The 72,089-nt window shown below is 41.2% G+C and overlaps 3 protein-coding genes and 3 non-coding genes across 11 annotated transcripts; 1 reads left to right on the top strand and 5 right to left on the bottom strand.

The window, feature by feature from the left end:
• The first annotated feature begins 17,282 nt into the window (after positions 1-17,282).
• Positions 17,283-17,366, top strand: TRNAL-CAA (transfer RNA leucine (anticodon CAA)). The gene has a single exon. It is a non-coding gene; the product is annotated as a tRNA-Leu (tRNA).
• Positions 17,367-17,831: 465 nt separating this feature from the next.
• On the bottom strand, positions 17,832-28,861 carry LOC141618324 (putative F-box protein At5g55150). Of its 6 annotated transcripts, none has more exons than XM_074435426.1 (7): positions 28,626-28,861; positions 28,152-28,235; positions 27,165-27,246; positions 22,808-23,003; positions 20,872-22,717; positions 20,079-20,252; positions 17,832-18,992 (listed from the first exon to the last, which is right to left on the bottom strand). In XM_074435426.1, exon 7 carries the CDS (start codon positions 18,944-18,946, stop codon positions 17,903-17,905), a length of 1,044 nt encoding a protein of 347 aa, XP_074291527.1. In that variant the 5' UTR covers positions 18,947-18,992; positions 20,079-20,252; positions 20,872-22,717; positions 22,808-23,003; positions 27,165-27,246; positions 28,152-28,235; positions 28,626-28,861; the 3' UTR covers positions 17,832-17,902. The 6 variants fall into 6 exon arrangements, 5 of the variants coding, with proteins under 5 accessions (XP_074291527.1, XP_074291528.1, XP_074291525.1 ...); XM_074435427.1 differs by having other exon boundaries at positions 20,079-20,223; XR_012531363.1 differs by lacking the exons at positions 20,872-22,717; positions 28,626-28,861 and adding an exon at positions 28,394-28,561 and having other exon boundaries at positions 22,808-22,991.
• A 13,932-nt stretch (positions 28,862-42,793) lies between these two features.
• LOC141618319 (rRNA 2'-O-methyltransferase fibrillarin 1-like) lies at positions 42,794-46,658 on the bottom strand. Its single transcript, XM_074435420.1, has 7 exons — positions 46,537-46,658; positions 45,248-45,579; positions 44,614-44,709; positions 44,447-44,524; positions 44,187-44,363; positions 43,437-43,505; positions 42,794-43,170 (listed from the first exon to the last, which is right to left on the bottom strand). Exons 1-7 carry the CDS (start codon positions 46,553-46,555, stop codon positions 42,994-42,996), a joined length of 948 nt encoding a protein of 315 aa, XP_074291521.1. The 5' UTR covers positions 46,556-46,658; the 3' UTR covers positions 42,794-42,993.
• On the bottom strand, positions 43,613-43,683 carry LOC141625745 (small nucleolar RNA snoR60). The gene has a single exon (XR_012535509.1). It is a non-coding gene; the product is annotated as a small nucleolar RNA snoR60 (small nucleolar RNA).
• Positions 43,781-43,852, bottom strand: LOC141625742 (small nucleolar RNA snoR60). Its single transcript, XR_012535507.1, has one exon. It is a non-coding gene; the product is annotated as a small nucleolar RNA snoR60 (small nucleolar RNA).
• Positions 46,659-54,908: 8,250 nt separating the features above from the next.
• Positions 54,909-56,253, bottom strand: LOC141618317 (uncharacterized). The gene is made up of 2 exons (XM_074435419.1): positions 55,830-56,253; positions 54,909-55,472 (listed from the first exon to the last, which is right to left on the bottom strand). Exons 1-2 carry the CDS (start codon positions 56,185-56,187, stop codon positions 55,027-55,029), a joined length of 804 nt encoding a protein of 267 aa, XP_074291520.1. The 5' UTR covers positions 56,188-56,253; the 3' UTR covers positions 54,909-55,026.
• Between the last annotated feature and the right edge of the window lie 15,836 nt (positions 56,254-72,089).

Raw genomic sequence — 72,089 nt, 5'->3', positions numbered from 1 at the left:
TAAAGAGGCCACGGAGGAAGCCAAGCGGGCAAGGGCAGCTGAGGCTGCCGAGGCTAAGGCTGAGGCTGCTGAAGCTGAGGCTGCTAAGAGAGCTGCTGGGTTACCCGTCGAAGAAAGTGCCGCTGCCGCTGCTGATGGTGAGCAACAACGGACATAGGGAGATAATATCTGTAACCTTTTGTCTTTTGGCTTATGCTTGTAATTTCTTGTAATTCGTTGAACATTCTTAATAAGAGTTCGTTTCTTTTGCCTCCGGCCCGGCCGAGGTTTTTACCTCACTTCTTTTTCTTGCGCTAGTATTTGTGCGTCTCGATTGTACCTTAGCGTCTATGTCTTCGTCTGGGTTGTCTCCTTACGTTATTAATTGAGTGTCTCTTTTGTTCCCGCCTCGGCTTGGCCGAGGCAGTCTAGAGTGCGTATCTCAATTGTGTTAACGCTTCCAAGGCATTTTGAACGCTCTGCGAGTATCGCCTGCATTGGTCATTGCCATCGAGGTGTCTGCTTCCTAGCGGTGATTGCCGCTCTTGTCAGTGTGTGACAAAGTGTGAGCCAAAGATCTCATTTCTTGTTATCGATTGCCGTGGTGTCTACCACTTGGAGTGATCTGCGACGGCGTCAAACCTCTTGGGGTGATCGCCGTGGCGTCTACTACTTGGGGTGACTAACGACGGCGCTTTGTTTCTTCATAGAGACTGCCGTGGCGTCTACCACTTGGAGTGACTGCGACGGCGTCAAACCTCTTGGGGTGACTGCCGTGGCGTCTACTACTTGGGGTGACTGCGACGGCGCCTGTTTCTTCATAGAGACTGCCGTGGCGTCTACCACTTGGAGTGACTGCGACGGCGTCAAACCTCTTGGGGTGACTGCCGTGGCGTCTACTACCTGGGGTGACTGCGACGGCGCCTGTTTCTTCATAGAGACTGCCGTGGCGTCTACCACTTGGAGTGATGCGACGGCGTCAAACCTCTTGGGGTGGCTAGTGGCGTCTACTACTTGGGGTGACTAACGACGACGCCTTTGTTTCTTCGTAGAGATCTAGCTCTTGTCGGTATGACAGTGTGAGCCGACATCTGCTTACTGATAAAGACTGCCGCTCTTGTCGGTATGACAGTGTGAGTCGGCGTCTGCTGCTTCCTAGTGACTATGGGAAGAGCGAACATTCTGATGGAAGACTTGGATGATTTTTCATTTAGGTAAAAACATGCGTCGGGGTGCCCACAATTTTTTGGACACCTCCGCCGCTACATAGATTATTCCCGAGATTACCGGCGTCCTAATGGCCTAGTCGGCCACTAGTTACATCCATGAGGTCGCCCTCCTGTTGTAAGGATAGACCTTTCCCTTTTTCTGATTTCTTTGCCACTTTGAGGGATTGCATGTTGCATCCTCTGGCGGCTATCTGGACGTTGACCACCTCGTCATTCTCGTCTTTGGAGACGAGCTTATGCGCTTCCCCCCGGTCCGAGACATACATCAGTGTTAGGGCCCGGATGGACATCACTGCGTCAGCCTCGCTCAGGGTGACTCGGCCTATGAGAACGTTGTAGGCGGACGAGCCGTCGATGACCACGAACTCAGCTAGGACATTCTTAGCCGCTTTCTTTTCGCCGAACGTTATCGGAGTCCGATTGATCCCGGTGGTACCAGGCCGGCCCCGAGAGAAGTCGTATAGTGGGTTGGTGCAGGGGCTCAAGTCCTTGATTTTCAGGCCGAGGCCGAGGAAGCACTCCCTGAACATGATGTTCGTGTACGCGCCTGTGTCAATCATGCACCTCTTGACCAGGTGGTTGGATATGTCCAAATTGACTACGGGTGGGTCGTGAGGAGCGATGACTCCTTCGTAGTCCTTCCTTCCGATGGTTATATCGGGGATGTTGGAAGCGGGGATCGCTGTGTTGGGCACAAAGTTGATGGCCTGATATAGCTCGTTCAGGTGTCGTTTGTGCCCATGAGCGGACCCTCCGTTCTCGTTGCCCCCGATGACAACATGGATCACTCCTATCCGTTCGAAGACGGATTTCTTACCCGTCTTTGTCGGCGTCGGTCTTTTGGCTTTTGGCAACGTACTTGCTGAGGCTCCCCTTCCGGATCAGCTCTTCAATGGCATTCTTTAGATGCCGGCAGTCGTTGGTTAAATGGCCGGTGTGGCCGTGGTACTCACAGTACTGGCTCGTGTCACCGTCACTTTTTGGCTTGGGGGGTTTCTCCCACTTCTGGCCCTCGCTTTTGCTCAGGGCAAAGACCTCGGCGGCTGATACGACGAGAGGGGTTTTATCACTATACCGCCTCTGGTGGTACGTTCCCGAACTCCATCCGGTGCCCGTCGAGTCCTGTCTCCTGGCGGGTTTGTCCGACCGTGACCTATTGTTCTCACGGCGTCTTTCATCGGACCGTGACCCGTTGTTGTCACGGCGCCTCTCATCCAGGTTGTCCTCCCGGCGGCTCTTCTTTTCTGAGTGCTCGGCCTCGTTGGGGCCTAACCACGTCTTGTGATAGTCTTCTACTTTGATGGCCTGGTCGGCCATTTTCCTGGCGGCATCCAAGCCCAGGCCTCCGCACTTGATGAGCTCATTTTTCAAATCTCCCCTTGGGAGGCCCTTCATCAGCGCGAAGGCCGCCAGTTCGGGATTAATCTCTCGAATCTGTTGGACCTTTCCGTCGAACCTCTTCATGTAGCTTCGTAGAGACTCGCCCCCTCTTTGTTTGATAGTTAGGAGGTCCGATGTCTCCACGGCCCTTCTCTTGTTGCAAGAGTCTTGGGCTAAAAAGCGTCCCTTAGGTCGGCGTAGTAGTACACCGAGCCGTCGGGAAGCCCCTTGTACCAACTTTGAGCCATCCCATGCAACGTTGTTGGGAAAACTCGGCACCACACTTCATCGGGCTGCTCCCATACCGACATGTGAGACTCGAAAGCCTCAGCGTGGTCGGCTGGATCACCTTCCCCTTTGTATGATATGGGCGGCAACTTGAGCTTAGTTGGCACCTGGACTTCTAGGACGTAGGCGCCGAGGGGCCGTCGATCGATCACATGCCGATGACACGTGGCGATCGGCTCCTCGCATTCCTAACCCGGCTCCTCTCCTCGTAGCGGGAGGGGCTCCTTCTTCGACTTGGACTTCTTCTCCAACTCTGCTGAGTCGGACTCCTCTGGCTCCTTTGGGGTATGCCTCGTTCGTGTTGCGGGGACGCTGTCCTCCCACGAGTACGGGAAGGACTTAGGTCTACCACGCCCACTTTGGGCTCCCCCGGCGACTTTGCTGGGTCAGCTTCTCCTAGTGCTCCGTTCAAATTTCTCGGAGTCACATTTTGGGCCCTGGTCTTCTGGACAGTTTCCGCCGCTCTTGTCGGCGTGACAGTGTGAGCAGACGTATTACTAATTAGGTCCAGGACCATTTTCAGCTTTGCTATGTCAACCACATGCCCCATGATGGTGACCTGGTTGGCTGGTATTATCGGCATCCCGAACTCCGGTTGGATTACCCCGCCGGTGGAGGGCCGCACGACTCGACTTGTTGAAGGTATCATCTTGGTGGAACGCGGTTTCGTCGGTCACGACTGCGTCTTGTTGTTTCGACATCTTCTTAGCTTTTTGGGTGGGTTTTTGTGTGTTTTTTTTTTGTTTTGGGAATGAATGTGACTAGCTTCTAGTGTCTTTTCCCACAGACGGCGCCAATTGTTCCGGGTGTAATTCCAGAGCAAGTATAGTTACCACCCGTGGCTTGTTGAATGATGTCTTGAGTTGGATTCTCCCTTGGTCTTAATCGTTCCTCTCGGCCTCTCCTGCAACAATGAACGAGGCCGGGGGCTTGGCTTTGAGCCAAGCGTACCCACTCCGACGCCCAAGTCAGTAAACTTAGATGTATAAGTTGTATGCTAATTGGCTAGGAATATATTGTAGAGAGATAAGGAAGATTATACCAGATGAATAGTGTATTTAGGTTAAGTTGTGTATTTCTGGATTGGATCCTTTCCTCAATGAAGGTTGAGGAGTATTTATAGACTTCACCTTTTGTCACGTAGTGGCCAAGTGGCCAAGTGGCTAGCGGTGGAAAGATCGATCTACCCCTCGGCCGAGGGACCTATGGCTGGCCGGCGGGCCCCGTGACTCACCGCCGAGGGTCTTGGATACGAGTACGCGGGTATGTGTTCCTACTGCGGGTTGTCATGCCGGGACCCAGTTGGAGCCGATGGGCCGCATCGGCTAGGTCGTCTAAGTCGTTGACTTGCTGTGGATATCTTTGACCTTGCTCAATATGTTGACTTGGTCAGCGGTGCAGAATATGCCCCATCAGTAATTTTTCTTAAAAGAGGAAGTTAGTTTTTTGTTTTAAAAGTTTAAAAGGAAAAAAAAGAAAAAAAAAAGGAGGAAGTTGAGGATGAGTGGAGGGTTGGAGGGAGTATGTAGTATCCTACACATGGGTGTAGGATAAAAGAATTGGTAAAATGTGGTCATTTTTACCACAAACATTTTGTGTATTATGTTCAAAAATTTTGAGTTCAAATACTACTCCCTCTACACATCAATGTTCTTCTCATTTCATTAAAATACTACTCACATATAATAGAAAAATGGGAAAAACATTAATGTGTGGAGGGAGTAGTATTTATACACAAATGTCTACTTTCAATATTCCACATACAATTATTTCACGTAAGGCCGCCTTAAACAAACATTCTGCCTAACATATTTACTAGCTCAAATATCTTAATCACATAAACCGCTTGAATAAAAAGTTGATAGTTACTTAATAAATTCATTTTACAAAATTCTTATGTCAGCTGGTTAAATTTTACTCCCTCTGATCCACCCAAAAGTAATATAAGAAAAAATGAAGTATTTAAGTAAATGTGAAAAAAGTAAAAGTAAAAAGGGAAAAAATAGGTGGGTCGGGGTTTAATTGTGGGATGGTATGTGTGGGTATATAATGACATTTTGTGTAAATATGGAATAGGTAAGAACAAGTTGCTAATGTTGTGAGCCAAATAAGATCGTCCGTTTTAGGTAAGCGTTACTTTTGGTGTGAATCAGAGGGAGTATTATTGAACTTTGGCCGCTCCCATAAAGATGTTCCATCTCAAAATCAATTTACAATAAATAAACTAACTCCATAATTTATATGATCGACAACTCTATTTTTTTCCAATATAAAATCTCACATACGAGTATAATATTTATCATGGGTGAGTTATTTCTTTACATCGCAACACAAAAAATTGCATTTCACATGGATATACTCGGATTTATTTAGATAATCTTATGCCTAATAATATTGCAAAGGCATAAAAACAACTAGTCTTACTTAAGACGGATTAAATATCATTCCATAATATACTCCCTCTATACCACATCAATGGTAATATTGAGAATCTTTGCACTATTCATGGTCGTAGGTAAATCTTCGATATTATTCTTAATCTATAAGACAGAATATAGTGATGTGAAATCTTGTTTGATTTATCGTCATAAATGGTATAAGAATATCAAATTTTTATAATTTTTAATAATGTGTAATTAAAAATATTCAAGTTGCAAAACGTGTTTCGACAAGTGTAAAAAAGTCAATGTTACCATTGGCGTGTTATGAAGGGAGTATGAAACAAATCTTTTACCTTTTTTTAATGCATTATTATGCTTAAATAGGAATTTGTGGCAATAAAAATGGTGGATGAGTTGTAAAAAATCAAGGGACAAAACACAAATTCTCATTATAGACGGGAGATATTTGTCTATAGTTATAGACGGGGTAAATATTCACCCACTTTAAACATAATTATGCAATAAGTTACATGGTGGAACCTAAAAATATCATCACTTTAAGTATATTTGGCCCGTCTTTTACTATATACGGATATATTGTTTATAATGACACTAATTGGGGACAAAAAGCATTGGAGTAGCGGGGTGGTAATGCGGGAGACATGAAAACACTATTTAATACGTTTCGGTCTATTATTGGTTCAAATGCTCTGAAATTAAAGCTTTACATATTTTAAATTCAATCTCGTTCTATTTTAATTTACTGCTTCTCTTCCACGTAACTCTTCAATCTTGTTCGTCATTTTAGCTATCAGTTTCTATTTTTTGTTTTTTTTTTGCTTTGATATCATGTGGGTTGTATTGTTGTAGGCCCGGTTGAGTACTAACTGGATCCCTAATTCGATCACTTTTTTTGAAAACTATGGATTCGTAAATCGTGTGGCCACATATCTAAAGGAGAAATTCTTGGATAAATCGGGTGTATGTCGTGTATTATGTTATTGAATAGGATAGAGTACGGGTCGAATATCCGATTCAAAGTGATAGTTCTTTTTGGAGAAATTGCTAAAATCAGATATCCATATCCAAATCAAATGTTTCGGATATCCAAAATAATTTTATCGGATGTGGATATCCATATTCTAGAATTTACTTAAAATTAAGTTCGAAACACGATCATATACATCGCCTTACATGATGATTTCTTTAACATTCTTACTACAATGTTCTTGACATAAAATTGAAGTACCACCAACATATTTCTCTTATATTTTAAACTTTTATTAAGTTGTTGTATCAGATAAAATTGTATTTACTCGAAATTATAACTAAACTAGCGCTATAAATTTAAAAAAAACATGAAAAAATGGAACAATTTAGAAATAATAATAATTCAACACTGTAACGTCGGGATTTTCATACCACTCCAATATAATATAAGTATTACAATCTAAACACACTCATTAAATAAAAATAGGTAATAAACGACAAGAAAATATAGTAAACAATAGAGAATTATAGTTTCAGATAGGATCGGATATCCAAATGTTTTAATTCTAATATCCATATTTGAACCAAAATCAAAGATTTCGGATAGGATATCCGGTGCAAATTTAAATTTCGGATCGGATATCCAAATATTTTAATTCTAATATCCATATTCGAACTAAAACCAAAGATTTCGGATAGGATATTCGATTTCGGTTCGGATATCCAAATTTTGGATCAGTTCGAATAATCGTATTTTTTGCTCAGTCCTATTACTGAATATTTAAATAAATAAGAATAATGCTATTTTTTCTCACTTATATTCTAATTTGTTATTAATGTGCAGCGTTCGCTATTCGCCTATTCTAATCCCCTATCTACTAAAAGAATATGTGAACTCACAAATTTTCCCTCCAAAAAACATCTTTTTAATCTTGTAGAATATGACACACTTTTCTCATTGAGCGAAGGGTACGAAATAAATCAGATTTATTTTCGATCAAAAGTAGTATGTAAAATCCTCGGTTTTCCTCTTCCTCTATCCCATAGGTAGAGCGTACTTAATCAAAAGAGAACCTTTTCTTTTGCATGAATCGATTACATTCCAATTCCTTCCCGATACCTCCCAAGGAAAATCCCGAATTGGACCATCCCAAATTGACAGGTTAGTGTGAGCTTATCCATGCGGTTATGCACTCTTCGAATAGGAATCCATTTTCTGAAAGATCTTGGCTTTCGTGCTTTGATGGGTCTCCGAGATCCTTTCGATGACCTATGTTGTGTTGAAGGGATATCTATATGATCCAATCGATTGTGTAAAGTAAAACCCGCGATAGCAAGAAAACCGGGAAAAGTATACAGAAAAGACAATTCTTTTCTATTATATTAGTATTTTTTTCTATTATATTAGAATTTTTCTATTATATTAGTATTAGATTAGTATTTTTTTTCTATTAGATTAGTATTATATGGAAGCTATTGATAATTTAATTGTATTCACTAAATAAGGGAATTAATAATTACGTATAATGTATTTCATTATATAATTGTTTTCATTAAAATTAATCTTTTCATCAATTTATAATTTTTACTAAACATTAAACTATAACATTTTAATTTAAGTATAAAAAATATAAAACTATAAACTATTAAATCATTTATTAATATTATTATTTGAGAATGACTTGACTCATACTATTCATATTATGTATAAACAAAACTATAAATCGTTTTGATTACTTTCATAACAAAAAAAAATTGAGAAAATTTATAAATTGGAATCATTAGCATTGTGGTATAAAAAATACTTTAAAAAAAAAATACATTTCAACACATTACTCAATTCTCTTGAATTAATTCTCATTTTTTTTTTTGCTTGAAACAAAATACAATAACGGGAAAAATGAACAATTAATGAGATACCACTATTATTTTACAGTTCAATTTTTTTTCTCATATCAAAATATAATGACGTGAAATATGAAAAAATTAATGAGGTGTTAATTTAGCATGATTAAGTAATATAAAAATAAAAACTCTATAAATACCGCGTAATCATTGTGCGGGATCTAAACTAGTTTTCTTATTAATTTGGGTGAATTATACATTGTATATTAGGTGTACCTAAAAAAATCTTGACCGTGATTTAAGGGGTTTGCTATATTCCGCCCCTAAAATTACTCTTTCCGCCCCTAAAAAAGACCGTTTTGCCCTTTGAGTAATTAAAACCCCACATTTTGGTAACGTTGATTTTAGTATATTATTAAACGACAATTAATAACAAAAAACGATTAAATTCGAAACAAAAATGACGATTAGAAATGAAAAAACTTCAAACGACCATAACTATGTGTTCGAGTGTTCGATTTTGACGGTTTTTTTTTTCAAATCGCTTAACTCGACGAGACGAACCAGCCAGGGCCAGTTCATGTAAATCACACGAATGGGCTTAGGCCAGTTCATGTGGATTACACGAACTAGCCTTGGCTGGTTCATGTAAACCACATGAACCGACCTAGGCTAATTCGTGTGTTTTACACGAATGGACCCATTCACAATTTTTTTTCCCATTGTGTTCGTCTCGTCAAAATAAGCAATTTGAAAAAAAAATCGTCGAAAACGGACACCGAGCACAAAGTTATGGCCGTTTAAAGTTTTTCGTTCTTAATCGTCAATTTTTGTTAAAGTTTAAATTGTTCATTTCATCAATCATCGTCTAACATAGGTAAAAAGTTCATTAATTCGTTAGTTCAATATTATTTTTTTGTTAATTCATCGGTAATTAATACGATAATTCATATCTAATTTAAGTTACCATCACCCATTTCCGATTAGTCGGTAAAAATTATTGCTAGAAATATTATTTAGAGGGAGAAGGGCAAAGTTGGAAAGTTAAACGAATAATAGGGGCTGAATGAGTAATATAGGGGTGAAATATAGTAATTTTGTGATTTAATTCGTAGATATGGTAAACTTAGGAGTCACTGTTCTTCGTCATTAGAATTTCGTGCTTAATTTGTAATAAATTAAAGGCCCAATTGCAAAATACTACCTATCATAGTTGAAATTTTGCAAAATACTACATATTATATCTGTTTATTCAAATTACTACCTATAAAACTACAACTCTTCTTAAGTTGCTACCTAATAATTAGATTTAGCACTTAATTGACGTTATAAGGTGGATTTCATGGATTTTTCTTGTAACGCCCCGTAAATTTCGGACCGTTAATATATTTCGGAAATAATTTATTAATCAAATAAAAGTTGATATTTAAGTATTTAAAGTAAAAATAAATTAAAGAAATATAATTTTATTATATTTTGAAGAAAAGTATTTATTTTGATAGTTTCGAAATGTTTAAAAATAGTTTAAACCGTGTAAAACTTTTTATTTCGAAATAAGGGCGTATCGGGGGGAAAATGACAATTCGTTTGAACGTTGGGTAAACGAAATTGGAAATGGGTCGTGTGAATACTCAATTTTCTTGTAATCTCGTGTTTAAAAACTTTGGTCTTGACGGAATTTGCGTTTGACTTACGGATTTAATTATTATTGAAACGAGTCAAAACCGACTCGTAAAAATCCCGACTAAAAATCCCGCACCTTCCTTTCCTCCTTTCCTTTCTCCCTTACACGGCACCCCCTCCCCCTCTCTTTCTTTTTTTCTGGTTTTCCTCTATCTTCATCTTCTACTTTCTAAAAAAACACCATTTTCATCATTTCAAGCTAAAAATCGACATAATTCCTTCGTTTCTTATCAGATTTTCGCATTATTTACCTTTCCGGAATCCCCTCGCCGAGATCTACAACTGGGTATAATTTAATTTCAGTTTTCTTGAAGTTGTTTTAAGACCAATTTTCGGAAATTCGGTTTATATACTTAATTATTGTGTTTTAATTGTTTATTTAGGTGAAGAATTGGAAGACGAGTTCGGGGACTCGTATATTGTAGAGGATAGCGGCTAGTTGTTGTTAGGGTTTCGGTTTTGAGGTGCTAATTGCTCATTTTTCTAGCTTAAGGTAACATATTTCGAGCTACTCGACGAATTATCGTCACAATCTTTGTTGTTTTTGTGTGTTTGGTGATTTTTGTTTGAGTAGTAGTTTTCACATGTTAAAATTTGTTGCATGTATGCTTAATTTGTGCCTTTTATTAGTTTAAATTATCAAAGTTGAATTGGGGACGATTAATTAATGTTCAGACGGTCTTTTACTAAACAAAAATGAAAAAAAAAAGAGGATTAAGGGTGGGGCAGCAGGCCGGCAGGCCCGTGGCAAGCCCGTGGCAGGCCCATGGCTAGCCCACGGCTGGCCCGGGTCGGTCCGTTGCTTGTTTCGCGGTTTTCCATGCTAAATTTGTCATTTCGGGTTTATTAATGACATAGTTAGTATGAGTACACTTTAGGAATTGAATCATATTAGTAATAAAAATTATGTTAATGGTAAAACTATGCTTATATTAATAGTTATCACATGTTAGGATAGTTTACAAAATGAAATTGTAAATAATAGGCTCAGAATGAATTGTATAGCGATAATTGTAATGCTTTGTTGATTGTGCCGAAAACTGAGCCTTAGTCCCTTTGACTGATGCGATGTCAGTTAATTGAGTGATTGGTCAGCCGCAATTTGACCCGTACCTGTCGCAGGGCTGGGGTTGCGGGTAAAAATTCGGTTGAATGAATTAGATAATCGGCCTTTTTCTTGTTTTAGGCCATTTATTATATCTCTGTTTCACATGTGTGTTGAATTTAAATAGCTTCTTATTTAGTTAGTTGAATTTAAATAGCTTCTTATTTTGTAGTAATGGCCCTAGATTCCCCTAAAGCCTTTAATATTGTTAGAATTGGTAATCAGTATTGAATACTTATTGAGGAACTGTTGGTTTATCTGCTGAATAGACATTTATATAGCCTTTCACATGATAGAATGTTAGAATTTATGTTGGTAAGTAGGACTTTTTGCCCTCTTAAGGTTAAGTGGGTGTCTTACTTGACTTGTGTGGTGAGTCTTGTGTGGTGTGGGCTAAAGTATTCAAGCTGGGACTAGCTGGGACTAGGTCCTAGGTGAGTATTTCGGCCTTCATCATAGATAGGTCTTTATAGTCTTTGACGAGTATATGTTCACTGCTTGATAGCCTTTGTGTTCCTGACTAGTGGATTTATATCCAAGTTGGGGCATGACCTCAGGTACTTATTTTGATAGTATGGGGTCAGCTTAAGTACTAGCCAACCCTTTGGTGGACTCCTTAGGGTACTCACTTTGTTTTTAGAAAAATTGTGGGTCTTGGGTGCGGTGGTGTGTATCCGCATGTCTAGGTCTGCGCAGATTTTAGGCTAGGGTTGTGTTGTCTCTTGGCCATGTTTTATTAATATTAACCGCTGAGCCAAGATACCGGTTCGATTACCTTCCCTACCTCGTGGTATAGACTCGAGTTACAAAGTGACTATTGACGGTGCTAAGAACTTATGCCTGTCTTTGATATATTGCCCTTTCTTGTTTGATGATTCTATGAATCATAGAAGGTGAGATGCAAGCCGGCTATGGTTGATAGAGTTTGGATTACAATTTGTTATATGTTTCACATGTTAGTTTAGTTTGGTCAGTTTAGGGCTCATATGTTAGAATAGTTGGTAATTGAATTATTTATCATCTTGTTTACATGTTTTACTACATGTTACATTAATTTTGACGATTCGTGGCTGGGAGGACTCGAAGTTACTCCCCACTGAATTGTGGCTTTCGTGTTTGTATAAAATGCGATTGACAGGTTGTTGATGCTTTGTTGGGGTCACAGACGAGCTAGTGAGCAAGGAACCTTGGACCTAGTTTTGCTATTCTATTAGTAACCCTTTTAACTCTTGGTTTTGTATATTATTTGAAGGGACATATGTCTCCCTTTTCTTTTTTTTGGGTTTGTATCCTTATATTTCCGCGTCTTTAGTTATGTATGTAAATTAGTTTATCAGCTTTTGCAGGGTTTTTGACACTCTTCTTGAGTTGGATTGGTTGTGAATGGTTTAGGAAGAAATTTTTTTTGAAATTGCAGGTTTTTGACTAGTTGAACCATTTACAAACATATCCTACCAGTTTTTCTGTAGAATTTACGTAATTAATTTAAGGCTAGATTTAAGGGTGTCACATTTCTTCTCTTCTAATTTAATTCAAAATGAATTACCCATTATACCCTTACTAATACTACCCCTTACTAATCAATCCTTTCTCTTGCACCCTCTTCCTCCACAGAACACCACTATCAACTGTCACCACCTTCGAAAACAACCATAAACCCACCACGACTGTCATTCCCACTAGTCGCCCACATCACTACGACACTACCTTAGGATGTCATTGCACCTTTGGGAATCTTACTCCTTAGATCTAAGATTTCCGCTAGTTGGGGCTTTGGGTGTGGTGATGGTGGTTTAGATGGGGTAGTTGTAAGGTAAAGGTGGGACTTGGGCGGCGCTATGGTGGTAGATACAGTGTAAATGTTGCCAGATTATTAATGTGTGGTTAGGTGGGAGATGATCTTAGATGTGGTGAATATTGAAGATGGCGGGACTAGGCCGACGTGATACTATTGATGGTGGTTGCTGTGCTTTTGGTGGTGATGGGGAATATTTCTAGTGGTGGTAAAAAAAAAGTTAAGAAGATGATGAGGAATGAGTGTTTAAAGAGGGTAAAATGGGTGTCCAATATTAATTTATGAGTTTTTGATTAATTTACCTCAATTAAGAGCTAATTAAGTTTATTAGGTAGCATTTCGGGAAAAGTTGTAACTTTGGAGGTAGTACTTTGAATAAAAAAGTATAATATGTAGTATTTTGAAAAATACTGATTATACTAGGTAGTAATTTGCAATTTTTCCTAAATTAAATGATTGAAAATTTGTAATAATACAGATGTTAAAATGTTCTTCATACTATCTTAAATTGCGATTTGTACACCGAGATTGAGTAGTTTTACTATCAAGTTGAATTATGCAAGCCCATAAGGGCTAAGGGTTGTCACGAGCCGATTTTGGGTCGGGCTGACCTGAGGGCGGGTCGAGTTTGGCTAGGTGGATCGGGGGCAAGTCAACATGGGTTGAGTCGGGCTTGATGGAGATGGATTTGAAACCGACTTGGCCCGGGTCGAGGGGCGGATCAAGGCTGAGTTTGGGCGGGTTGAGTCATTCAGTTTGCCTTTTTTTTGTAGAAATACTTTTGACGGCAATTGAATTATCCACGCCCAATTTGGTCCACTTGTCATCCAATGATTGACACTAATAAGAATATTTATAATAGTTGGGCCTCAACCATCACCTTAAGGTTTTGGTTGAGTTGGTTCATCTATCATGGTATCAGAGCCAGTGTGGCCGAAGGTCGCGGGTTCAAATCCTGGCAACCTCAAAACTCCTCAAAAACTCGAAGTGGAAACCCAGCACACGGTACGGGGGAGCCGGTGCACAATTAACCACTCTTCAAGCCCAATGGGTATTTGAGTGAGGGAGCGTAATAAGAATATTTATAATAGTTGGGCCTCAACCATCACCTTAAGGTTTTGGTTGAGTTGGTTCATCTATCAGACACCTTCTCTTTTCTTAATTTTTATGGCAAAACCAAATGCAAACAAATGACAAATGGAGTATTCCTATAAATTTGATACTCCAATTACCTTTTCTTTTTAATTAAGATCCTCTCCATTATTCCATTACCTCAAAAGTAATGGAAGTCCATTACTTATTTACCTCTAATAGATTCATTTTTATATATTATTTCACTTAAATATCAGCATCCATCATTTAAAGTTAGAACCGTTAGATTATTTCAGAATAATATTTAAACTATTAAAAGATAATGAAGTTGAAAAGTAACGAAGAGCTCCAAATTATTTTATTTTATTTATACCCATTTTTTTGTTCACAAATTGTCATTTATGGCGGGTCAAGTACTATTTATATAAGTTTGATAAACAAAAACAGAGTGTCTAGGAAGTGGTAATCTATTTTATTTTATCTACCCATATGAGTAATTCTTGATCCGTCACACATCACAAGGAGACTTGCTTTTTTTTTTTGTTTTTTTTTTATCACCGTATAAGTTAAGGACCCATATCATGCATACTTTATTAGGTATCTTAAAAAGCAAAGAGTCAAGAAAATGTGCACGCGCCGATTACAAAGTTGCTACTACATTCGATGATATTGTAATGCATATAAATTGCAACAATAATAATGCGACCAACCAAATAAGATACCCTTTTCGTAATTATTATTAATATATCCTTGTGATTGCGCCATTTAGTCATCATGTAAAAAGCTCCAAAATCTACCATATATTCTCATGTCTTATTATTGGTTCGCCTAACTATGGAGTATTATTCATTTGTACGTGAGGCGAGGGGGTATGAAACAAACCTCTTTCACGTATATTCTTTACTGGCTGTCTAAAGTTATGGCTGTGCCAAGCTTGTACTATAATTCTTCATTCGCAAATTCTTGTTTTAAATGACAACTTTTTGTCTGAAATTTCAGACGGGACATATGTGATTATTTTATGGTTAAATGTAATCATAATGGTATATTTAGTGTTATAACTTATGATAACTTGTTTTTCAATAGTGGTCACATCTGGCTGTAAAATGATTACAAAATCTCATCTTATTACTTCATACCAAAACTAGTGTAGATCCCGTACAAATGCGCGGTAAATATAAGCCTTTTAATTTTTAGTGTATTAGTTATAAAATTTTAGATTTATATCTCGCGAATTTTTATAAAAGATAACTAATATTAAAATTAATTAAAAGAATTGAATAATTCCATGAATTGCGTTTTTTATGAAAATATTTTAACTACATCAAATTTTTTAAGAAAATCTTTTTTCTTCACGAAGTTAATAATAGGAGATACACTTTTTATGTATAAATTATTTTAAATGGAAAATTAGTTTAATAAATGAAAATCTAATTTGTTTCCATATATTAGTTTGAGCACTTTGGAGAGAAAACTTTAGAAAAGTTGTATTCTCTTAGTACATAGAAAGATTTATACTTTTAAAATTTGCACCTCATTAATATTTATCAGTTCACTCTATTGTATTTTGATATGAAATAAAAAAAATTGAAATGGAAAACTAATAAAAAAATTTATTTAAGTTGTGAATTTTTTTAGTGAATGTTTTTTGTCACAAAGCTAATAGTAAGCATGTGTCAAGTTATTCTCTATAGTAATAATTATTGCATTACTGAAAAATTTAGCAACTTATACTTTATAATTTAATATCAATTTTATTTTATTTTAATGAAAAAATCATAATTATGAATTTATTTAAAAAAAAAAAAATTAGAGTTTATTTATAAGAATATATTCATTGAAAAGATAATAATGTGATGAAAGAAAATTTTATTACCTTATTTAGCTAGATGCTTTTTGGAGGGAAAACTAAGAGAATTTTTATTCTCTTAGTAGTAGGGGGAATGACTCGTCTGAAGCAAGACTTACTGTTCTTCATTATCAAATATTTCACTTAAACTAACAATTAACATAAACGACTTTTAAGCTATGTTCTTTTGAGCTTAATTTCAGCTCTCATTCATCTACTTGATCATTAACTTATTTCACTCTATTTATCTCACATAAATTAAATTGATCAAATCCATTCAATTCACTTCAACTTAGTTCAAATTTCATTTAAATTCAATTTAAACTTCATTCAAACAAAAAAAAAAAAAAAACAGGGGCTTAGTAGACTTACTAATACTTCATAATCTCGATTAATTATAAACTTGATTTATTGGTCTATAATGAGATAATCGAGAGAAATGAGATAATCATTTTTCGCGGCGATTTGCTGATCTAGTTCCCCCCCGGCAAAAGTAGTGAAAAGAGTGAAATGAAAAAAAGAAAACTAAAATTGTTCTCAATGAGTAATCTTATTAGTTATTACCAATTTTACCATTAGCCTAGTTTTGATCGTAAGGCCATACTTTGTGACAATTTTGTCAGTTTCCGTAAAGAAACCCAATATTTGCACATGTAGGTAGACCTGATAAACAGATCAATTGAGTTGGCTTCGGGCCGAGTTATTTCGGATTACTTCAGGTTAAGTGATTTCAAGTTAACGGGTCTGTTTCGGGTTTGTTGATCGGGACTATTTCGGGTCAAGCGGGTCGGGTTATTTCGAGTCGGGTCATTTTCGGGTCAATGATTAAGAGAAAAAAAGGTATTTCAAGTCTTTTGGGGTCAATTAAAGTTATGTTTTGTCGAGTCATTTTTGGATTGAGTGGTTTCGGATCGGGTCATTTCGGGTCGAGTCTGTTACGGGTTCATGATAGCTCAGATCATTTTCGGGTCGGGTCAATTCGGGTTTCAGATGTCGTTCGGGTGTGGCAGTTTGGATCAATTTCGGGTATCGGGTCGGGTCAATCGGGTCAGGTTGATTTTGCCAGTTCTACGTGTAAGTTGTCTCACAATGATAAAAGATGAGGGGGTTTACTACTTTATAAGTCAAGATGTTACTCTCTCTCTCGACAATTGATTTTAGAGTGGAACCTTCTTCAACTTATGAAGAGGACTCCTTCTTCTCCGTGTGAATGCGGCCCAAACCCATTTGCATGATTTAACCCTTTCAATATTCAATTTTTTTATTAATTGCTTCATTCATCTCATTTCATATGCTATACGAAGTACAATAATATACGTGAAAAATACCTTAACACAACATATGAAAATAAAATAAATAGAAAAGTATCTCACACAATATTGGGCCTTATTCAGCATCTCAAAAAGGGAAAATGATAGTTACTCGTATTAGTTACTCTATTAGTCACTAATAACTAGTAATAAGCAATAAGCGACAAACCGATAGTAAGTCAACTCAAACGGATTATTGCTAATTCACAAAACTAATTGCATATTACGGAGTAATAATATACATGGAGTAATAAAAGCAAGCAGTTAAAAAATTGCAATATGTAAACGGGAAAAAAATAAAACCGACACACAAAATAGGGGGTTTAACTAAAATGAAAGACAAAAGGAATCAACAAGTCAGGATGGCCGAGTGGTCTAAGGCGCCAGACTCAAGTTCTGGTCCTCTAACGAGGGCGTGGGTTCAAATCCCACTTCTGACATTTTTCTCTTCTATTTTTTTTTCTGTCTTAATAATTGAATTGAAATGATTTTAGCATATTTATTAATTGAATTAAAATAATCGTGTCCATAAGACTTGCAAATTGTGAAGGCATGGCGTGCAATTTTTTTTTGGATATAAGCCAAGAAATTGATCAAAGATTCGAACTATTAACATGATCCAAACCATTTGACGGTTTTAGTTCATGTCCATACCAATATACTCCGTATGACATTACTTCCTGGTTTTATCTGATTAATAAAACGACACAAAAGAGAAGGATCAAGCAACAACAGAAGTTTATCGAACTGTGGCTTTAAAACGACAAGAATCGCAAAATCGTGTATGATACAGTCCTATCGAAAGACCAACCAAAATACTCGTATGATTGAAGGAGTAATATCAAGCAATTACTGAAGGAAAAATAACTTTCTGGGAGCAAAAGAAGCGAAAACACACACAATACTCAAATACCGCCTTTATTTTATTTTATTTTAGTTCCATTAGAGGATAACATTCAGCCATTCAGGTACATTGCTAGATGGTAGGGAGAATCCAAATATGAGGGGGTAAATCCCTCTGCATATCAACATCGACCGGATTATAATGACGCCTGAAGGATTGTTCTCTAATCAGGAACACACCAGCGTCAATTGGACCCCTAAACTGGTGATTCTTACTGTAACTTGTGCTAAAACCACGGTAATCATCCGTAAAATAGATTGAATTCGGGATGATACCGGGAAAAGCTGAGGCTTTAACACAGTATGAGTGACTATCTCCCACGAACAGTGCTGCATCACCAATGCTTGAGAGTTCAAGCCAGTCGAACATTTCACGCTTCTTTCCCAACTTGTAGACGGAGAAACCAAGGGTCCGAGAGATAATACCGCCATTGCTACTCGGACGGAACTCAAACGACTTGACTACTTGTAAAAGAGCATTTCCATCATTTGACTCCACGATGTACCTTCGAGGAACATGGTTGGTTGGGCTATAAAGCGGGGCGCTGATAGACTCGAGCTGGGGGTTATTGACTTCAGGGTCTGAGACGAACAGCTCCCCACATAAATCTATGGCGGTAAAGCGTCCATCAGAGTAAATCAGGTCATCAATTAAAGGGTTTCCATCTAAGCAAGTCCAACTTTCATCCCCAGACATGTAATAAGCCAAGTTTCGACATTTACCATAGATCAACATCACAGTATAATTACGAGATGCGACAGGATCAGATGATAATACAGCCTTACAGATGTAATATTCAGGAAGAACATCATAACTTGTCTCTGATTCAGAAAAATCCATTGCTGCCGAAAATGGGGGAAGGTATATGGTTCCCTTCTCATTTCCAAAATAAAAGGGGTTGAATAAAGTTAGCATAAAGGAGATAGGTTCAATAAAGATGAGCCAACCATGGCATGAACCAATGCACCTGGTGTTGTGCGGCACTGGTAATCTCAGGTCATAGACTTGTCCATCAGGCAGACTGTAAAGATTGCGCGGGCTTCCAGGCCTGTCGGAGGTCGGAATGAGCAAAAGCGGCAGTCTTCTCCTGAAGATCATGTTTGCTTGAATGTTCATTTCTTGAAGTCTACGTTTGCAGACTGCGCGCCATCGGGTGCAAACACTGCCAAAGCAAATCAAGTCAGACAAAAGAAAAAATTCAGTTAAAATCACGAACAGGATGTTCTCAGGCAACCAAGCCCAATCTGCCTTCGGATAAGTTGATTGCGAGAAATCCATCAGTGTAGTAAGAGTAGTAAAAATATAGAGAGCTAATGATAATGGTTTATTTCCACCATTTCCTCATCAATTATAAAGCAAGGATAAGAGACAACATACGGTAAAAATCTGGACAGCTAAGTATTTAGAAGATTACTATAGCACTTAATGGATTTACTTCCTTCAAAAGAGTGATTAATGTAGGAAAGATATCAAAAGAAAAAGGGTAGATATGATGGGTGAATAAATGTCACCAAGTTGCAAGTAAGAAACAAGCCCGCTTAAAATTCTCAAACATATAGAACCAAGGCCCAAGGGTTACGGTTTATTCTGAAAAAAATAACATCAACAACGCACATATAAACGAACAGTTTTACAGTTTTAACTGCATTAAAAAAAAACAGTGTTAGCTAATGCAACAAATATATTACCCAGTCAGTTTACAGTTTTTGAGGACACTGACGGGTTAATTATGCCTTCCAAGTAACGCCAACTTGTAAATTATGAACCTTATTGACATTGATTGCCTTTAGCAAGATATTCTAATTGTCAGTTTCCTCCAATTGGAAATTTTCATGTTTTCTGTGGTGCAAAACTGCAAATCCTACATATATCCAACTTCACTAACATATACACCTATATATCCTACTGTAAACAAGAAAGAAAAATGCCTCTTGTAAGGTAATGTAAGCGCTCATATAATCTTCTAAAATTTCAACAAAGTAACTGACTAATTGATGCTCGTACTATGTCATGCTGCTATTCAGGAAACAGTGACGTGTAAATTATGATAACTCTCGAGCAGAAACAAGTTAGAGAACTTCGAGAGCCATGAAACCGAGTATGCGATGGCAAGTTACTCTATTTAAGCTAAATGAAGTAAACAAAGACACCAGCAACAAACACAATAATGAGAAGCTATCAGTATGTTGTTTTCCGTCTGACGTGACCTATACGCAACCATACATAACAACTGTGATAATAGATTTACCTCTAATTTTGTATCACGTGTGATAACTTCCTCGAGGGAGTATCAGCTTTATAAACCAATTAATATCCTGTGGGTAATTCGGTACCACCAACCTCTAACAACCAGAGCATACTTCACCAGCCAAATCCATATGCGCGAGTTTTGACTGTCAAGAACAGTGCTTCAGCTGTTGAACTTTGTCACATACAAACCATATTAGAAAAAATGGCAAACAGATGAACTTAAGGACAAGAGTTGAATTCTCATTCTAATAATTTAAACATAAAAATCAGCTGCAGCCTGCAAGCAGATGATATTCTATGTAGAAACTAGAAAGAGTCTTTTGTATCACCAGAAGAAAAATTACCTAACAAACAACTGCTGCACATAAACAGATCATATCACTGCAAATATTTAATAATGTGAATCCACCAAGATAAGCAGTAAAACTCAATAAGCAATATATTCCCACCTCAGATAGTTGACTGACAAGAGATAAAGACATAGGCGTTATATAGTTGAATGAATCCAATTTATGGCGAAAAGCAACTTTCCTCAGATAGTTATAAAATACAAAGCCAATAGTAACAAGAATAGGCATTCTTGTTACACACGTAAGCTCATCGGCAATGAAACAGCTTCCTACTACACCCCCAAACCTGACCATAAATTATTGAAGCAAGGTGGTTTGGCAACAGTAACATGTGAGTAAACCGATCTAAGATATTAATGGCAAGAAATTGACCCTGAGAGTATATAGGACCTTAAGATCTTAGGACAAGCCAATTAATGTAACAAGCACAGTGTGTATCACCTGACTTCCAAAAGCCTTACATTCAATTCCACCATAAACAGCAAAGGATAGTTGTTAGGAGATGACATAGTCTGATGACAGATAGCCTCACTAACAAATTACTCACAGCTGACGTCTTGGCCACGTTTCCTTGGAAGTGTCTATTGCAGTAATAAATGAAATTGATAATGCCTTTACTATTTCCAAAGTATAGGTTGTTTATTAGGGTTATCACAAAGGACTCATCATAGAGAACAAGACTAAGCTCAAGTGGTAAGAGCTCTCTTACTCCAACCATGAATTTGGGGGTTTCATTCTCACCCGCAACATAAGTGCGCTCATTTGAACCAAAAAACGAAAAAAAAACAAATCAGCTAACCACTATTTATTTTTACCTACAAAAACATGTAATTAATATTCATCTTTAAAGCAGTCAGTCAAATATAATATAAAAAGGGAAAAAGGCGTCCGGCGCTGTCAAACCTACAAAAACATGTACTGTATAATAACTATAATTTATTCCGGGAAAGGAATAAATTATACTATTGAAAGCAATAGAAAGGAAACAAAATCGGTGATGTTACATTATTTTGCAAAACCCTAGAAGCTTAGTCCATGTACAATTAAATGGGCAATATACAGAAATACCTGAAGTAAAACGAAAAAAGTACAAAAACTAATTACAATGTCTTCACATAGGGCATTTTTTCCCCTTAAGATTTAATAGGATTGGGATTTTCAGGATTATTTATAATTGCCTAATTAGATGTGATAGTGATTCATTATATAAGAAGTTGGCAAATTGTAGCAAACTCCTAAGTTTAAAAATAGATTTAAGATCTTTAAAAAATAAAATTTATGATCCAATGGTTATATGCTTATATAATATAATTAGTAAAGATAGTAATATGAAAGCCAAAAGTGAAGTCATTGTAAGAATTCGACAGCCCTAACTGCCAACAGAGAGTTGACCCTTTTTGTTCCCTGAGGTTTGGATTCTTGTTATAATAACAGAAAAGCATGCCATTGATCTTCAATCAACAACTATTTCTTTTGGAAGATCACATAGGTCTAGAAAATAAACCTACAAATTCATCAATCATGAGCTGAAAATTTTGACGCTTTACCGTAAAGACTAGTTGGCAAGGTAAGTATTCAAATTCCGGTAGACATATAAGGGTTCACATTTGGATACAAGATCTAGCAGTTTCCAATATAAACACATCAACAATCCACGCAACTTTTCGTTCTTATGAAAGCAATCTACCATTATAAACCTAAACCGTATCAACAATGATTACCTAGTAATCTAGAATAATCCAATAAATAACAAAAATGGCAATGAAGATTTCAGTAGTAGATGGAGACATGGAGTTATTTGAATACAGGGTTCTACATGGAAAACAAGATTTCCTACTGAAGGAAAACACCGACATTGCTATTTGGGAAGATCTCAACCTCACCATTTGTAAAAGGGTATTTCTATCATTTGACACCATGATATACCTTCGAAGATTAGGCCAGGTTGGGCCGTAAAGAGGCTCACTGATATACTCCAGTTTGAGGATATTGGCCTCAGAGTCCAAGACGGAAAGTTCCCCATATAAATTTACTGCAGTAAATTGTCCTTAAAGTAAATCATGTCATAACTAAAGGATCTCCATTTATGCAAGTCCAACTTTCATCCCCGGATTTGTAATACGTCAAGCTTCTAAATTCACCGCAGATTAGCATCACAATATAATCAGAAATAAGACCTGATCAGCTGACAATGCCCTACAGATCTAGTATTCGGGGAAACATAATTTTGCACTGAGTGACAGAAATCCTGAGCTGCCGGGAATGGGCAAGGTTAATGGTTCCCTTCCTATTACAAAAATAAAAGGGATTGCATAAGGCAACCACAAAGAAGAAGGGTCCAATAAAGATGAGTGATCCATGACATGAACCAATGTACCTGGTGTAGTATGGCACTGGTAATCTCGGATTCTCAGGTAATAGACTTATCCAACAGGAAGACTTAGAGATTGTGCGGGCTTGGTGGGTATCAACAACATTGGCAGTCTCTTACTGAAGAACCTATTCGAACATATGTTCGTTTCTTGAAGTCTGTGTTTGCAGACTAACCGCCACGGCGCCACCTGACACGAACACTGCCAAAGGAATTAGATCAGACAAAATGAATATTTCTGTTAAAATCACAGTAAGAATGTTCTCAGGCAACCAAGCCCAATCTAGCATCTTATACATTGAGTGCAAGGAATCCATCGGTGTAGCTAAGACTAGTAAAACTATAAAGAGTTGATGATAATGGGTTTATACCTACCATTTTCACACATCAATTATAAAGCCAGAATATGAGACAATATATAATCGAGATCTGGACAAGTAACAAGCTAATATTTCCAGGAATTCCGCTTTACGGATGTCTATTTCCTTTTAAAGAGCATTTAATGAAGAAACGACATCTTAAAAAAAAAAAAAAAAAAAGACAATAAATATGAGTGAACAAATGTGACTAACTTGTTCAAACAGGTAAAAAAAAACAGTTCCATTTAAAACGCTCATATGAAAATGCACCTTGTTTCTTCTAATCAATCACTCTTTTCTGAATATCTATCTGCTTCCGTTAAAGAGGGTTACATTAGCAAGAAAATAATTAATCATGATCTTCGGAAGACCTGTTTATGTGACACAACAAGTGTAGCCTTAACAAAGATATTGATTGGCATAGATTAGCCTTAGCAAATATATTCCCATTGCCACTTTCCATGTTTTATCAGTTCTAGAATTTTTCGTGTCCTGTGGTGCAAATTTCATCCACTCCGTAATATGTAGACATATGACCAACTTCAGTATCATATCTACCTATATTCTATGGTAAAATAAAAAAAAAGGTTTTTCTAACGTCATGTTGGCTCTTATATAATCTTCTGTACCTTCTACGAAGATCTATGCTTAATCTCGTCACATAACAGGCCAACAAGGGGATTCCTTGATTACTATGTCATTAACTGATACTATATGTAATGCAAAATATATTTTGCCCTCACGGTAAGATGGAATAGAAAAGACGATGCAGGCATTGTTGGATGAAAACTAACATTCACAACAGTTATAGTGGATTATAAACAATTACAGGGTAGAGGATCTTCTGAGAACTTCGAGAGCCATGAAGCCGTGCAGGTTACAGGTAACTTGTCTCTTTACACCTAGCGAAGCGAACAAAAATTACAGGAATAATAACAAAAATGGTAAGCTTTCAAAATGTTATATTCAGTTTGGTTACGTGACCGATACGCAACCATACACCCAAGTGAAAGAATAGATTTTGCTCTATCTTTGTATCATGTATCAGTGTATCACAGACCAATCAATAAAAAAGGGCAGCCCGGTGCACGATGGCGTCCTGCTAGGTGACGGGTCCGGGGAAGGGTCCCACCACAAGGGTGTAATTGGGGCAAGCCTTCCCTTGCCATTTTGGCAAGAGGCCGCTCCAAGGATTTGAACCCGTAACCTCACAGACCGATCAATATAGTGCAATAATTTGGTAGATCAGTTAACTAGTTTCAGAGTAACACCTTTTTCTTTTAAAACAAACAGAGTAGCAATTCATTAGCTAAACTACTTGTGGAGCTCTGAGCCGCTGACTGTCAGGAACAGTATTTCAATTTTCATATCTCTGTCAAAGGTATTTCATATTCATGTCAAAAAAATGGCAAACATATGAAACTTTGGGAACTGAAGTTTATTTTTATTTTAATAATTCCAGCATAATATTCTGCTACAACTACAAGCAGATGATAATTGATACATAATGTAGCAATATTTTTTATTACTGCTAGAAGAAAATTTATTATCTGACTAACAACAGTAAGCATATAAATTGGTAATAACACTGCAACTATGTAAATCCACTAGGATAAGCATTAACAGTTACAAGATATGTCACAAAACAAGAATCCAAGCATATCTTTTCAACCTGTAAGAAGTTCCACACGGAGATGTATGCCTTATATAGTTGGATTAATCCAAATAGGTGGCGGTAAGTGGCTGTTCTCAGATACCAGATAGAAAATTCTCCTAATTATACCATCATCCAAGTGACACACACCAATATAGCGATGGGCAGTAAAATGGTACGAATTAAGGCGCTTAGAATCAGCATCTTCGTAATAATCAGTGAAGTAGACAGAATTTGGTGCACATCCCGGGAAGTTGGAGGTGATGACATACTGAGAATGGTTGTCCCCTACGAACAGTGCACCTTCCCCGAGGCTCTCAACCGAGATCCATTTTTTTCTATCATTATTATCCAACAGCTTATACAGAACGAAACCAATTGTAAAAAAAGCAGGCACATCCTTGTTACACTTGCAAGCTCGTAATAACCTAACCGTTTGCAATATAGTTCCATCGGGTAATTTCACAATGTACCGTCGGCAAAAAGTTCCTAACATACCTAAAAGGTGGTCAGAAACTATACTATGAGAAGCAGGCTTGACGCGAATGTCACATGAGATAAGCTGACCTAAAATATCAACGGCAAGAATTTGACCGTGAGAGTACATAAGGTCATAGATAAGAGGGACTTCCCAATTAACGTATGTCCAGTGTGTATCACCTGACTTCCACGAGGCTAACAATTGAAATTCACCATAAATAAGCATCAATACATAGTCATTAGGCGATGTGGCGGGGTCTGATGACAGAATAGCCTTCCTAACAAAATACTCACAGTTGAAATCTTGGCCTTCTTCCTCAGAAGTGTCTAATGCAGCAATAAATGGAGGAAGATGGATAATGCCTTGGCTATTTCCAAAGTAGAAGGGATTTATAAGGGTAACCACAAAGGACACTTCATCAAGGATGATCAGCCAACCATGAGAAGAGCCAATATATCTCTTGGTGTAAGGGACTGGCAAACGTAGATCATAAATCTCTCCACGGGTAATACTAAATAAATTGTGAATAGGGGAATCGTTTTCAATGGCGGGTATAAGAAGCATGGGAATATTTCGGGTGAAGTGCATGTTGCCATGTAGGTTCAGTTGTTCGAACCTATCTTTAGCGACAAAACGCCAGTGACTACACACACTGGCAAACCGAATCATGTCAGAGAGAAGGAAAAGTTTATTGAGCACCATAAAGAGCAGGTTTCGAGGCAACCATGCCCAATCAGGCTCAAATGAGGATGAGGAGGTGGTTAAGGCCTTGGTTGATTTCATGTTGAGAGTTTAACAGGACAAGTGAAGGATGGATGGAACTCTACATTACACCCAACTTCTTATATATGGGATTGATCATGACATTAGAGGGAAGTAATTTGATATGGGACTCTAAATCTACCCAAATCGATAAAGATCGGTATATAGATCCGTTTTGATTTAACGGAAGGAATGGATTTGTTACTGTGGTTAAAGACTGAGAGTAAGTATGCACATTCAACACACTGAATTTACTTACATACATTTTTAGTGCATTACTCTTTGTTACGTGATAGGCGACAACATAGTTATAAACTCTCATAAGATAGCGTGTAAGTTACGTTAATAAGTTACGGGAATAATTAAGAGTACAACTTAATTTGTTTCTTGTAAAAAAGATTCCCTACTTCAATCATTCGAAGATTTCTAAAGAGCTGGATCACAAGTATACCTTACCTTTGTTTGGAACAAAGCCAAAGCCAATACTATACATAAGGCCACTCATAAGACAAAATTGACGACTTAGTTCTCAAGGGTACTACTACTAACTCTACTATGACTTTAGAGAAGAAATGTCGCTGATGAGTAAATAAACTTCTTCAATTAGTAGGTTATGTTGGTCTATAAACTAAACGTATGGATACACCATCGATAAGTCGGAAATTTTAACCATTCAGCGTAACTGCTAGCTGGGAACCTCTTACGTGGTAAGTGGTAAGTAAGTGGATCCACATGACATAATATCTTAAGAGATTACGTTCGTATTCAGGATCTAACAGATCACAATCTATTTGCGTTAATCCAAGAAGATTTACGATCTTTCGATGAAAACAATCTGGGATTAAAAATCTAAACCTAATCAATTAGAAAAATAGCAGATAAATTAACAAAAAAGCAAATAAAAGATTTCAACAGATCAACAATTTCAGTATTGTGAAAGGAAAACCAGAATTTTTACTTAAATGAACCCCTTCAGTAAACAAATAAAAAAAAAAACTCTATGAAGTTCCGGAAGCAATTCTCTCTGATACTAACAAAAGTCCAGATAACGAAAATGCTTAACACAGATCGGTAAACTGTTTATATGTTATACTTCGTAGGTTATACCTTTGCTTATCAGAAATTCTGTTTTCCCTCCAACTTGCCATACATACCGCATGACCTGCAAGCTGTAATGTGTACTCCACACCTGACAAAATCATACCAGAATTAAATTGATTTCCCCATACATTAACAAAAACATTTGTGTATGAGAGCACATATCAGAATTAAATTTTTACGAAAACTTAATGTAGCTTTTTTATTAAACACATTACAATTTCGTGAAAGTTACTAGGTTGCTTTAAAAATTGACGAAATCATCAGAAAGCATTATTTCCATACCATAAGAGCAAAACGAGAACGTTAAAAAACTACTCCGTAGTTCGTATGAAAATTTGGGAGCAACCCTTCATCATACAAAACCGATATGGAAGATATTGAACACAACGAACAATTTTTCACATACAAAATAATCAGATACTATATCAAACACATACTAGCTACGAAAGTGGCTCATCGTCACTCTAATATCCAACCACCAACAAACGAGATGTCAGCTAAGTTAGCCTGTAAAGTCATTGAGTGGTCTACAAATGACTAGGTCCGTAACCAGTTATGGTGTGTTTGGATTGATTGATTTGGAGGGAAAGGAAGGGGAGGGAATTGGAAGGATGAGAAATCCATTGTTTGGTTAGCAAAATGAAGGGAGAGGGATTTGGAGGGGAGGGAAAATGGATCCCTCCATTTCCCTACTACAAGGCAAATTATTTCCCCACCAATATAGGCAAGATTTGGAGGGAAAATCATCTCCTCCATTCTCCCTCCCCTCCCCTTCCCTTCCTTTCTCTTCCCTCCTTCCCCCTCCCCTTCCTTTCCCTCATTTTTTCCTATCCAAACAAGGCCTTAGGGTTCCAATTACAACAGTGACGTAAAAACAGCACAATATCATCAATAACACAAAAACAAAAACAAAAAAATCAATTCATAACCATAAAATTCCAAATATTAGAAATTCTTAAGACATTGCTGATTTAAATCAATCAAATTTTATACCATTGCTATGTTGATGTCTAAACCTCCAATTTAGGCATTTAGCTCCAATTTGCCAGGCCGCAGCGAAATCGAAATATAACACGCCTGAAACAAACATGATACACAACCAAATGTTAGCGATTCCTGATCATTTTCCACATGAAAATATACAGTTTCGTACAGGAGATCAGAAAAGTTTCAGAATTTCAAAAAAAATCATGCAATTTGTTAGCAATGTAGCTCAATTTCATACAAAAACTCACCAAAATTAGAAATTGGGAAGCAATTAAAGCCAATAAATTGCATAAAAATTATGGCAGAATTAGTAACTAATGCATGTTTATGTAAATGGAAGTGTTTGTAATTCTTCGGGTAATCATTTGTTTCCTTTTGATTAAAATACCGGTTTCAAATAGTAAAAAGTGTAAACAATTGATTGGGACGGGGGAGTGAAGCGAAATTGAACTGCGCAGAAAGTGTGAAAAGTGATCAAACCTCATTCGGGTGGGTATTATCCGGAACTTGGATGGATCTTGGAAGGTATGGTCCTATGATTCTTCGGTGTACGGGTTAGGGATCGGACCCGTATACGGAACCAAACAGATATTGCCATATTGGTATAGATTACATATTCAACTCGAATTGACCCGAATATCAGATGACATTCCTTGAGGAGAGGAAGGCTTTCTTAGGAGAGGAAACAAAAAAGAGCGACACGAAAGCACAATAATGGAGAAAAAGGATGTATTATATCATATTTAAATGACTTTTTGAGTTTTTGTGTATTTTTTTCGAGTACTATAAAATTTATAAATTACATTTTAGTTTTATGGTGTCAAAAATCAAATTTTTTTGAGCTTATATATAATTTTTTTGAGTTATAATGTAACTTTTTGAGCTTAAAGTTGAAGTAAATAAATTCAAAAACTTTATAATAAAACTTAAAAATTTTAGATTAAAACTCAGCAACTTTATCTTAATGCTCAAAAACTATACCATCTGATGTACTACATCAGATGTATAATCCACTTACTGACAATAATGTGGTGGTGATATTTTTTTAGTTTTGTTCAAAATGACTACACCATGTCGCGGGTGAGAATGAAAATACCTAACTTCGTGATTGGGGGTAAGAGAGTAATGTATAATGTGGTTGTCCGGTTGATCTTTATAAACTGTTGGTGCAAAATGTGCAATTTATGGATTATACAATCAGTTGCATATGTTATACGTTGTAGAATATAAGTTTTGTGATAAAGTATCCGAGCTTTATATTAAATAATATGAATTTTATTAGAAAGTGTTCCGGGTGTAATTCCAGAGCAAGTATAGTTGCCACCCGTGGCTTGTTGAATGATGTCTTGAGTTGGATTCTCCCTTGGTCTTAATCGTTCCTCTCGGCCTCTCCTGCAACAATGAACGAACTGAGGGCTTGGCTTTGAGCCAAGCGTACCCACTCCGACGCCCAAGTCAGTAAACTTAGATGTATAAGTTGTATGCTAATTGGCTAGGAATATATTGTAGAGAGATAAGGAAGATTATACCAGATGAATAGTGTATTTAGGTCAAGTTGTGTATTTCTGGATTTGATGGATCCTTTCCTCAATGAATGTTGAGGAGTATTTATAGACTTCACCTTTTGTCACGTAGTGGCCAAGTGGCTAGCAGGTGGAAAGACTGATCTACCCCTCGGCCGAGGGACCTATGGCTGGCCGGCGGGCCCTGGTGACCCGCCGCCGAGGGGTCTTGGATATGAGTACGCGGATATGTGTCCCTACTGGCGGGTTGTCATGCGGGACCCGTGTTGGCAGCCGATGGGCCGCATCGGCTAGGGTCTTGTCTAAGTCGTTGACTTCTTTGTGGACATCTTTGACCTTGCTCAATATGTTGACTTGGTCGGCGGTGCGAATATGCCCCATCAATTTGCCCCCGGCGTAGTTTATGCCGTGGTATGGGCTTCGATGTACGTACGAGCGTATATTCGCGCGAGTAGTTTGTAGAAAATTTTCTGCATCGGCTTCTTCTGCGGCGGCTTCTTCCGCTCTGCCTAGTCTTTCTTAGGCCGTACCATATCCCCCTCCACATGGATGTGTATTGGGCATCCGATGTGGAAAAGAAAGGGACGCCGCCGAGACCGGGTTGAGGCTCGCGGTTATTTTTGATTGCCCCCGGCCGGCGGTGTCTAGCTTGGTTGATCATGTGGCCGGCGGAGAATAGGTGCATGGGAATTTGTTGAGGAAGGTGAATAGGCGGAGAGATTTGAATAGGCGTGTTGAAGACGTTTGGTCACTGTTGCATTGATTGACATCCCGTGGTTGCATGTCCGACACGTGTCTGCATACTGATTGGTTGACGCTTCATGGGCTGTTCTCTGATTGGTCCTACTTCATGGGCTTTTCCCTATAAATAGGGCAGTTGCTCCGTGAAATTGGTCACCAATTTCATTCTCCAAAATTTTTCTTCTCTAAACTTTCAAGGGCTTCTGTCTTCTAACATTCAGAGTTGTTATTCCGGCGAGTGTTTTTCTTCAAGGTAAACAAACAAACTTCTTCTTTTTATTTTGTTAAATAATTGTTGCTATTATGTCCATGCGGCGCCGGACTAGTACTTCTGCGCCGGAGGATTCCCCGTTGCGTCTTGATGGGGAGGAGATACTAGACGCCATTCCGATAAGGTTTGGGGGCCCTAGGTCTCCTTCTCCCGTAGTCGATCCACCAATTACGGAGGGACGGGAGGATGAGGGTGAGGATGCGATGAGGATGAGGGGACCCCTTCCGATGGTGGGAGGTCACATCGTCCCGGATCATGGCGAGCCCCGTACGACCGGGTCTTGAACGTGGTTGGTTCCATAAGTTCGGCGGTTGTTCCGTGAGACATTTTTCGAGGCCATTTCTCATTCGGTGAGGGGTATAAGATCGTTATTCCTAAAGAGGGTCGGGCGGTCTGTTGCCCTCCACCGGTCACACCGCGTGTACATCGGGCATCCGGAGTATGGGCTGCGGTTTCCTCTCGAATAGATACGTCGTGGCCATTATCGAGCTATGAACGTCGCGGTGGCCCAACTACATCCGCCGCCATGAGGACGATAGTTGGCTTTGTGTGGCTTTGTCTCTTTAAGGGGGAGATCCCGACGGTCAACTTATTCCGCCGACTTCACGCCTTCGACCGTCAATTCTTTGGTAAGGTGGGGTGGTACGGCGTACGAGACGGAGCCGAGCTATGTCTCCGTGAACAAGCTTACTTCTGCAAAGACCGGCAACGGCGGTGGGTTTATGTCCAAGTGCTTGGAGGATTACCCATTGCCCCGGTCTTTCCGAGCCCCGTTTACTTGCGGTGTGAGAACCGGGAAGAGTATGAGGAGTGTACCTCCCGGGGTAAGGTTAAAATGGACGCTTGAAGGTTCCTCTTGCGAGGATGAGGAGCGGGCGATCTGTGTTCGATCTTTGAGAAGGGATGGCTGCCCCAGACTCGTTATTCTTCAAGATGAGCCTCTGTCACGTCGGCCTCATACCGGCCCTCGGCCCGGGTGAGTGGGGTCGGTGTGAGGCCTATTTTTGCCTGTTATGCTCCTGTTTTTTTTAGAGCTATGTTCTATTCCTGTCGTGTAATTCTTGTTTGGTTTTCTTTTTGCAGACCGGTTTGGCCAGGATCTGTCCGAGAGTACCTTGAAGCGGTTAGGCCTTGATAAGGACGGGAAGGTCGTTGTGCGGCATCCTACGGCTGAATTGCGCGATCGCAGACCGTCTCCCAACGAGCTCATGGATAAGCAGTTAAAAGGGGTGGATCCGGTGGCGGCTCAGGCAAGGGTTCTCGGAGGCGTGCCAAAGAGAACGAAGAGGGCTGCGACCAGGGCGACGGCGGCGTCTGTGCCTGCTCCCTCTTCGACCCCAGTGGTTCAGAGGGAACCTGTGGAGGTCGTTGATACCGGGGGGTCGGTGACCATTGCTAAGGAGTCGCCGCTTGCTTCTACCGTTGTTGGGGAGAAGAGGAAAGAGCCACCGTCTCCTTCCGTTGTTCTTGGGAGAAAACCGATCCATCCGGCCCTCGAACAAAAAGGGCCCAAACTGGTACGGATCTAACTTGTGGTTCGGATTTAGCTGGTTCGCTGGACATCCCAGACGACCGGCTTTCTGATGTGTCAATGCAAGGTGACATGGATGCTTTGTGCAAATTTTTTGCAGATCCTTCCTCGGCGACCGTCGTTCTTATTGAGCGGCAATCAGGGAAGCAGCCCGAGAGGGCTATCGAGACGGCGGGTGACGGAAATGTCATTGTTGACTCCTCCGCTCAGAAGATCTCTGCCTCCGAGCTTGTGGCGGAGGGTGTGAAAATGTATAAGAGGGTCGGCGAAGTGGACCCAACAAGCCGGCTCCTATATCGCGGAGCGGGAGAAAACCATGGGCCAAGCTGCGCCGCCGATGGCGAAGCTTAGACTTGACCTCTCTCGCCTCTAAGGGGAGGCCGCGAAGTTTAAACTGGATTTCTTTTACTCGCCAAGAAGCGCGGGAGGAGGTTGAGAAGGCTGGGGGGGCCGAGAGGGCCAAAGTTGAGGAAGCTGATGGCGCTACTGCCAAGATGATGGAGGAGCGGGATAGGTACAAGGACGCTCATAACGCCGCGGTTGCCGAGGGGGAAAAGTGGAAGAATCAGTTCCACAACCAGGCGGAGGCGCTTAGGGACGCGCAGGCTGTCATTGCTCAAAAGGAGAAGGATATTGCCATGCTCCAAGATGAACTTCTCCCAAAAATGTGCGCCCAATTCCGGGACCAGGCCGAGGAGGCGACCAGGGAGGCAATAAGGAAGCTCGTCCCCGAGGGCTCTTTCCCGTGGGATAAATTTGAGAAGCTTTTGGACGAGATGGCTGAGGCTGCGGACGAAGCGGCGGCGGGGAAGACGGAGGCCGTCGTGATGCGAGGGTGAGGGAGGGTGACGTGCTAAAGGCACTTGAAAATGTAGAGCCCTCTTTCGAGCCGGCCACCGGAGAAAGCTGCTGCTGGCGATGGAGGACAAAGCGGCGCATAGGGAGACGGGCGGTCGTCACCAGACTCACCCGGCGTCTCGGATAGCTTTAGCTGTTCGGGGGCCAACTATTGAGCCTTCTCTCCCTGCCATCTTTTGGCGCTTCAAATCCTAAGTCTGTAACCTTTTGTTTTCCTTTGTTTCCTTGCTTTTTGTAAAGCTTTGGTAGGTAGAGTTTAAGCTATCCTCATGGGGACGGCCGTCGTTTGTACTCTCCTTGCAATCATTTTTAACAATTTTATCTTTTGGTCCTTGGCTTTGGCCGGGACTTTGATCATCATCCTTCATTTGTCTCTTTGCGTTATTTAATTGAGTGCCTTTGTTTTTACCGTCGGCATGGCCGAGGCAGTTAGTACGCGCATCACAACTGTGTTAACGTCTTTAGCATTTCCTCTAGCGTACCGGTCATTGTGTCCCCGTCGCTCTCGGCTAGGGCCGAGGTAATCGGGGTTATGGCTCGATAGCATTCGTAACTGTAGGCATATTGACCGCCAGACTCGCGTCTCAACTGCACTGAGTATACGTTTCTTCTAGCATATCGGTCGTTGTGTCCCCGTCGCTCTCGGCTAGGGCCGAGGTAATCGGGGTTAATGGCTCGATAGCATTCGTAACTGTAGGCATATTGACCGCCAGACTTGCGTCTCAACTGCACTGAGTATACGTTTCTTCTAGCATATCGGTCGTTGTGTCCCCGTCGCTCTCGGCTTTGGCCGAGGTAATCGGGGTTACGGCTCGATAGCGCTTATCGGTCATTGTGTCCCCGTCGCTCTCGGCTAGGGCCGAGGTAATCGGGGTTATGGCTCGATAGCGATTCTTCTAGTGTACCGGTCATTGTGTCCCCGTCGCTCTCGGCTGAGGCCGAGGTAATCGGGGTTAATGGCTCGGTAGCGATTCTTCTCTTTGAGTGACAAACACTTCGACGGAAAAGTTGGGTGATTCATTCGTTTGCTATGATCATGCGTTGGGGTGTCCACAATGGGTTTGGACACCTCCGCCGCTATACAAAGTATTTCCTCAAGTTGTCGGTGTTCCAATGGCTCATCAAAGGCACACCTCCCATGTCTGTCAGCCGGTATGTGCCCGGTCTCATCTCTTCAATCACCTTGTAGGGACCCTCCCAGTTGGCCGTCAGTTTACCATGAATATTTCCTTTGTTGGTGGCAGCCGACTTCCTTAGGACTAGGTCTCCCACTTTTAAATCCCTCTTGTGGACTCTTCTTCATTGTAGGCTCTTTTCATCCGGCTTTGATATACCGCCAAGTTGAGGCGTCTTTGTATCTCGGCTTTCTTCGACCAGGTCTAAGGAAGCTTTCGGGCCATCCTCGTTTTCAATCGGGCCGAGGGTAGCCGTTCGAATGTTGGCACCGTTGCTTCAATCGGTAGGGGATCGCTTGAACCGTAGACTAGGTGGAAAGGGGTGTACCCCGTTGCTTCTTTCTCCGTGGTTCGAAGGGACCATAGGACGCCGGGTAGTTCATCGGCCCACCTTCCCTTAAGGTCTTCGACTGTCTTCTTCAGACCGTTGAGGATCGTTTTGTTGGCCGCCTCACTTTGTCCGTTGCTCGTGGGTGGCGACGGAGGAGTATGCAAACTTGATACCAAGCTCTTCTAACCAATTCATTATCGTCACTCCAAACTCTCGGCCGTGGTCAAATACTATAACTTGGGGTAATCCGAAACGAGTTATAACATTTTCCCAGTTACCTTTCGACGACCGCTGTGGTCTTCGCCGATCGCTACGGCTTCAACCCATTTGGTGAAGTAATCAACAATGACGATCAAGAACTTCCTTCCTCCTCGGAGGCTGTTGGGAATGGCCCTAGCATGTCCATCCCCCACTGTGCGAAGGGAAGAGGGCTGAGCACCGGTTGTAGGTCCCTGGAGGGAGCGTGTATTACCGGGGCATGCATCTGACAGTTCGTGCACTTCTTGGTCTTTGCTCTGGAATCTTGAAGCATGGTGGGCCAGAAGTAGCCGGCTCGTAGAGCTTTGTGGGCTAGCGTTCTTGCCCCCATGTGGTGTCCACAGATGCCTTCGTGAATCTCTGTCAGTATCAGCTCTGCGTCGGCTGGACCGACACACTTCAAAAGTGGTCTTATTACGGACCTTCTGTACAGTTCTCCTTCGAACACTAAGTACCTGGCGGCGATCCGTTTCATTTTGGCCGAGGGATTGCGGCCCTCCGGTAATTCACCTGTAAGTTTGTATTTCATTATCGGAGTCATCCACGTTGTCTCGGCTTCTACGTTGCCCACCATGCCGTCGGTCTCAGTGATGCTCTTCGCATTCCGGATATCTACCAAAGACGGTTGGGCGACGTTCTTGATGGTTGAGTGGCAAGTTTGGAGAGAGCGTCGGCCGGTTGTTCTCGGATGCGGGAACGCATTGGATTTGGAAAGACTTCAATTTCGCTATGTCGGCCTTTACCCTTTCTAGGTACCTTACCATTCCGTCGTCCCGAGCCTCAAACTCCCCTCTGATTTGGTTAGTAACCAACAGTGAGTCTGTCTTCAACACAATGTGCTCTGCTCCGGCAGCCCTAGCTAGCTCGACCCCGGTTATCACCGCCTCGTATTCGGATTCGTTGTTCGAGGCCGAGAAGGTGAATTTCAAGGCGTACTCGAACTCGTCCCGTTTGGGGCTGATGATGAGGATGCCGGCTCCTGAGCTGTTCGTCGTGGAGGAGCCGTCGGTGTAGACCTCCCATACGCCTGGGTTTGGCTCTTCTTGATACGTGCATTCGGCCAGGAAATCTGCAAGTGCTTGCCCCTTTATCGAAGGTCTTGGTTTGTACTGAATGCCGAAACCGAGAGAGTTCCACCGCCCACTTGATGAGCTTTTGCGGATTGCTCGAATTTTTCCAAAGCTTTCTCTAACGGCTGATCGGTTAGGACCGTCACGGGGTGCGCGTCGAAGTAGGGTTTTAACTTCCTCGTGGCAACGATTTACGCGAAGGCGCTTTTTCGATTAGTGGGTAATTTCTCTCGGCGGGCAACAGTGTATGGTGACAAAGTAGATTGGGTGTTGCTTGTTTGTCTTCTTCCCGATGATCACTACACCGACCGTGGCCGAGGTAATCGCTATGTATAGGTATAGCGTCTCCCCCGGATCGGCCGGACGAGTTGGGAGAGTCCGAAGATGAGCTTTCAACTGCTTGAAGGCCGTGCTCGCTCCTCCTCCCCCACCAAGTCTTTATTCCCTTTCAAAACTTTGAAGAATGGGGTGCTCTTGTCGGTTGACCGAGAGATGAAACGGGCGAGAGCCGCCATTCTTCCGGTCAAAGATCATAACCTCTTTTCGATTCCTTGGCTCCGGTAGGTCTAAGATTGCTTGGACTTTGTCCGGATTTGCTTCGATGCCTCTGGCACGACAAGTACACCGAGAAATTTACCGCCCGACACCGAAGTTGCATTTCATTGGGTTGAGCTTCATCTTGTACTTCCTTAGTGAACAAAATGTTTCGTGTAAATCGGCCGGTGTTCGCTTGTCGGACTTGCTTTTTACAATAGCATCGTCGACGTAGGCCTCAATGTTTCGCCCTTTTTGATTTTGGAACACTTTGTCCACCAGCCTTGTATACGTTGCGCCGGCGTTTTTCAAACCGAACGGCATCATTTTGTACATGTATGTGCCGTTAGCGGTGATGAATGCGCATTTGGGCATGTCTTCCTCAGCCATGAAAACCTGGTGATATCCCGAGAAGGCGTCTAGCAGGCTCAGCATGGTGTAGCCTGCCGTGGCATCGATTAAGCTGTCTATCCGTGGCAGAGGGTAACAATCTTTGGGGCATGCTTTATTAAGTTGGGTAAAGTCTACACACATTCTCCATGCCCCCGATGACTTCTTTACCATCACAACATTGGCTAACCACTCCGGGTAGGTGCAAGGCATAATAAAGCCCGCCGTAAGTAGTTTGTCTACCTCGGCTTTGATGGCCTCGTCTTTCTCGGCTGAGGAGTTCCTCATTCTTTGCTTGACAGGGCGAGCGGTGGGGAGTACGTTTAGCTTGTGAATAATCACCTCCCGGCTCACACCCGGCATCTCGGCCGCTGAATAGGCGAAGACGTCTTTGTTTTTCCTTAGCAGGTCCAGGAGTTTGGCTCTGAATTTTGGCTCCAGGTTGGTACCGACGGTTACGGTGCGGCCTGGGTCAATCTCCACCTCTTCGGTCTCTGCTCCTTCGACCATGCTAATGGTTCGGTCGTGCTCGGGCCTGGGAGTGTGCTGTATCTGGAAGGATTTTAATTTTGAAGCGCCGGCTCTCACCCTCTCTAGATACCTCGTCATCTTATAGTCCCGAGCCCCGTATTCTCCTTTGATCTGGTTGGTCAATGAGAGCGAGTCTGTTTTTACCACGACGTGTTCTGCCCCGGCGGTTCTGGCTAGCCTGACTCCGGTTATCATTGCCTCGTACTTGCATTCGTTGTCTGAGGTCGAGGAGGTGAGCTCCAAGGCGTGCTCAAACACATCTCCGTTCGGGCTAATGATAACGACGCTGGCTTTCGAGCTATCCGTCGTGGAAGGGCCGTTAGTGTGTATCTCCCATACGCCGGGATCCTTCTCGTTCTTCGAGGTGAGTTTATGAGCCTCCCCCCGGTCCGAGACGTATATTAATGTCAAGGCCCGGACGGATATTACGGCTTGGGTTTCACTCAAAGTGACCCGGCCTATGAGAACGTCGTGGGCAGATGTGCCGTTGATGACTATAAAATCAGACATAACGTTCCTGGCTGCAGTTCCCTCGCCGAACCTTACCGGCAGTCTGACCGACCCCAGGGGTACCAGGCCGACCCCAGAAAAGCTGTACAGCGGGTTGGTGCAGGGGTTCAAATCTTCGACTCTCAGACCGAGGCTGAGAAAGCATTCTCTGTACATAATGTTCGTGTAGGCGCCTGTGTCGATTAGGCACCTCTTCACCAAATGGTTGGCTATGTCCAGGTGGACTGTGAGTGGGTCGCTGTGAGGAGCAATGACTCCCTCGTAGTCCGCCTGTCCGATAGTCATATCGGGGATTTTGGGAGCGGGGGTGGCTGTGTTGGGCACAAAGTTGACGGCCTGACATGGCTCATTCAGTTGCCGTTTGTGTCCATGAGCGGACCCATCGTTCCCGTTGCCTCTGATGACAACATGAATTACTCCTATCCGTTCAAAGACGGATTTGCTGTTTGACCCGCCGACATTCGGTTTCTGGCCTTTGGCGACATACTTGCCGAGGCTTCCCTTCCGGATCAGCTCTTCAATGGCATCCTTCAGATGTCGGCAGTCGTTGGTTAAGTGTCCGGTGTGGCCGTGGTACTCACAGTATTGGCTCGTGTCACCGTCACTCCTCGGCCTAGGGGGCCTTTCCCACTTTTGGCCTTCGCTCTTGCTCAGAGCGAATACCTCGGCGGCCGACACGACTAGGGGGGTGTGATCGCTGCACCGTTTTTTGTAGTACGCTCCCGAACTCCCCATGCGCCCGTCGAGTCCCGTCTCTCGGCGATTTGTCGGGCCGTGACCTATTATTGTCACGGCGTCTTTCATCGGGGTTGCCCTCCCGGCGCTCTTCTTTTCGAGTGCTCGGCCTCGTTGGGGCCTAACCACGTCTTGTGATAGTCTTCTACTTTGATGGCCTGGTCGGCCATTTTCCTGGCGGCATCAAGCCCGGCCTCCGCACTTGATGAGCTCATTTTTCAAATCTCCCCTTGGGAGGCCCTTCATCGCCGCGAAGGCCGCCGGTTCGGATTAATCTCTCGAATCTGTTGGACCTTTCCGTCGAACCTCTTCATGTAGCTTCGTAGAGACTCGCCCCCTCTTTTGATAGTTAGGAGGTCCGATGTCTCCACGGCCCTTCTCTTGTTGCAAGAGTACTGGGCTAAAAAGGCGTCCCTTAGGTCGGCGTAGTAGTACACCGAGCCGTCGGGAAGCCCCTTGTACCAACTTTGAGCCATCCCATGCAACGTTGTTGGGAAAACTCGGCACCACACTTCATCGGGCTGCTCCCATACCGACATGTGAGACTCGAAAGCCTCAGCGTGGTCGGCGGGATCGCCTTCCCCTTTGTATGATATGGGCGGCAACTTGAGCTTAGTTGGCACCTGGACTTCTAGGACGTAGGCGCTGAGGGGCTGTCTGATCACATGCCGGATGGCACGTGGCGATCGGCTCCTCGCATTCCTAACCCGACTCCTCTCCTCGTAGCGGGAGGGGCTCCTTCTTCGACTTGGACTTCTTCTCCAACTCTGCTGAGTCGGACTCCTCTGGCTCCTTTGGGGTATGCCTCGTTCGTGTTGCGGGGACGCTGTCCTCCCACGAGTACGGGAAGGACTTAGGTCTACCACGCCCACTTTGGGCTCCCCCGGCGACTTTGCTGGGTCAGCTTCTCCTAGTGCTCCGTTCAAATTTCTCGGAGTCACATTTTGGGCCCTGGTCTTCTGGACAATTTCCGCCGCTCTTGTCGGCGTGACAGTGTGAGCAGACGTATTACTAATTAGGTCCAGGACCATTTTCAGCTTTGCTATGTCAACCACATGCCCCATGATGGTGACCTGGTTGGTCGCGCGGCGTGTCGGTATTATCGGCATCCCGAACTCCGGTTGGATTACCCCGCCGGTGGAGGGCTGCACGACTCCAGAATTGTTGAAGGTATCATCTTGGTGGAACGCGGTTTCGTCGGTCACGACTGCGTCTTGTTGTTTCGACATCTTCTCAGCTTTTTGGGTGGGTTTTTGTTTGTTTTTTTTGTTTTGGGAATGAATGTGACTAGCTTCTAGTGTCTTCCCCACAGACGGCGCCAATTGTTCCGGGTGTAATTCCAGAGCAAGTATAGTTGCCACCCGTGGCTTGTTGAATGATGTCTTGAGTTGGATTCTCCCTTGGTCTTAATCGTTCCTCTCGGCCTCTCCTGCAACAATGAACGAACTGAGGGCTTGGCTTTGAGCCAAGCGTACCCACTCCGACGCCCAAGTCAGTAAACTTAGATGTATAAGTTGTATGCTAATTGGCTAGGAATATATTGTAGAGAGATAAGGAAGATTATACCAGATGAATAGTGTATTTAGGTCAAGTTGTGTATTTCTGGATTTGATGGATCCTTTCCTCAATGAAGGTTGAAGAGTATTTATAGACTTCACCTTTTGTCACGTAGTGGCCAAGTGGCTAGCAGGTGGAAAGACTGATCTACCCCTCGGCCGAGGGACCTATGGCTGGCCGGCGGGCCCTGGTGACCCGCCGCCGAGGGGTCTTGGATATGAGTACGCGGATATGTGTCCCTACCGGGAGTTGTCATGCGGGACCCAAAGTTAGCGAGCCGATGGGCCGCATCGGCTAGGCTGTCTAAGTCGTTGACTTGCTGTGGACATCTTTGACCTTGCTCAATATGTTGACTTGGTCAGCGGTGCAGAATATGCCCCATCAGAAAGTATTGCACTCTTCCATTTACACATTAAAAACATGAACTTTGAATTAACTCAGAAAAAATGCATATAAGCTCGAATTCTTATGCCTTAGTTGTACAATGCTTATGGTACAATATAATTTGCAAAATGTGCAAATGTATACTAACTTTACATAAGTCATTCATTTACTTTAATGATAGCAATAGCCAATTAGTGAGATTCAACATCTTATGATGGTCTTATTTGATAAAATGGTCGTAATTGAGGATTTACAATGACTGTTGCACCAACATCACTACTAATTTAGGTATTTATAAATGATTATACTGCAAAAACACCTTATATAATAGACATCTTATAAATCAAATGGGTTTGCACCTTGTCTCTTAACCATGAGGTTAGGCCGTTAGAGGTTTGCTCCCTACCCAATGGCCAATACCTAATTTACACCAAATAGAAAAAAACGTTAAAATTAGTAAACAAATGGGATAATTCCCCACCTTTACATTTAGGGTCCGTTTGGATTGAAGGAATTGGAGAGAAAGGGAGGGGAGGGAAAGGGAGAGATTTAATTTCCTTTATTTGGATAAAAAATATGGGAGAAAGGAAATGGAAAGGGAGAGAAATGAGAGGACTTATTTTCCCTCCTATAGAACAAACTATAATCTTTCCAAAGGTGGCAAGATTTGGAAAGAAAACATTATTTGGACTCTAATTATACCACCAACATCCTTCAATCCTCCATCCATTCTTCATCTCCCTCCTTCCTCCCCTTCCATTTCTCTTCATAATTTTTGTTATCCAAACACCCACATTCCATTTGCCCTCCCCTTCTCTCCCCTCCCTTCACCTCCCCTCACTCCCCCTCCTCTCCCCTTCCCTCCTAAAATTGTATCCAAACAGACCCTTAGGGGATGTTTGGTTCATCTAAGGGCAAGGGAATGGAATAAAGGAAGGGAAAGAGGGGGAAAGCAATAGGATTACCCTAAATTTATCTTATTGTTTGGTCAGTTTATCAAAGGGAATAAGACAAAAACCGACAACCACCCGTCTAATCCTCCACCACAACAATTAGTAAGTACAGCCTTCGCCCTTTACTCACATTGACCATCGGACGCCGACGACACCACTATCGTCGCCGGCAGCCACCCCGCATCACCCTTCGTACCAGTAACAACCCCGAAACACTTCCTCCTAACTTCACGAAAAAACCTCCCCCACCACCGGGATTCACTCTCTCACCCATAACAACACTAGATCTTGTGTTTGTAATTTTGTATGGAAGTGGGAGTAAATTCTGACAGGGGGGTTGTGGGTTTCGAGTGGTGTTTATGGTGGAGGTTCCTAATGAAGGTGAAAGGTTGTGGGTAGGGGAGATGTCGCGGTGATGACGTTAGGGGCGGTGATGGCGTGTTTGTGATAGCATTGGTGGTGTTGCCATAGTGGTCGCAAGTGCGATGGTGATGGTAGAAGCAGTTGGTAAGTGAGGTGGTTAATGGTTAAGGGACTGAGGGGTAACAAGTTAGAAAAGTGGGGGGGGGGGGGGGTAAGGGAGAGAATTTCATTCCCTTTGTTATAATCAGACAAACACAAATAAAGGGAATTAGTGAAAACTCAAAACCAAACAGCCTCTCATAAGTTTAAGGAGGTGTTTGGTTGCAGGGTTTGGAATGGAATGATTCTACTCATTAGTGTTTGGTTTGGGTATTTTGGAATGGAGTTAGAATTCGGATTCTCATTCCACCACAACCCCTTGGAATCCCATACCCATCTCCTCTCCTTGAATTATGAAATTGAAACCACATACTCTTATGGTTTCTCACTCCACTCCATTTCAATCCCGAGTAGTGAACCAAACAAGATTAGGAAAGTATGGATTTAGATACCTAATATACCACCTTACTATCAAACTCCATTCCATTCTATTCCAACTTGTTGAACCAAACGACCCCTAAATTTCAAATTTAATACATTTCCCACTTCGACAATCCAAAATGTGGTTCACTTCCTAACCTTGTATAAGGTCTCTACTCTCCACTCTCTATGAATACATCCACCGAGGAAAATGTCATGTTTAGCTTTAATTAACATGTGAACTAACCCCAACCAATTAAAATGAACCGGTGGCTAGCCCATCTATTGGATACCAAACTTGACCAAGATCTCAAGAATTCAACATTTACCTTGACTTCCATTCATTTGGGTGAAAGTTGAAATCTTGGCCATCATACATCAAACAAAGAGCAACCATCGACGTACAAAATACAAGGGCAAGGGAACGCATTCGCGCAGTTACTGAATTTTACCTGATAAATAAGGGCTAACAAAATACCAAATCCAGTCACAAGTTCATGAAACAAACTTGAATTAAAGAGCCTATCTCACATAATTCTTGAGCAAAACCTAACTTATATGGTACAAAACAGTGACCGAAGTCGCACAACCTAAGCAAAAAGTGCTCGAGCAGATCAATCCTTCTTCTTCTCCTTCTTAGGCATACGGTAACCACCAATAACACAAGCATGGTCACGCTCAAATGGCTCAAGAGTAACCTGTTCAGCTGGTTTGAACTGCTCTTGCTGAAGCTTCTTCACTTCTGAGGCAAACACTGCCTCCGCTGGCATTGTTGAATCGATACAATTAGCCTGTCATTGAAGAAAACAATTAATTAATTAATTAATAAACTAATTAAGAATCAATAAAGTGGGATTACTGTAGGCCTCCATTAACAAGGACAATTAAATGGGCATGGCAAGGCATAATCCCTTGTATTATGCGTAACATCAAGCCAATCTGTCCTTGCATTATATGGCTAATGGGTTGGTCTCACTATTGTGTGTAAATAAGGGGATTGTAGGTTGTTCACACATGTAAAAGGAGTGTAAAACCATCGAAAATGGTTTATACCAACCTTGATAGATATGACAAAGTGACCTCCTGCTTTCAAGAAATACGAGGCATTGAGAGCCAAAATCCTAGCCTGTAATCATAAAAAACATTCAGAAATAATAGAAGCTAACTGCAAGTTAAATACTCCTAACAACAATATCGTGAGAACAGTTGAAGTAAACCAAAGAAAAGTGTTACCGCATCAGTTAGTCGGAGCTTACATCACCCATAAGTCTTGAAGGGGAATCCGATAAACTCATCATATGCTAGATTAGATGCTCAATAGAAAAAATTATAGCCCTTAAAAAGTTTTTGAGTTTTACTGGCAAGAAAACAAAGAAAAATAAAACTAAAGATGGTGATTAATGCATCAGAAGCTCGGTTTGTACATCACCCAATATGTCTTGAAGGGGAATCCGAGAAGGTCATCATATGCTCACTCATGTAATGAAAGAAAATGTAGAACTATTGGTAAACAAGCATTTCAACTTTTCCAAAAAAAAAAAAGATAAAACAATCAAAAAAAGTAAAATTCGTCAAAACAAAATTTTTTATGTTGAATTTCAAGTGTAGAACAATAAAAAAAATACTCAAAAAGAACAAAATTTAAGATGATAAATGTTAAATAGCATGCTGAACTCTTGAAAATAAACAAATGCGGAGTAACATTTACTCCAAAACCATGACGATTGAAAAGCAACGACCAAACAGTTGTAAATGAGATTGATAAAAAAGGGAAATCAACAGCAATGTAAAAATAGTGGCAACAGACCTGATCAGGCTGAGCAACATCTGAAAATATTACATCAACCATGCCGACAAGCATCCTGTACTTGGCTGGATGCCTTGCATCTTCAATAATGGGGATAACATTAGTCCTTTTCTTTGCCATGTTAACCAAATCTCTACCACTCCTATGTGAGAATTCGACTGCATAAACAACACCCTCCTGCCAAAACAAAGACAATATCGTCAAAAAAACGACTTCCAGCAAAGGTAATTAAATCAAGCATAATGCATAAAATAACTTACAGGTCCGACAACATCAGAAACATGGGACACGGTTGTTCCAGATGCAGCACCAAGATACAACACCTTAGCACCAGGTTGCTGTCCAAATGAAGCATATAACTTTCATAAGTCCTAAAATCGTGGAAAGGACGACAAATCAACAGGACATTGGACAACAATGAACTTACAATCCAAATATTGTCAACACCACCAAGAATAGCAGCGGCCAACTTTGAACGGAAAGGATTCCAGACCCTGTATTCGATCTTGGTTCCATCGTCTTGCTGAAGAGGGAAAAAAACATTTTTTATTTTGAACAATATATACAACACATAAAGTCATAACCAAATAACAGTTCACAACTCAATCCAAATAAACAATATTATACCACAGGCCACAAAGAAATCTGAAAATAAAACAAACAGCGAGAAGAGAGAACCTTCCATTACACGGATCATTCATCCAGATTGTCATACTATATCATCCCCCTATTTTTTACCCTTCCAACATCAATATCCAATTAAGTAATTTGGGTTTTGTAATATTCAACTTATCTAATTGCCAATATAAATGAAAGGGCAGGACAGACAACCATCTTACATGATAAGTGGGCAACAAAATCAACTATCTTGGTGATAATAACACGATTTATAAACATAATCCCTTTCGATAACATGATATATAAACATTAACACCCTTTCAAGTTTCAACAATTGAAAAACACAACCATAAAGGGTGAATAGCTTCAAAACTTCGCAAGCAAACATTACAACACAACCACAAAGTAATCCACGACAATCAAGTAATAAAAGTAGTATTCACCTGAACAGAAATCCTCTTCTCGTTGTAAACAGATTCACCAGGAACCATATTCTTGGTTACAAGAGCATCTTCTTTACCCTTTGCAATAAAAATTCCACTATGCTTGTGTGTCACTACAATAACCTTATTTCCTCCCTTCATTCCACCTCTACCACCTCCACGACCACCACCACGTGCGCCTCTTCCTCCAGGTCCACCTCGCCCACCACCTCTACCACCAGGTTTCATTATTCCACCTCTAGCACCCATACCAAATCCACGGCCTCCACCACGGCCGCCTCTTCCTCCATCACTTCTACCTCCTCCACGGCCTCCAAATCCTCTTCCTCCTCCTGTTTAATGTTCATTTCCAACTCAATCAGCCACTTAAATCAATAAATTATCAATCTTTAAAGTAGCTACTCGGAGTTCAGGTCATCAGTTACTAATATGTGCTACAAATTGAATGTAATAAAATCAATCAAAGATACAAATCATCAGCAATAACCTAGAAAGTCGCACCAAGTATTCAAAATGTATTGATTTGTATCTTTGATTGATACAAATGTATTAAGTGAAGCAAAAACTCAACTCAATGCATTTTGTATTTGAGCTAAAGCTTATAGAGTATCAACAAGATAAGTAGGCGCTTCGTATTTGAGCAAAAGCTTAACAAGCAAGGTACGCTTCCTATTTGAGCAAAAGCTTAGCTAGTAACAACAACAAGTAACGTACGCTTCCTATTTGAGGAAAAGCTTAGCTAGTAGCAACAAGTTAAGTACGCTTACTATTTCAGTAAGAGCTTAGCAATTAGCAACAAGTAAGGTAAGGTTCGTATTTGAGCAAAAGCTTAACCATTAGAAACGGAACAAGATGAGAGCTTCAGCAAGTCGCAACGAGTTAAATAAGTTAGCAAGCAATTAAACAAGTCGAGCGCTTCAGCAAAACTTTAGCAAGTCGCAACGAGTTAAATAAATTACTTAGCTAGCAACACTGTATGCACTTCTTCGTATTAAATCAAAAACTTAGCAAATAGCAACAAATTAACTACGCTTTGTATTTAACATACGACTCAAGAATCGAAAATTTAATAAAAAAATTAGCAAATGGAGTAGCTAAGTATCATCAAAACTTGAATCAGCAGATGAATATTAATTTGAGAGAACTTATTAATGTAGAAAAGAAGAACGCCATATATTGTTTGTGATTAATAGAAATTGAAATTAAAATTAGAGTAATTGATGTTCTAATGCCATAAAAATAAAAGAAGAAAGTAGTAAAAGAAGAAAGCGAAAAAAAGAAGGAATTACCTCTTCCTGGCGGCGCCATTGTTGTTGGTAAGAATTGAGAAAATTAGAGAGAGGGAAAAATAGAGAAGTGAAATTAGGGTTTAAGTGAAGGAGACGATTGGGGGACTATAAAGAAGGCGGAAAAGGGGGATTTTATTAGGGTTTATGGTTTTTGAGTTTTAGGATTTATTGGGCTCGTAGGAAAGTGGCTGGGAAATGGTGTGTTTGTGGGCTGTGTTTTTGAGTCCTTGAGCAAAGCCCTAGTGTGAAATCGATGGAGACTACTTTTCAGCAATTGCTTCAGGGTAGAGCTGTTCAAATGCGAGCTTGGACTGGGTTGGGCCTTAATTATTGGCCAATTATCCTTGTCATTGCCTGCCCTTTAGTCAAAAGTCGGGCGGCCCATGGGCTAATGGGACGTAACACGAAACTTCAATTTAGATAATTAAAATATATAAGGGTGCTCAATATATAAATATTTTCGTTATATTTTAACCTTTATAATCTACTTATTATTTTAGTGTTCTACATCCATATAAAATTGATATAATTTTCTTTGAAAATGTTTTTCTTTAAGAACAAAAGTAAAGGATTTAAATAGTAAACGGGCCAAATGGGCTGGCCCACAGGATTTTCTTGTTTTCCATACCCGCCCATTTAACTTGGCGGGTTGGGCTCCGCCCGCCCTCTTAATTTTTCGGGTAAAAAATACTTGTACAAGCCCACGTAATAAGCGGGTTGGATGGGCGGGATGGCCCATGAACAGCTATACTTCAGGGCACATATCCATCTATCCAAACTAAGTTCTGGTCCAATCTTGGACCGACATTTTCTGTTACAGTTCGGTCCGGAATTTTTATTTTGTTTGGTCTCTGGTGCTTGATTTTTTTGTGATTCCGGTTTCGGTCCAGTCATGACCAGTCAACAAACCTGGCGCTTATGCGATCAAACTAAAGATATTTCACTCATTTTAAATTTTAACCACAATTGACTTTGGTAATGTTATTAGAATTGGTTTTAAAGTGAGAGCCTTGATGATAAGATGTGTAAAATTTAGTTCGAAAAAACTTGATGGGTTCTAATTTTATATACTTTGTTTGTCGAGTTTTTGAAAGTCCGTGATAATAAAAACTACTTCTTTGTAGTCGTTTATTTCTTCCCCTTTCATTTTGCACAAGAAATAAGAAAGTGATTTTAGACCACACAAAACACTCTACCCCACATGCAAATGAATTTGGACCACACAAACCTTTCCAAAAAAAAGAAAGAGGGAAGAAAATCTGACTACCATGGAAAAGGAAAGAGAGAAGAAATGAGCGACTAGGAGGGAGTATTAATACTCCCTCCACTTATCTATGTTCACCCCCATTTCATTTTGCACAAGAATTAAGGGTGTTGAATAAAGAATGAAAAAGTATTCATGAAGAAGCAAGTGGGGCTTGATTAGAGCTTATAAACTGAAAGCTTAATAGAATTGTTAAATTAATTAACTACACTTCAAAGTTTTCATTTCCCTCCAAAATACAATGAGAGGGAAATTTAAAAAGTCATAAATGTTCCCCCCAAAAACCTTGGTTTCCTAAACTATTACACAGTTTCTATGATTACAACTCAGTACAATAAGACTACATAATTTACAACTTCTTCACTTCCATATTCTTCTTCTTTTCCATATTCTTCTTCTTCTTCTCTATTCTTCTTCTTTGCCATAATCTGCACTTCAAAAAACCGTTAGTCAGAAGTTGAATGAAAAAATATCATCAATAAAAAAGTTGTAATACGAGTAAAACATAATACACTTACCAACATTAATAAAAAAATGCAAATCTATCAAATGATGATAGACATAGAATAAGATGCTATTTATTCGAGAATAGCAAGGATGACAAGCCAATAAGAGGTTCAAAGAACTTTCTTGCAGCAAAATATCAAGTAGACAGGAAAACAATCTTTGAAGTAAGGAGGATTGCTAAACATCAAAGAGAAAATGGTGATTCTTTGCAGCTGAATTCCATAATTAAAGGTAAAAAAGGGAGGAAAAGACTTGAAGTACCAATAGACGGAATATTAGCTACACCAATGGGATAAAGGGGATCACTGCATGCATTTGGTGAAGCAATTGGTGTCTCAGCAACAACAATTTTCAATTGGGTTAAACAAGGTAAACTTCGAAGCCATACATCAGCATTGCACTCAAGTCTGACTGATGAGAACATGTTCAACAGGTTGATATTTTCACTTTTAAAGTTAAGTTATGATAGGATATCGAACTCTTTGAAGTTTAAGGACATGGGAAATATAGTCCATATTGATGAGAAATGGTTCTATATCTCACAAGATGGAGCTAAGTTTTTTCTATTGAGTGAAAAATTTGATCCTTATAGACATTGTCAAAGCAAAAGTTTCATCATTAAAGTCATGTTTATGGCTGCAGTTTCAAAACCCATTTATGATGGAGATGGTAACCTTTTGTTTGATGGAAAAATAGGGATATTCCCATTTACTTTCCAAGATCCAGCTAAAAGGAGGTCAAAAAACAGACCTGCTGGAACTCTTGAAACCAAATTAGTGGCTTCAATAAACAAACAAGTGATTAAGGATATGCTAATAAATAAGGTGATCCCAGGCCATTCACAGTAAATGGCCAGTATCAACGAGCAAGGAAATCATCATCCAGCAGGACAATGCAAAGCCACATATAAAGGGTAATGACCTTGACTTTTTAATGGCAACTAACCCAAATGGTTTCAACATTAGTTTGACACAAAAACCACCAAATTCACCAGATCTCAAGGTGTTAGACTTAGAATTTTTTAACTCAATACAGTCATTGCAAACAAAAAAGAGAGCAAGCACAGTTGATAAGTTGGTGTCCAATGTGTTGGAAGCTTGGGATGAAGAACCAGCACAATGCTTAAGTGATGTTTGGCTTAGTCTACAAGCATGTATGTTGGAGATTATTAAGCTAAAAGGACACAATAACTATAAGGTAGCACATCTGAAGAAAAAAGCACAAAGATTGGCTGGAACCTTACCAAGAAATTTAGTTGCAAATGAAACAATAGTTAGGGAATGTCTTACTCATTTACATGTAAATGGCAAGGATGCAAACTTAAATGAAATAAGTGTGCCTCTTGTCTTAAATCATCCTTTTTAGATGAGTGTTTATAACTTAAATATTGCAAACATACAATGTTTAAGCCATAAACATTATTAGGGTTTGAATTTATTTTGTGCCAACAGACTATGTATTTTGTGATGAGCAATGTTTGAAATGAAAATGATTAAGCTCTCAAAACATTAAGCATTTTTATCACTGAGCTTTATGTTCACACAAGAAATGTCTCCTGAAGCCATATGAACACAAGATATGGTGGAATCAATTCTTATATGAATACAGAATGACAAGGCAGCTCTCAAAGCATTAAGCTTTATTATCACTGAGCTTCATATTTATGCAAAGTTCAGTTTAAATGTCAAATGAAAAGCATTAAGCTTCATACTTATGCATTGAGACATCAACTCTCAGGCCTAAGAATGGTCTCGTCATTGAGCTGTGTCAAGTAATAAAGCCTACTTCACACACACACACAATATTCTGGTAGACCATGCTCGTCAAATAGAGTAATAGCATCACTAATTAAGGCAACAAAGAAAGCTCTCAAACCATTAAGGAACATTCATCATAGAGCTCTAAACTGTATTTGACATATATGAGCACACACACCCATTCATTGGTAGAGCATGTGCTGGCTTAATTACTTGTAGTTATTGGCCACTTACCATTCTACTCTCCCTAAAAACCTAACTGCTCTCAAAGCATTAAGCTTTATCATCACTGAGCAGAAGACTAACAGAAAACTCAGTCATTGTAAAGTACTCAGCAGAAGCAAATGCAGTACAAACAAATCCTACCAATTAAACCTATCAGCATATAAATTCCAGCAGCATTAAAATTTTCAATTACTGATCAAAATAACAGTAACAGGTTCAGATCAGAGTATAACAATAACAGAGAAATTATTTATTCTTAACATTTAATCTAGCCATATAAGACTACTAACAAAAAACTCAGTCATTGTAAAGTACTCAACAAAAGCAAATGCAGTACAAACAAATCCTACCAATTAAACCTATCAGCATATAAATCCCAGCAGCATTAAAATTTTCAAGTAAAATGATCAAAATAACAGAAAAACGTTCAGACCAGAAGTATACCAATAACAGAGAATTATTTATGCTTAGCATTGAATCTAGCCACATAAGCTTCAAATTTTTGAAAGCTCGTTGTTGACCATTCAACAGGCCCAATTATAGTGCTGTCAGGGGTTTTAGGACGCTTATCCGCCATTCTTTTCAGATAAGCATTCATGTACTTTGTACATGGTGAGTCAGGCTCAGCAACAACAACATCGTGTTCAAGAACAAGATCCATATGAGCATCAAATTATGTCTCTGCAACAAAACTCCCTAAATCACCCGGATCTTGCGAGTTTTGGCTAGGTGATTCAAACTCCGTCTCTTCAACCGAACTCCCTTCCTCCAAAGCCCCTTTACCGATCTCTTTTTCCTCCTTCAAAGCCACTTTCTGCTTCACTTCCTTCAGGTGTTCCTCTTCATCCTCCTTCTTTCTCTTTCTCTCCTTTGCAAGAAACAAAAAATTTAATCACAACATTATAAACAATATGAAAATACTCCCGGAAATAATCAACTTTTAAGATCTATGAAAACGAATGTATAAATAGCAAAAATTTTGAATTTTTACAAGAAATCCAAAAAAATTTATGATGTTATAAGCCATAAAACAATTGTATTAATAATAGATCTAAAAAAAAAGGATGTCACCTAACCTTGATCTTATTTAATGAATTTTGCAGGCAATGAGATTGATGAAGTATTTCAATGTATGGGATCTTGACCAAATCAGAAGGATCAACAACACAACCGTCAAACCCATCATCCGCATCTTGCATAATGTAGCCATGAAGATCAGAATAATGTAAGAGTTGTTCGACATTAATAAAGGAAAGATAGAGAACAAAGCAGGAGAGGAAGTGAAGGAATGAAGAAGAAAAGGCACTGTGAAAGAAAGCAAAGAGGGAGAGTTAGGGTTTCTAGTGAGAGAAGGGAGGCGGGGGTTGAGTGAATAACAATGACGGAAGTTTCTAGGTGGGTATTGAAGGAGGAGAGTTAGGGTTTTACGTGGGAAATTCATAAATGGGTTGAGTAATATGGAGGGAGTCATTAGGGTAATTAGGTTTGGGTTGGGTTAGTGTTTTAATCAGAAAAATTAGGCCCAAAAAGCAATGGTAAATCTTGTAATATCACAAATTGTACAAGGACACTTTAGTCATATGCATTACTAAATAAGGAAAGAATAGAAATGGGGTGAAGATAGATAATTTGCCAAAAAGGGGAAATGGGGTGAAAATAGGAAAGTGGAGGGAATATGATAGAGCAAAACAAGTAATCAGGATTTTATTAGGTAATAACAAATATATTGAAAAAAATGAGAGAATTTCCATGGAACATACAAGAGGGGTATGGGGGGGGGGGGGGTACGCATCTCTAAATATCCTCTGAAATTAGAACAACCACTTTTATTGGGGCAATTGTGCTCATTTGTGACCTGCACGACAGAACTTATCTAAAACGCTCTTTAATTTCATATAAACAATGCAAATATCTCAAAAAGCTCTAAGATCAATTAAATTTTCAGAGAAAACATAGGGGTGTTTGGTTCAGTTCGTAGAAATGTAATGAAATTGAATTGGAAATCATAGTAGTATGGGGTTCTAATTTCATTCCTATAAAAACTTTGTTGTTTCATTTTAGGGGGTGCTTGGTTGGAGTTTTTGGAAAGAATTGATTGAATTGAATTCAATCAATTATAGTGTTTGGTTGGAGGGTTTCAGAATGGAGTTAGATACCCAATGAATTCTATTTATTCCAACCCATTGGAATCTCATACCCATGTATACACCCAAGTTTCTAAATACATTTCACCTTATTACTATACCCATCCATTCCAAAATCGAACCAAACACTTGTGAGCAAGTATGAGATTCTAACACCATACCTTTATGGTATCACAATTCATTTCGATACTTTGAATCAAACGACTAATAATAAGCATGAATGAATAGAGTTGGAATCCAATGAGAGAAAGTAAGTATGAGATTCTAAGGGATTTGAATGAAGTTAAAATTCATTCCCATGGTGCCAACCAAACACCCCCTGCTTAACAAAAATGAAGGGCTCTATTTAAATTTCAAAACCACCACCTGAAAATAAATAAAAACGAGTAGATCTTTTAAGAAACGTTCTCTCAACACGCTCTCTCAATAAATTTATTGAGAGACTATTTTACAATTTTAAGAAAAAGTGGTACTAAAGGTAATAAAATAGGCACAAATAATAACTAAAGATAAAATGAGTACATTTATTATGTAAATAGATACGAACTTACTATGTCACGATCAATAACAAAAGGGTCACGAAATACAAATAAAAAGGTACAAAAGACTGGTCACTCAATAACTTATTGAAAAACCGTCTCTCCCAAATTTTAATGAATAAATACATACTTAGGTTTTCCAATTTGAACATGACTTGTGTAATCCGACTTTCGATTAGATGGGTGGCTTTAGTAAAGCAAAATGAGTCTAAATGATCAGTAAAGCAAGACTTTGGATGGCATGGTCCATGGGTTAGTGGCCCAAAAAAGGCGACTACTATGTCTACTACTTGCTTAATCTGCGTTTGAGGTTTATCATTTCACAGATTCTCATTTGTGACGGTGATATCCGTCACAAGCTTGTGATGGATACCGTTTCCTCTCACAAAATGTCCATTAAGAGGTGAATGGAAAACATATGAGGTATCCCACCTTGTCATTTCTCCCTTTTTGTGAGAGGTAACAAACTTGTGACGGGATTAAGACTAACTGTTATCATTTATGTAGGAAATATAGTAGTACTCGAATATTCCACATCAATACATCATCGTTCATAAAAAATGAAGGTCTTAATCATGTACCACACCATAAAACAGCAAACCCCACGCCATTTAGTAAAAGTAATGGCACGCACTCTCATTGGACCATTGTATCCAACTTTTATTCCCCCAATAATCAAATCAAGATAACAACGACATCCATGGAAACTAGGGCAGAGTATGGATCGGGTATTTGATCCAAAGTGCTAGTTCGGATCGGGTATCCATATTAAAAATCCTGAAGTTAGATATCCAATATCCAAACCAAATGTTTCGGATATCCAATGTCCGGGTATCCAAAATAATCGGATCGGATGCGGATATCCATCGGATATCCATACTTTAGAATTTACTTTAAAATTAAGTTTGAAACACGATTATATTCATAGTCTTACATGATGATTTTCTTTAGTATTCTTATTCCAATATTCTCGACATAAAATTTAAGTACCACCTAGATATTTCTCTAATATTTTAAACATTAATTAATTGTTGTATCAAATAAAATTTTATTTTCTCGAAATTATACTAGAAAACTATAGTTTCGGATCGGATCGGATATCCAAATGTTTTAATTCTAATATCCATATCCAAACCAATACCAAAGATTTCGGATCAGATATCCAAACCAAACTTAACTTTCGGATCAGATATCCAAACATTCGGATCAGATTCGGATCGGATATCGGATCAGTTTGGATAATCGGATTTTTTGCTCTGCCCTAATGGAAACATACATATTTTGGTCTTTTTATAAATCACAAATTCTTGTTTGTGACGGTACATATCCGTCACTCTTGAGTGACGGATATCATTTTACCTCACAAAGTACCCACTTTTTCTCTCTCTGTAACACTATTTATGTGGTCCCCTCTCTTCACTAACCCATTTTGTTACCATTTTAACTCACAAAATATCCGCCACAAATGGTAACCCGTCACAAGGAAGACCAATCGTTTATAAATATACAAATTAAATGGAGATTTTTATAAAAACCATTATACTCCGTATAATTTCTCTATCCGGGTTATTGTTTATCTTTGATTTATCACAAAGATCAAAGTTAAAGGAGGTGACTATTTGTGAATTGTGACCATGAGCAATTTACCAGTCAAAAACATTTTCAATACAGAAATGAAAATAAAAAAATGAGACATCTTAAAATAAAATTAGAAAACAAATTATCAGAAAAAGTGGTAACAGCCATTGTCATTATATTATTCAACAAGGGAAAATATATGAATTGTGGTCTTTTCATAAGTCCGTCATATAAAATATTCAATATAGGACAAAATCACTAAAAGTATAAGGTATTATAAAATCTTATACTCCGTCGAATAATGTCATTAAAATTCACGAAAGCGAAGTAGTCCATGAACTTGAATTTTGCACTTGTCTCAGTTTAATCCCTCTAGTCCCTTTATATTCATATGTTTGATTAAAATACACCATTTATTTATTGAACAAACATATGAAAATGACATAATAAACGGATTGAATAACGTTTTAAGATAATCACCAATCGTCACCACCGTCGTCATTACCCCCGTCAGCGAGATCATCCTCCACCCTTTCAGCAGCCTCATCAGCCACATGATCTTCCAATGCATCAAACCCTTCCGCTAATGCCACTCCACCTAACACTCCAGCCACGGCACCCACAGCCAATCCCGTCCCCATTCCCCCAAACTTACTCTTTTTCTTTTCCTCTTCCACTCCCTGCCCGTACCCGTACCCCGCCTGCCCATAACCGGGTTGACCATAACCCGACTGAGCATAACCGGGCTGACCGTAGCTAGGCTCAGAGTAAGCTGGCTGTCCATAGGGGTAGCCAGCGGGTGGCGGCGCGCCATAGCCGGTATCCCGCTTGACGCCGTATGGTGGAGCATGGTACGGGTCAGGGGCTTGATATCGCGGTTGGCGTACGCTGACTTCCACGTCGATTTTGCCATGAGGCCTACCTGTAGTAACGGAATCAAAATTTATAGTTAAAACTTAAAAGTGCGAATATTTCTAAGAACAGACTAACAATAGATCAGTATTCCGTCTATCTTTCTTTTACTAAAAAGCGTCTTATATCTTATTTAGTCATTTTAGTCGAAGATAATATTTTGTAAAAGACGTTTTTCATAATAAAGTAAAAAGTAAATATTTTGTTTTATGTAATGATATTTTTTTTATGTAAACTTTTAAAAAGCCAATGAGAAGATAAATTAAAGTTCTCATAAAAAAACATAAAAACATTAACTAAAAATCTCAAAAAATTTAAAATTTTAGGTGATCGCCCTGCTAGCCCCTTTAGTTTCGCCAGTGCCTACCTGAAGGACGTTTGAGCTTAAGGGAGCGGGGTAAGCAACTTCCAATACCAACTTCGTCAACGACCTCCCGAAGAGGGAGCTTAGTGGAGCCAATGAGCGGCTTGGTATCGGACTCAGCATGGGCGTGGACTACGTCAATGCGAAGGATAGCATCCTCAATCGGAAAATTGAGCGGGATGACAAGGGTCTGATCCCACCTTGGACAAGTATCACCTTCTTCGTCAACCCGGGTCGAGACTTTTCGATCCGGGTCAACCCATACCACTGCGTAGGGTGTGTTAGGACCGTTTCGCCAGTTGACGTTTTTAAGGTCCTTGGCTGAGGTTACGGTAACTTCGACCTCGTACGTTGAACCCATTTGAAGGATAGTTTTGGTTGTTTTAACGTAGGGTACGGTGGAATAGTTGTTGAACTGGGATTTTAGTTCTGATTATTTGGTGGTGTTTCGTTTGGTATTTGTAGGTGCAATTTTTAGTTGTTGTTTCCACGACGTACCCTTTTGTGTGTAAATTGCGTGTGACGATGGAAATTCCCAATATGCCCCCCTTTGGTTCTTCTCGGTGTAGGCTCATCTGAGGGCTTAAATTTCAATTATACACTATTTTCGATGATATATTTATCAACCCAATTTTTAATTACTTTAGACCTGATTTATGTTATTTATAGTTATTTTAGATCTGATTTATGAAAATCGATGTTTGTAAAATCATTCAATTTAGTGAATAACGATACTGTTAATCAGATTACCAACATTTTACTGCCACTTAATGATATTCTGGATACCTTCTTTGGATTTGTCTGTGAATTTTACTGGATTTGAAATTGAATATTTCTCCAAATTAAAGTTAAAATTTTTCCTTTGGAAAGCCTATGTTGAAGGCCTCCCTACGAAAGGCAGATTTCTTAAAAGTCATATTAATGTTCCACCTAATTGTGTTTTGTGCAACCATTTCTATTAAAACAAATACCGTTTCTTTTACGAATGTCCCTTGATTGGTTATGTTATCCAAAACGTGAATATTATTAGTTTTAACAATTTTTTTGTTAAATTATGATAATACTAGTTGGAAAACCCGTGCGATGCACGGGGCTCTTATTAGGATCATCTTTAAAATATATGCTTAAGTTGATAAAAAAAAAGGTCTAACTATATTGAATCATTTAATGAAACAAAAGTTCGTGGTTTGTTGTAGTTGATCACCTATGTTGCTTTTAGCACGAAAGGTTTGTTGTTTAATTAGTAGTAAACTAGTAATCATATCATTTGTAAAATATCAAGCGACATAGTTATAGTACGTCGCTACTACAGGTACCATCAATTTTTAATTAAATACAAAACCATGTCCATAAACATGGTGTAAATTACCTAAATGAACCCTATATAACTTAAACATACCTTTATGAATTTTCCAAATTATTTTAACCTTCAACAACTAAGTAAAACTAAACGGTGTTACGTAAAACAATAGGTGTCATAATTATACTCCTTGTATCTATCATATGTGACAACATTAGTTATTAGTTTATAACTTCATTAAAATCGTTGGGTGATTGAATAATTATAGTGTTACCGTTCTTATCGCACTCACTATTTGTTTTTAAGCGAAGTAGTCTTTGATTATTTACAATAAGACTACTTATCCTTAAAAACTCTACGCAAAATATATAATATGAAATATAGTTTAATAAATTTGTGATTGTTTTTTTTTTTTTTGTAAATAATGTTTTTCGTGTGACTTTGATACATGGGCAAAAAACATTAAAATGAAATAAATTTGATATTAGAAAGGTTAGGGGATCTTGAAAAAATCTAATATTTAAGCCTTGTTTGCAAAGCAAACAAGCTTAAGCTCATTCTTACCAAAAAAACTCATTTACTTTATTTTTTTATAAGTATTTGTGATTTTGTAAGTAACTTATTTATCAGAATAAAAGTAGCATGTGAGAAGAAATAAACTTACCTGTCTTTTTTTTTTTTCTACCCTTCAATTTGTAATATTTCTTTAATTATTTCTTTATTTAGACTCTTAATATGTTCCCTTAGGGAAGACATTAGAAAAATCGATATTAAATATGGAGTACTTATTATGTCTTTCTATGCGATTTACCAATAATCAGCTACCTGTTAGTTTGCCAAACATTTTTTAGTGAACCAACTTGATGGGGCATATTCTGCACCCGCTGACCAAGTCAACATATTGAGCGAGGTCAAAGATATCCACAGCAAACCAATGACTTAGACATCCCAGCCGATGCAGCCTTTCGGCTGCCCGGCCGGTCTCGGCATGGCAACCTACCAAATAGGGGCACATACCCGCGTACTCATATCCAAGAACCCTCGGCATGGAGTCAACCAGGCTCGCCCAGGCTGCCATAGGTCCCTCGGCCGAGGGTAGATCGATCTTTCCACCGCTATGCCACTTGGCCCACTTGGCCACTACGTGACAAAAGGTGAAAGTCTATAAATACTCCTCAATCCTCATTGAGGAAGGGATCCGGAATCTAACCTAAGAACCACTTAAATTGGTATTATCTCTCTCATCTCTCTACAATACACGTCATCAAGCTACATACTACTTAATCACAATAAGTTCACTGACTTGAGCGTCGGAGTGAGTACGCTTGGCACAAAGCCAAGCCCTCAGTTTGCTCATTATTGCAGGAGAGGCCGAGGAGAGCAGTCAAGGCTAGAAGAGGCATTATTCGACAAAGCTAGCGTGGTAAACTAACCTACTTCGGAATTCATACCCGGAACAATTGGCGCCGTCTGTGGGGAGTAGATACTAGAAGCTAGTCAATCCCAAACACAAAAAAAAACCCACCCAAAAAGCTAAGAAGATGTCAAAAGAACAAGAGGTGTTCGTAACCGAAGAGCCCCTCCACCCAGATGATACCGTCCACCATTCTCGGTTGTGCGACCCTCCACCGGCGGATAATTCAACCGGAGTTCGGGATGCCAATAATGCCGATACGCCGCGCCCGCCGACCAGGTCACCATCATGGGCGTGTGGTTGATGCAAAGCAAAGCAAAGCGACTCCCCGGACTGATTGTCGGCCGCGGCTCACACACACTATCACACCGACAAGAGCGGCGGGACCCGTCCGAGAAGCTAGGGCCCAAAAGGTGACTCCGAAAAACTCCGAACGAAGCACTAAGAGAGGCCGAGCCTACCAAGACGCCGGGAGCCCAAAGTGTCGGTGGTAGAACTAAGCCCTTCCCGCACTCGCGGAAGGACGATGTCGCCGCGACGCCCACGAGGCATGCCCCGACGAGCGAAAGGAGTCCGACTCACCGAGTCGGAGAAGGAGTCCGACTCACCGAGTCGGAGAAGGAGTCCGACTCGCCGAGTCGAAGAAGGAGTCCGACTCACCGTAGTCGGAGAAGAAGCCCTTCCCGCCACGGGGAGAGGGGTCGGACTAGGGATGCGAGGAGCCGATCGCCGCGTGTCATTAGACACGTGGTCGACACCCCCCTCGGTGCCTCGTCCTAGAGACCAGTGCCGCCAAAGCTAAAGCTACCGTCTATAACATACAAAGGAGAGGGCGACCCAACCGATCATGCCGAGGCTTTCGAGTCTCACATGTCGGTGTGGGAGCAACTGACGAGGTCCAGTGCCGAGTTTTCCCAACGACCTTGGTTGGAATGGCGCAAAGCCGGTACAAGGGGCTACCCGATGGGTCGGTATACTCCTATTCCGACCTAAGAGACGCGTTTTGGCCCAAAGATTTCTACCAATAAAAGGAGAGCCGTTGAGACATCGGATCTCCCGACCATCGAGCGGAGGGAGGCGAGTCACTCCGAAGCTATGTGAAGAGGTTCGATGCCGGGGTTCGGCAGATTAGGGAGCCGAACAATGAACTAGCGGCCTTCGCACCGATGAAAGGCCTCCCCGCAGGGGACTTGAAAAACGAACTCATCAAGTGCGGTGGCCCGAGCCTTGAGTCTGCCAGAAATTGGCCGACCCAGGCCATTAAGGTCGAAGACTATCACAAAATATGGATAGGCCACGGCGAGGCCGGCACTCGAAAAGAAAGATCCACAGGGAGGACAAGCCGGATGAAGGGCGCCGTGACAATAATAGGTCGCGGACCGACAGGCCCGCCGGAGCGTAACCCGGCGGACGCCGGGGAGTTCAGTCCGTACTACCATAAGAAGTACAAAGATCACACCCCCCCGGTCGTATCGGCCGCCGAGGTCTTCTCCCGAGCGAAACGAGGGGCGAGGAAGTGGGAAAGGCCCCCAAACCTAGGGGGACGGTGACACGAGCCTGTACTGTGAGTACCACGGCCACACCGGTCACTTAACCAACGACTGCCGGCATTTGAAGAATGCCATTGAAGAGCTGATCCGAAAAGGGAGCCTCGGCAAGTATATTGCCGGAGGCCAAAAGACTAACACCGGTGGCTCAGACAAAAAATCCGTCTTTCAACGAATAGGAACAATTCATGTTGTCATCGGGAAACGAACGGCGGATCCGCTCACGGGCACAAGCGGCACATGAACGAACTGTATCAGGCCGTCAACTTCGTGCCCACTGCAGCGGCCCGCGCTTCCAACATCCCGAACATAACTATTGGGAAGAAGGACTACGAAGGAGTCATCGCCCCACATAGCGACCCACTCGTAGTCCACTTAGACATAGCTAACCACCTGGTCATGAGATGCCCGATCGACACGGGTGCTTACACGAACATCATGTTCGGGGAGTGCTTTACGGGGCTCGGCCTGAAAATTGCGGACCTTAGCCCATGCACCAACCCATTGTACACTTCTCCGGGCAGGCTTGGTCCCCCAGGGACTATCAAGTTACCAGTGATGTTCGGCCAATCCGACGCGGCCAAGAATGTGATGTCCGAGTTCGTGGTCATCGACGGCTCATCCGCATACAACGTTCTCATCGGTCGCGTCACCCCGAGTGAGGTCGATCTTTGTAATGTCCATCCGGGCCCTGACACTGATGTATGTCTCGGATCGCGGGGAGGTTCATAAACTCGTCTCAAAGAACGAAAAAGACGAGGTGGTCAACGTCCAAATATCGGCCAGAGGATGCAACATGCAATCCTTCAAAGTGGCAAAGAAAGAAGAAAAAGGGAAGAACCCATCCTTAAGACAGGAGGACGAACCGATGAGCACCAACCACGTCGCCATGGTCGAAGGGGCTGAGACCGAACAGATAGAGATTGATCCAGGACGCACCGTGACTGTCGGTGTCGGCCTGGAACCAAAATTCAGGGCCGATCTCCTAGACCTGCTGAGAAGGAACAAAGATGTCTTTGCATACTCGGCCGCCGAGATGTCAGGTGTAAGCCGGGAGGTCATCGTTCACAAGCTGAACGTACTCCCCAGCGCCCGCCCCCGTGAAGCGGAGGGTGAGAAACTCCTCGGCCGAAAAGGAAGATGCCATCAAGGCCGAGGTTGATAAGTTGTTAGATGCAGGCTTTATCATCCCTTGTACATACCCTGAATGGCTAGCTAATGTTGTAATGGTTAAAAAGTCATCAGGGGGGTGGAGGATGTGTGTTGATTTTACGCAACTTAATAAAGCGTGCCCGAAAGATTGCTACCCCTTGCCTCGGATAGATAGCTTAATAGACGCAACGGCAGGCTACACAATGCTTGAGCCCGCTCGACGCCTTTTCGGGATACCATCGGTATTCATGGCGAGAGGAAGACATGCCTAAATGCGCATTCATCACCATACACGGCACCTACATGTACAAAATGATGCCGTTTGGTTTGAAAAATGCTTGCGGCGACTTACACAAGACTGGTGGACAAAATATTCCAAAATCAAAAAGGGCGAAACATTGAGGCCTACGTCGACGATGCTATTGTCAAGAGCAAGTCCGACGGCGAGCACCTAGCCGATTTACACGAGACATTTTGTTCACTAAGGAAATACAAGATGAAGCTTAACCCTACAAAGTGCAACTTCGGTGTCCGGGCCGGCAAATTCCTCGACGTGCTTGTTAGCGCCAGGGGAATTGATGCCAATCCAGAGAAAGTCCAAGCAATTCTAGACCTGCCGGAGCCGAGGAATCGCAAAGAGGTTATGATACTGACCGGAAGGATGGCGGCCCTTGCCCGTTTTATCTCTCGGTCAGCCGACAAGAGCACCCCATTCTTCAAAGTGCTAAAAGGGAATAAAGACTTCTGGGGGAGGAACAGAGCACGGCTTTCAAACAATCGAAGGCCCATCTCGCAAACTCTCCCGACCACTCCCGGACCACCGACGCCGGGGAAACGCTATATCTATATTTAGCAAGAACCTCGGCCACGGTCGATCTTGTAATCGTCGAGAAGAAAACAAGCAAAGCGACCCAATATACTTTATCACCATACATCAAGGTTGCCCGAGAGAAACTACCCGCTGATTGAAAAAGCGGCCTTTGCCGTGGTTGTTGCCGCAAGGAAGTTGAAACCCTACTTCGACGCACATCCCATGACGGTCTTAACCGACCACCGTTGGAGAAAACACTGGAAAAATTCGAACAATCAGCGGACTCATCAAGTGGGCGGTGGAGCTATCCGGCTTCGGCATTCAATACAAACCAAGGCCTTCGATAAAAGGGCGGCGGCCGGCGAGACTTCTTGGCCGAGTGCACGTATCAGGAAGAATCGTGTCCCGGCATGTGGGAGGTATATACCGATGGATCCTCCACAACGAACGGCTCAGGAGCCGGCATCCTTATCATCGGCCCAAACGGGGACGAGTTCGAGTACGCTTTGAAGTTTACCTTCTCGACCTCAAACAACGAATCCGAATATGAGGCGGTGATAACCGGAGTTGAGTTAGCCGAGCCGGGGCGTAACACATCATTTTGAAAACAGACTCTCTCTTGGTAACTAACCAATACGAAGGAGAGTACGAGGCTCGGGACGATGGGATGGTAAGATACCTGGAAAAGGTAAAAGCCGAGACCTCAAAATTGAAGTCATTCAAAATGCGACACATCCCAGTGTCAAAACAACCGGCCGACGCTCTCTCAAAGCTGGCCAGTTCAACCATAAAGAATATCAGCCAACCGTCTTGGTGGACATCGAGACGCTAAAAGCATTGACGAAACCATCGGCATGGTGTGCGACGTGGAAACCGAGACGACATGGATGACTCCGATAAAGGGGTATAAACTGTCAAATGAATTACTGAGGACCGCAACCTCTCACAAAAGATAAAGAGGATCGCAGAAAGGTACTTGGTATTCGAAGGAGAGTTATACAGAGGTCCGTGACCGTGCCACTCCCGAAGTGTGTCGGTCCGGCCGATGCAGAGCTAATCTTGACAAATACACGAAGGCATCTGTGGTCATCACATGGGGGCAAGAACACTAGCCCACAAAGCTCTCCGAGCCGGCTACTTCGCCCACCATGCTTGAAGATTCCAAAACAAAACCGAAAAATGCAACAATCGTCGGATGCACGCTCCGGTGATACACGCACCTTCCCGAGACCTACAACCAGTGCTTAATCCCCTTCCCTTTGCACAGTGGGGAATGGATCTACTAGGGCCATTTCCAACGGCATCCGGAGGAAGAAAGTTCCTAATCGTCGCCGTCGACTACTTCACCAAATGGGTTGAGGCCGTGGCGTGCTGCGAAAAATGCCGCGCGGCCGTAAGAAAGGTGATCTGGGAAAATGTCATAACTCGTTTTGGGTTACCCCAAGTCATGGTATTCGACCATGGCCGAGAATTTTGGAGTGACACAATAATGAGCTGGTTGGAAGAACTCGGCATCAAATTTGCATACTCCTCCGTCTGCCACCCCCAGAGCAACGGACAGGCGGAGGCAGCCAATAAAACGGTCCTCAACGGCTTGAAAAAGACAGTTGAAGACCTCAAGGGAAGATGGGCCGATGAGCTACCCGGCGTTCTATGGTCCCTCCGGACCACGGAGAAAGAAGCAACGGGGTGCAGTCCTTTTCACCTAGTCTACGGTCCGAAGCGATCCCGCCGATTGAAGCGACGGTGCCAACATTCAGAACGGCCACTTTTAACCCAGATGAAAACGAGGAAGGCCTAAGAACCTCCCTGGACCTGGTCGAAGAAAGCCGAGATGCGGCACGCCTCAACTTAGCAGTATATCAGAGCCGAATGAAAAGGGCCTACAAAATCAAGAGTCCACAAAAGGGACTTAAAAGTAGGAGATCCGGTCCTAAGGAAGTCACCCCACCAACAAAGGAAACATCCATGGCAAGTTGACGGCCAATCGGGAGGGTCCCTACAAGGTAGTTGAAGAAATGAGGCCGGGTACATACCGGGGACGGACATGGGAGATGTACCTTTGATGAGCCATTGGAACACCGACAATCTCGAAAAATACTTTGTATAACAATGAGTTGCCCAAAACAATTGTTGGCACCCCAATACATATTTATATCTAATGAGGAGTCATCCAAGTTTTTCATCAAAGTGTTAATCCACCCCAATCGGAAGGCATACTAACATATGTACACAAAGAGACAGAGCCAAAACCTCGATCATCCCGGCCTTTAACGGGAGTGACGGGGGGACGAGCCGATATGCTAACATATGTTCAACGGCGGTCAAAACGTAAACTCCGTTGCCCCGGTAACTAGCCGGGAAGAGACGAGTGAAACGCGACTGCCCTCGGCAAATTAAGACCGAGTTTAAAGACGTTAAACACAGTTGAGATACGCATTCTAACTGCCTCGGCCAAGCCGAAGGTAAAAACGAAAAAGCGCTCAATTAATTAACGCAACTGCCTTCGGCAAATTAAGACCGAGTTTAAAGACGTTAAACACAGTTGAGATACGCATTCTAACTGCCTCGGCCAAGCCGAAGGTAAAAACGAAAAAGCGCTCAATTAATTAACGCAACTGCCTTCGGCAAATTAAGACCGAGCTTAAAGACGTTAAACACAGTTGAGATACGCATCCTAAACTGCCTCGGCTAAAGCCAAAGGTAAAAACGAAAAGCGCTCAATTAATTAACGCAAGAAGACAAGTGAAGGAATAAATCAAAAGGCCTCGGCCAAGCCAGAGGCAAAGCAAGCAAAATCTCATTAAGGAAAGGATAACGAGTTACAAGAAGGAGAAACACAGACGACGGCCGTCCCCTTTGGGATAAGCCAAGACTCTACCTACCAAGGTCTTACAAAATACAAGGAAAAGAAAAAGCAAAAGGTTTCGGACTGGATCTTTGAAGCGCCAAAAGGATGGCAGGGAGAAAAGGCTTAATAGTTGGCCCCGAATAGTGAAGCTATCCGAGACGCCGGTGAGCCCGGTGACGACCGCCCGTCTCCCTATGCCTCGTTCTTGCTTGCCCTTACCGCCATCACCAGCGTTACCCTCGGTGAGCGACTTAGATGCAATCTGGGCGCCTTAGCATCCTCGGCTTTCTTGGCGGCCTTAGCATCCTCACCGCCTTATCCGCCGCAGCCTTTCTTAGCGACCTTAGCATCCTCACCGCCTTCGATGGCGGACTCCTCCTTGGCCGCCCTCGTCTTCTCTGCAAGGGCCGCCTTTGCAGCGGTCGCCTCCTCCTCCTTCTTGGCCCTCGCATCCTCGGCGGCCTTATCCGCCGCAGCCTTCTCTTTAGCTTCGAGCCTATCGTCGAACAAATTTCGTCAAACTTTGTCCACAGAAAGGAGCCATCCGGATAGACCTCATCTATCACCTCCCCGAAAGCTTCTTCGGTCGGTCCCTATATCGAGCACACATGCGAGGGAGAATCGTGCTTTGAAGTGTCTCAATATCCTTCTCCCTTTGGGCAAGGATAGCACTAGTCTCCCTATGCGACTCCGCTTGGAGCCGATACGCCTTTTTTGACTCCTCCCTTTGGGCGACAACAACGTCGTAGCCGCCCTTGTACTGTCCCGTTCCTCCTTCAACTTGGCGGCAGCAGAACCGCACCTCTACCTTGGCCTTCTCGGCCGACAGCAGCTTCTCAATTTCCTCGACCCGCGCCAGGCAGGTGCGGCAAGGAGGTCAAGCTTAGCCTTCCCGCCACCCCTTTGCGGCAGCAACATCGAGCCTCAGCTGCTCTATCAACGGTCCCGTCTCGGCCAAGGCCTTTTCTTGCTCCCTAATACGAGAGCCGACCAGTTCGGACCAAATCCCAACCTTCTTGCTCAGCTTTGTACCCTCCGCTATGAGCCGGTCGTTGGATATCGACGCGAGTACGGAGTCGGCATTTTTCCCGCCGTCTCGCATAGGCCTTTTCTCAACTCGCCGCTCGCAATGGGGATGACGCGCCGGTTGATCTACAAAAAATTCAACCAAAGAGTCCACGTCAACGTTCATGGACATACCAGAGAGCCGGTCATCAGGTATATCTAATGAGCCGGCTAAATCTGAGCCGCAAGTTAGACCTGTACCAGAGGGCTTGCTCTTCTTGGCCGGTTGACCCGTTTCCTCGGCGCTGGCATTAACATGAGCGACGGAAGCAGAAGCATCGGTGGCATGGGTAGATCTTTTCCTCTTACGCCTAAGCGGAGATCCCTCAGCATCGGAATCCTCTCCATCGACAATGTCAACGACCTCCACCTCTGGTGGAGGCGGAACAGAGGTTGACACCGTCGCCGCCGTAGACTTGGCTTTTCGGACCCGACGAAGCAAGGCAGCGGCTACCTTGGCACGGGCCGCCGTCTCGTCCAAGCCCTTCGGAGGTCGAGGCGACGGACGGCGGTCATGCACATCGACCTTCGGATTCTTCTCCTTAACGTTTCCGTCTTTGTCCAGCCCCATCTTCTCGAGGAGTTGCTCAGACAGAACGGGACCAAAGTGCTCTGTAAAAGAAACAAAGTAAAACTTAGACAAAGGGACATGTCAAGAAACAAACAACGAAAAACCTTAAAGCAGAAATGGGCCTCACACCGACCCCACTCACCCTATGCTAGGGCCGGTATGAGGCCGACATAGCAAAGCGGCTCGTCCATCAAGATGACTTGCGTCGGGGGCAACCAAACCTTCGGCGCCCCATCATCATCGACCTCGAAAAGCTTCAGTGCCTGCTTCTCGTCCTCATTAAGATAGACATTCCCGGCGTCCATCTTATTCTTGCCCTTGGGGATCATCTTCTCACGCTCCCCTTTGCTCTCGCACCGCAAGTTAACGTGGTGCTGAAAAGACCGAGGCAACGGATAATCATCTGGGACCTCGACATACACCCACCGTTCCTTCCAGCCCTTGCAAGAGGTGAGCTTAGGCACGGTGAGATAGCCTGGCTCAGTCTGGACGCTATACCACCCCCGGCCACCTTGAACATTCATTCGAAGAAAATGAATTCGGCGGAATAGGTTTACCGTTGGGATCACCCCCCTGAAGCGACACAGCCACACGAAGCCTACTATAGTTCTAACGGCCAAAGGGTGAAGCTGCGCCGCTGCAACGTTCATCGCCTGAATTATGGAAGAGACGTACATATTAAGAGGAAACCGGAGACCATACTCCAAGTGCCTCATATATACGCCGATGTGACCAGTGGGAGGGCAACAGACGGCCTGACCCTCTCCAGGGATAACAATGTTGTACCCCTTGCCAAAAAAGAAGTGCTCTTCGAAAAATTCGAGCGGGCGGCGGCGAGCCCATCGGTCCAAGCACGATTGGGGCCAATGGTACAGACATCGTAATGATGCAAGACTGTCGCCCTCTCCGCACCGGAAGGATTCCTTTCCTCATCATCGACATCATCTTCCCACTGCTCCAGAACTCTGCGGTCAACTTCAGGGGAAGGAGACCTAGGGCCCCTCGACCTTAACGGAATTGCGGCTACCGCCTCCTCCTCATCAAAACGCGACGGGGAACCCCCCGGCGCACGGGTACTGGGACCGGCATCAGTAGAAGACATGGTTCACAACAATTACTTAAACAAAACAAAAAGTTGAAAAGGTTTTTCGGTTTACCTTGAAGAAAAGTGCTACGCCGACGTAAAAATTAAAGAAGATCGGAAGAGAGGGAAAGACTTGGAATTTTGGAAAGAAGAAAATTTTTAGAATGAATGAAATTATTAACCAATTTCATTCATTGATCCGTATTTATAGGCAAAGGCCCATAAAGGAGGACCAATCAAAACGCAGCCCATGAAGCGTCGCCAATCAACGAAGAGACACATGTCGGGCATGCGTACACGGAATGTCAATCGACGCAACGTTGAATGTCAATCAAAGCAACGAAGAACCAAGCGTCTTCAACACGCCCTTCATATCCCTTAGCCTATTCATCTTCCTCAAAAAACTCCTAAAGTATCTATTCTCCGCCGGCAACACGACTAACCAAGCTAGGCAAAGACACGGCCGGGGCAATCAAAAATACACCGGCACTCTCAACCTTGGGTCCGCCGGCCAGCAGCTTTCTCTTCCACATTTTGATGTCCATTACACATCCATGTGGAGGGGGGATACGGTACGGCCTGTACAGAAGTAAGCCGAGGAAGAAGAAGCCGGGGCAGAAAATTTTCACTTGCGCAGAATATACGCTCAACATACATCGGAGCCCATACCACGGCATAGACTACGCTGGGGGCAAATTGATGGGGCATATTCTGCACCCGCTGACCAAGTCAACATATTGAGCGAGGTCAAAGATATCCACAGCAAACCAATGACTTAGACATCCCAGCCGATGCAGCCTTTCGGCTGCCCGGCCAGGTCTCGGCATGGCAACCTACCAGCCGGGGCACATACCCGCGTACTCATATCCAAGAACCCTCGGCATGGAGTCAACCAGGCTCGCCGGCCTGCCATAGGTCCCTCGGCCGAGGGTAGATCAGTCTTTCCACCTGCTATGCCACTTGGCCCACTTGGCCACTACGTGACAAAAGGTGAAAGTCTATAAATACTCCTCAATCCTCATTGAGGAAGGGATCCAGAATCTAACCTAAGAACCACTTAAATTGGTATTATCTCTCTCATCTCTCTACAATACACGTCATCAAGCTACATACTACTTAATCACAATAAGTTCACTGACTTGAGCGTCGGAGTGAGTACGCTTGGCACAAAGCCAAGCCCTCAGTTTGCTCATTATTGCAGGAGAGGCCGAGGAGAGCAGTCAAGGCTAGAAGAGGCATTATTCGACAAAGCTAGCGTGGTAAACTAACCTACTTCGGAATTCATACCCGGAACACAACTAATTTATCAGATCCTAATTTTCAGTTCCTTATAAACTACTCACTCTGTCCCGATCATTTGTTTACCTTTTTCATTTATGGGCGTTGTCTCATTCATTGTTTTACCTTTCTAAACTGGGACTATTTTTTAAGGGTAATTTCATCATCTACATAACCTATTGTCCATTTGTAGATGTGAAATGAATGTTTGAGTGAATTAGGGTCAAACTTTTCAAACTTTGAACTAGAAAAAGCAAATGAGGAGTTTTGTGTGAATTGGAGGGAGTAGGATATTAGGATACTACTCTTAAACTCGATTAGTTTAAGATTAATTTTATTAAAATTATAACTCAATTTTGTTTATTTGAAATGTCATTTATTAACAAAATCAAGTCTCGTTATCTTACATTGTTATTCAGCTCTTTATTTATAATAACAAAATGATCAAATTCTCAGAAAAGAGTTTCAATTTTAAGAAACTGACTTCAAATTACTAAATATATACGTACAATCGTTTCACTTCTTAACCAATATATATGCAATTAGCTGTTTTTATCGTAACGTCAAACTTATAAGTTTGGCCTAATTTATTACACTAAGGAGTACCTTATATTCAACTAATTAAATCCATATGAGATACCTCATGGCCGGTTAACCATTTACAAAAAAGATGTATTTCCACTTTGGTGGCCTGAGGTTTAGCCTAATTTCACTTTAGTGCCTCGAGGTTTGCATAACTCCACTTTGGTGCCTTGAGATTTTGACAATCCACTTTAGTGACCTATACATAACATTCTTAGTATTTTATATGGAATACTTAAAAAATATGTTGAACATAACAAATCAACCATTTTTTTTGCAATATTATGTTGATTATTCTATTTTGTATGTAGTTTAATCTCCAATTTTGCACTTTATTTCACTGAAAATGTAATTAATTAAGATTAAAGTTGACTATTAAATATTTTAGGTCACCAGAATGTAATTAATTAAAATTAAACTTGACTATTAAATGGTCGTTCATTCAATTGGTTTTTAATCTTATGTGAATATTATTGGTAATATAATCATACACATTCGATACGTCGTAGAAAGTCGGATTTAAACTATTTATGCCATCGTTGTAGTTGTTTATTTCTAATATAGTCATTATAGAAATTATTCTCATTCCACCGCCATTGTATAAGTCAAATGCTAAGTAAATGTCATTCTTTACTTCTTTTTTCTAATATGACATGTTACTATTTCCTGAATTATTTTTTTAAAATAAAAATCAGCTTTTTTTTTAAGTTTTTGTAAAAGATAATTACGTGTTTGGTTATAATTAACAACTCGAATCTTTGTAAATCTTTTAAATATTCAAAAAAGTTTTAAAATATAATTATCTTTATTACAACACGGGTTTCCCTAAGTAGTTAAAATCAAACAACTTAGATTTTTGACAATATTTTATATTTGTAAAAAATTAGGATCTTTTTTTTTTCTCACAAAGAGTAATTCTATGTTTATAAAATGTAGGCAATTTTAACACTTTTATACGTTTATTAAATGACATTTTGCCTTATAAATATTTCTAAAATAAATATTCTTTATAAAGTTATTTTCCTATTATTAGATCCAGTTCTATTAGTATTATTTTTCTCATAAATAACGGATCTATTTCTAGTAGGATTATTTTCTCATAAATTATTAGATCTACACCAATTAGGATAATTTTCTCATAAATTATTAAGAGACAAAAATCTAGATCTACACTTATTATGATAATGATAATAATTTTATATAAAACTTATTTTATATACAGGAATTCTAAAAAAGTTGGACTCTCTAATATCGCTCGAAAAGTTTCTGCTTTATATAATATGTATTGATTGCAAGTCAAAGTTTTCTAATGAAATTCCAGAAGATGATTTCATTAAGATTACTTTTATTTGGTGAAATACATGGTTTTATAGAAATAATATTATCTTTAATAATGTTCATTCCAGTATCAGCAATTATATTCTCTTATGCAGTAATAACATCAAAATTTGGAATGAGACTAGACATAAAGATCTCATCAATCCCGAGAAAGACGAGCTGGTTAGAAACATTACTAGTAAGGAAGAAATCTGGTGGAAGAAACCTAGAAACGGTTTCCAAAGCTAAATTTTGACGGATCGAAAATAAATGGAAATAAAGCTGCTTTAGAATATTCTATAAGAGATCATAATGTGTCGTTTTGTTAGGAGTAAAAAAGTGCAAATCTAAAAATATTTTTGTCGCGGAACCTCTCACTTTAAAAAAAGACATTTTAGCCGCTAAACACTTAGAAATCTGAAAGTTAATTGTTGAATGTGATAATTTATGTGTTATCAACTAACTTCATAGTATTTGACAAATATTATCAAGGATGTAAAATTAGACATTCATTTCTTCAATAAAGTGATAATTAAACATTATTTTCGTGAAGCCAACAAGGTTGTTGATTTTATAGCTTCTATTGGACATTCATGTCTAACTCTTTCAAGGTGGAATTCGAAAGCCGGTGGTTTCAACTTACCTCACTTATTCGAAAGGATAAGATAGGTTTGTTATAGCCTAGATAATCAATCTAGTTTTCTTATCTTATAAAAAAAAAAATTGGCCTACCTTATAAAAGTTTCAAACAGGGCCAATGTGATATGCCCAAGCCTACTAAAGCGGATTACTAGCATTGCCCAATTTAAGTTAGCAGACTTGTCTATGAATTTGTGGGCTTGAATGTAAAATATATTAAATTAATTTTTCGTAATAAAATTATGGTTAAAAAAGACACAAAGTATAGTAAAATACCGTAACCTTATAACACATATATCCTCCCTCTTAGTCGGCCTATTGTTCCATATTTCCTTTTTTCATGTTAGTCGGGTTTTGTTCTCTCTTTTCTTATTTGGAAATTTTTGTGTGGTCCAAATTCAATTTAATGTAGGACATAGTGTTTTGTATAGTCCAAATTCATTTCCTTATTTTTAAGCCAAAAAAGAGGAACAATAGGCGAACTAGGAGGGTGTATAAATTATAAAGCATAATTAAATAGTATACTTTCTTTGAAAATAAATTTAGATTTAGTTTGTTCTTACTGTATTTCATTAATTTATTAATTTTTGTGCCCTGAAACCCTTTTTTTTAATAAAATACATTTAGCGGATCGATGAGCCTGTTCATGGAC

The sequence above is a fragment of the Silene latifolia genome, chromosome X (genome assembly GCF_048544455.1).
Source record: "Silene latifolia isolate original U9 population chromosome X, ASM4854445v1, whole genome shotgun sequence".
In the NCBI taxonomy this organism is placed as follows: domain Eukaryota; kingdom Viridiplantae; phylum Streptophyta; class Magnoliopsida; order Caryophyllales; family Caryophyllaceae; genus Silene; species Silene latifolia.
The sequence above is the reverse complement of the archived record's forward strand: the minus strand, read 5'-3'. Positions and strand labels throughout refer to the sequence as shown.

Coding starts and splice junctions, on each gene's coding strand:
- LOC141618317 (XM_074435419.1), bottom strand. CDS start 56,187: ATGGGTTCAACGTACGAGGTCGAAGTTACCGTAACCTCAGCCAAGGAC. Junction 55,473..55,829: donor TAAGCTCAAACGTCCTTCAG/GTAGGCACTGGC, acceptor CCGTTACTACAG/GTAGGCCTCATGGCAAAATC.
- LOC141618319 (XM_074435420.1), bottom strand. Junction 44,710..45,247: donor AGAAGAGGATTTCTGTTCAG/GTGAATACTACT, acceptor TTCCCTCTTCAG/CAAGACGATGGAACCAAGAT. Junction 43,171..43,436: donor ACTTTGTCATATCTATCAAG/GTTGGTATAAAC, acceptor CTTCAATGACAG/GCTAATTGTATCGATTCAAC.
- LOC141618324 (XM_074435426.1), bottom strand. CDS start 18,946: ATGAACATTCAAGCAAACATGATCTTCAGGAGAAGACTGCCGCTTTTG.